Source organism: Salvia miltiorrhiza, chromosome 1 (assembly GCF_028751815.1).
Source record: "Salvia miltiorrhiza cultivar Shanhuang (shh) chromosome 1, IMPLAD_Smil_shh, whole genome shotgun sequence".
NCBI classification, from domain to species: domain Eukaryota; kingdom Viridiplantae; phylum Streptophyta; class Magnoliopsida; order Lamiales; family Lamiaceae; genus Salvia; species Salvia miltiorrhiza.
In genome coordinates this window covers 57,210,648-57,273,404 of record NC_080387.1, presented here as the reverse complement: position 1 = coordinate 57,273,404, position 62,757 = coordinate 57,210,648, and the positions used below count along the sequence as shown (strand labels likewise).

The 62,757-nt window shown below is 35.5% G+C and overlaps 9 protein-coding genes across 17 annotated transcripts; 5 read left to right on the top strand and 4 right to left on the bottom strand.

Moving 5' to 3' along the window:
- Positions 1 to 13,033: 13,033 nt before the first annotated feature.
- On the top strand, positions 13,034 to 19,337 carry LOC130997768 (protein NLP9-like). 2 transcript variants are annotated; one of them, XM_057923197.1, is made up of 7 exons: positions 13,034 to 13,143; positions 14,330 to 14,379; positions 14,475 to 15,629; positions 16,267 to 16,311; positions 16,415 to 17,173; positions 17,516 to 17,639; positions 17,846 to 19,337. In XM_057923197.1, exons 3-7 carry the CDS (start codon positions 14,688 to 14,690, stop codon positions 19,012 to 19,014), a joined length of 3,039 nt encoding a protein of 1,012 aa, XP_057779180.1. In that variant the 5' UTR covers positions 13,034 to 13,143; positions 14,330 to 14,379; positions 14,475 to 14,687; the 3' UTR covers positions 19,015 to 19,337. The 2 variants fall into 2 exon arrangements, with proteins under 2 accessions (XP_057779180.1, XP_057779185.1); XM_057923202.1 differs by having other exon boundaries at positions 13,036 to 13,143; positions 17,540 to 17,639.
- A 2,341-nt stretch (positions 19,338 to 21,678) lies between these two features.
- On the top strand, positions 21,679 to 25,861 carry LOC130997750 (protein FAR1-RELATED SEQUENCE 5-like). Of its 4 annotated transcripts, none has more exons than XM_057923172.1 (5): positions 21,679 to 21,850; positions 22,054 to 22,147; positions 22,920 to 23,347; positions 24,411 to 24,627; positions 25,393 to 25,861. In XM_057923172.1, exons 1-4 carry the CDS (start codon positions 21,848 to 21,850, stop codon positions 24,624 to 24,626), a joined length of 741 nt encoding a protein of 246 aa, XP_057779155.1. In that variant the 5' UTR covers positions 21,679 to 21,847; the 3' UTR covers position 24,627; positions 25,393 to 25,861. The 4 variants fall into 4 exon arrangements, with proteins under 4 accessions (XP_057779155.1, XP_057779146.1, XP_057779175.1 ...); XM_057923163.1 differs by having other exon boundaries at positions 21,680 to 21,850; positions 25,399 to 25,861; XM_057923192.1 differs by lacking the exon at positions 22,054 to 22,147 and having other exon boundaries at positions 21,689 to 21,850; positions 25,399 to 25,861.
- Positions 25,862 to 27,521: 1,660 nt separating this feature from the next.
- LOC130997724 (tetrapyrrole-binding protein, chloroplastic-like) lies at positions 27,522 to 28,577 on the bottom strand. The gene has a single exon (XM_057923136.1). It carries the CDS (start codon positions 28,404 to 28,406, stop codon positions 27,633 to 27,635), a length of 774 nt encoding a protein of 257 aa, XP_057779119.1. The 5' UTR covers positions 28,407 to 28,577; the 3' UTR covers positions 27,522 to 27,632.
- Positions 28,578 to 33,305: 4,728 nt separating this feature from the next.
- On the top strand, positions 33,306 to 34,755 carry LOC130997734 (uncharacterized). 2 transcript variants are annotated; one of them, XM_057923154.1, is made up of 2 exons: positions 33,306 to 33,708; positions 34,508 to 34,755. In XM_057923154.1, exons 1-2 carry the CDS (start codon positions 33,422 to 33,424, stop codon positions 34,581 to 34,583), a joined length of 363 nt encoding a protein of 120 aa, XP_057779137.1. In that variant the 5' UTR covers positions 33,306 to 33,421; the 3' UTR covers positions 34,584 to 34,755. The 2 variants fall into 2 exon arrangements, with proteins under 2 accessions (XP_057779137.1, XP_057779128.1); XM_057923145.1 differs by lacking the exon at positions 34,508 to 34,755 and adding an exon at positions 34,148 to 34,395 and having other exon boundaries at positions 33,315 to 33,708.
- A 1,157-nt stretch (positions 34,756 to 35,912) lies between these two features.
- On the bottom strand, positions 35,913 to 38,363 carry LOC130997712 (calcium-dependent protein kinase 24-like). Its single transcript, XM_057923129.1, has 7 exons — positions 37,724 to 38,363; positions 37,511 to 37,634; positions 37,141 to 37,437; positions 36,942 to 37,057; positions 36,692 to 36,859; positions 36,389 to 36,622; positions 35,913 to 36,327 (listed from the first exon to the last, which is right to left on the bottom strand). The coding sequence occupies exons 1-7, from the start codon at positions 38,240 to 38,242 to the stop codon at positions 36,190 to 36,192; spliced, it is 1,596 nt and encodes a 531-aa protein (XP_057779112.1). The 5' UTR covers positions 38,243 to 38,363; the 3' UTR covers positions 35,913 to 36,189.
- A 694-nt stretch (positions 38,364 to 39,057) lies between these two features.
- Positions 39,058 to 47,582, bottom strand: LOC130997704 (probable E3 ubiquitin-protein ligase ARI8). Of its 2 annotated transcripts, XM_057923106.1 has the most exons (15): positions 47,132 to 47,582; positions 46,138 to 46,262; positions 45,772 to 45,877; positions 45,582 to 45,672; positions 44,721 to 44,893; positions 44,337 to 44,441; positions 44,160 to 44,248; positions 43,788 to 43,895; positions 43,525 to 43,615; positions 43,321 to 43,410; positions 42,398 to 42,445; positions 41,401 to 41,472; positions 40,709 to 40,808; positions 40,499 to 40,625; positions 39,058 to 39,663 (listed from the first exon to the last, which is right to left on the bottom strand). In XM_057923106.1, the coding sequence occupies exons 1-15, from the start codon at positions 47,351 to 47,353 to the stop codon at positions 39,396 to 39,398; spliced, it is 1,815 nt and encodes a 604-aa protein (XP_057779089.1). In that variant the 5' UTR covers positions 47,354 to 47,582; the 3' UTR covers positions 39,058 to 39,395. The 2 variants fall into 2 exon arrangements, with proteins under 2 accessions (XP_057779089.1, XP_057779098.1); XM_057923115.1 differs by lacking the exon at positions 40,499 to 40,625 and having other exon boundaries at positions 47,132 to 47,560.
- A 2,290-nt stretch (positions 47,583 to 49,872) lies between these two features.
- LOC130997679 (uncharacterized) lies at positions 49,873 to 56,480 on the top strand. Of its 3 annotated transcripts, XR_009093146.1 has the most exons (9): positions 49,873 to 50,787; positions 51,972 to 52,027; positions 52,627 to 52,736; positions 52,870 to 53,029; positions 54,093 to 54,185; positions 54,893 to 55,024; positions 55,455 to 55,529; positions 56,040 to 56,113; positions 56,202 to 56,480. XR_009093146.1 is itself a non-coding variant. In XM_057923097.1 (8 exons), exons 1-7 carry the CDS (start codon positions 50,073 to 50,075, stop codon positions 55,494 to 55,496), a joined length of 1,308 nt encoding a protein of 435 aa, XP_057779080.1. In that variant the 5' UTR covers positions 49,879 to 50,072; the 3' UTR covers positions 55,497 to 55,529; positions 56,040 to 56,480. The 3 variants fall into 3 exon arrangements, 2 of the variants coding, with proteins under 2 accessions (XP_057779080.1, XP_057779082.1); XM_057923097.1 differs by having other exon boundaries at positions 49,879 to 50,787; positions 56,040 to 56,480; XM_057923099.1 differs by lacking the exons at positions 55,455 to 55,529; positions 56,040 to 56,113; positions 56,202 to 56,480 and adding an exon at positions 54,780 to 54,798 and having other exon boundaries at positions 49,879 to 50,787; positions 54,893 to 55,030.
- A 2,070-nt stretch (positions 56,481 to 58,550) lies between these two features.
- On the top strand, positions 58,551 to 60,338 carry LOC130997670 (chitinase-like protein 2). Its single transcript, XM_057923085.1, has 2 exons — positions 58,551 to 59,125; positions 59,529 to 60,338. Exons 1-2 carry the CDS (start codon positions 58,738 to 58,740, stop codon positions 60,098 to 60,100), a joined length of 960 nt encoding a protein of 319 aa, XP_057779068.1. The 5' UTR covers positions 58,551 to 58,737; the 3' UTR covers positions 60,101 to 60,338.
- A 626-nt stretch (positions 60,339 to 60,964) lies between these two features.
- LOC130997662 (uncharacterized) lies at positions 60,965 to 62,110 on the bottom strand. Its single transcript, XM_057923073.1, has 2 exons — positions 61,543 to 62,110; positions 60,965 to 61,285 (listed from the first exon to the last, which is right to left on the bottom strand). Exons 1-2 carry the CDS (start codon positions 61,904 to 61,906, stop codon positions 61,230 to 61,232), a joined length of 420 nt encoding a protein of 139 aa, XP_057779056.1. The 5' UTR covers positions 61,907 to 62,110; the 3' UTR covers positions 60,965 to 61,229.
- Between the last annotated feature and the right edge of the window lie 647 nt (positions 62,111 to 62,757).

The window sequence follows — 62,757 nt, the reverse complement described above, 5'->3', positions numbered from 1 at the left end:
ATACATTTTAGACATTTTTTACTAAAATACAAATATAATCATAATAATAACAACATTTTTATAGATAATATAGTTCAAAACATTTACTAAATTTTTTTTTTGGAGCATTCAATACATTTTAGACATTTTTTACTAAAATACAAATATAATAATAATAATAATAACAACATTTTCATTTATAATATAGTTCAAAACATTTACTAAATTTTTTTTTTTTGGGCATTCAATACATTTTAGACATTTTTTACTAAAATACAAATATAATAATAATAATAATAACAACATTTTCATAGATAATATAGTTCAAAACATTTACTAAAAATTTTTTTGGGGGCATTCAATACATTTAGACATTTTTTACTAAAATACAAATATAATAATAATAATAATAATAACAACATTTTCATAGATAAAATAGTTCAACATTTACTAAAAAAATTTTGGGGGCATTCAATACATTTTAGACATTTTTTTACTAAAATACAAATATAATAATAATAATAATAACAACATTTTTAGACATATTATAAAAAAAAAATCAAAATTTGGTGGGGGGGCTCTAGCCCCCCTAGCCCCCTGGCTCCGCCCCTGCTGGTGAGGATTTTTTTTGAATTTAGTGTTCTTTTTATTTATTATTATTATTATTATTATTATTATTATTATTATTTTTTTTTTTTTTTTGCGTTTCCATTTCCAACTTTAGTTTCTCGTGAATTAAAGATGAGTACTGAATTGGATTTAATATTTTACTTGGTTCTTAAAAGAAATAGATTTAATATTTCACTTAAAAAAGACCCGTAACTAACAGTAGCGTATAATGCCACCTATGTTTTGGAAATATATTAATTAATGTCGATTGCAAGTTGTAACTGACGATTTCTATTTATAGATGCATGCAAAATATTTGTGATTTAAGTTAGGGTTAATAGGTAAAAATGCTCATATTTATAACTTCTAATTAAAAATATTTATTTTTATAGAAAATTTGATCTTATGCATAAATTAAAGTGAAGAGTTGAAATTGTCTTTGGATGTTGATGGCTTTGCATCAATTTTTGTGTAAAGTCTTACACTTTTTATGACACAAATACAAATATATAAGAAAAATGTAAGAATAAATAGTGTCGGAAAAATACTTTTCCAAGCGGCAACTATTTTTTTTATTGAAATTTTTAATTTGCTACAAGAAAAAATAGATTGTCACTTTTCTGACAACATATTATTTTTGTCTTACAAATATATTTTTTGAGACATTAAAGGATAATTTAGTCAATATGAACATAAATATAATAATTTTATAAAAATGAACATTTTTCATTACAATTTAATAAAAGTGGGCATTTTAAATTTTTTCCCTTTAAAATATATCATTAGGTCAGAGTAGCTTATAGAGCATCTAGAAAGCGGCCACATATTCTTTTGTTCGTGTAATCTAGCTAGACGCAAATCTCAAGAATGTATAACTAGAAATAAGTATTCTTCCAACTCCTTTAAATTTCGAAGCAAATATTTTTCATTGAGTTATCTAGGAGTATAAAATACGGTGAGGATATATACTGGGCTTAGAGACCATTTAGGCATTTATTTTCAAATACAAAGTTCATACTACTTTTTTTTTTTTGATTGAGCGATGACGAGCGGTGAGATTTTAATTATAATTTAACTATTTACATATTAAAGTCTACACTCTACACCACTTGAATATCCGTTTGAAAGCAAAAGTTTATATTACTACTTAATAAAACATAACATATATATTTTACTTAGTACTTAGTGATGATCACGACCCTTTTTAGTGAATTAGAGCGTCGTTTCATCTGATATCCACAAACCACATAAATACTCTCATGTATTGACCATCTTATGTGCTCTTGTAGCCTATCGTATTATATTTGGCGAAAGTGTTACAGTTGGCTTGAGATTGAAGCGGTAGGCTGCAATATTCTTAGGAATCATTTCAAACAATATTTGTTTGTCTTCGAAAGCTAAAGAGTTCAAAGAAATTTTTGAATATTACTTGGCAATGTGTTTGTTGGAGCATTTGAAGAGCTAGAAATGATGCTATCTTCAAGGGAGGTTCATTGGATGTGGATAAAATTGTTGAAGGAATCAAAATCCATTAATGGAAGTGGCTTCGATCTTTTTTCTTCTCTTCGTTTATTTACTCGGTTCACGATTGGTGCTCTAACCCTTTTGCTTGTTTGCCGTCTTAATTCGGATGAACCTTTGTAAATACTTTGATATAAGGGTTCAAGTGCCCGTTGTACTCGCTTTTATTATATTTTCTGACTTTTCAAAAAAAAAAACTCTCATATATTGTATATACACCAATTATATTGTAGAACATAACAAAATACAATATCGAGGCAGTGGAACAAACCATTTCTATCTATTTTTTTTTATCATACTTAATAAATACTCTCATTATATTTTCACGAATAATATTGTAGATGGTGTTTATGAAACCAACACCTAAAACTATAGAGAGAAACCGCGAACTATACCTAGTGTGGTGACTTGAAGAAGACGAAGTAAAAATGATCGGAAACCTTGCCCCAAAGAGAAAATAGCAGTTGTATTCGAAAATATGAGATAGCGTAAGTAACAGTACACGAGCTCGGGCCCTATTTATAGATTTACAAACGGAGGGGTAAAATAGTAAAAACATCTGCGGTGCATGCGTCTTGCGTGATGGAAGGGTATGCTGGTAATTTCGATAATATGCGGGAGACCTTCCCGCGCGTTTGTTGGCTCTTCTGATGGAAATGTCTTTTCTGGCGAAGGCGTCTTCTCTGGTGATGTTGACATCTCTGGTGGAGGTGACTCTTCTGGTAAACACGCCTTCTCTGGCAAGGGCGTCTCCTCTGGCGGTAGTGACTTCTCTGGCACGGATATACTTTCTCTGATGGCAACGACTTCTCTGGTATTGACGACTTTTCTGACTAGGATGCTTCCTCTGGTGAAGATGACTCCTCTGACGAGGATGACTCTTTTGGTAGTGATGGCTCCTCCGTCGAGGATGACTCCTCTGGTAGTGATGGCTTCTCTGGCAATGGCCATTTTTCCGCATGATTCTTCTGATGAAGATGATTCCTCTGATTTATGTCCCCTTTTCTACTCTGCACATATTACTCCTCATCAGTAGAATATAACAAAATCTAATATCGAGGCAGTAGAACAAATAACACTTGTTTGGTACGTACCATATATGGGTCAACTTTGTTGGTCGTTGTTTTCAAATTTGGATTTGCAGTTGAAAGTGAAAACTCCAACTTATTAATTATATTTTAAATTTTACATAGTCTTGGGACTTAGATTGCCAAGCTCACGTCCCTTTAATGAAAACTAAGATCACAATGAGAAACCTCGTATTAATCAAACAGCTTTTGTCGAAAACTAACAAATCAGCACAAACATTCGATTTAACTTGGACGTTTTCCTTTATGTCCCCTTGTAACAAATAATTTAAACACTAATTGCTTCAAAATCGCGTAACAAATACTATACTCCCACGTTCCATAAAAACATGCATAATTTTCCTTTTCATCTGTCCCATAAAAACATGCATAACCCATTTATAGTAATAATTCTCCACTAAGCATCACAATCAATGTTGGACTCTTCCTCCACTCACACTATATTTTACAGGATTTCTTAAAACTCATGCCGTCCCAAACTATGCATGTTTTTATGGGACAGAAGATGTACTTTTTATTACTCACGTACACTAAACAACTTTTTTTATTACTGTCGAGGAGTTCACCCAGTCTAAGCGATAAAATTGAGACATTAAAATATTACTTTTACAAAAAATTATTAAACTCGACATCGTGTGAGTTATATTTCATTTGTTTAGTTATTCTGTCTAATTTATACTACTAGTTTGATTTGTTACTTGAAAGTAGATTGATTAATATATTGCAGTTCATCCGTCCACTAATTTGTGTTCTAGGGGAAGGGTTAAAATAACCCTTATCCTAGAACACGAATTTATGGATGGAGGAAGTAATATATATTCGGTTTCATAATATAATATATATCTAATTAAATAAAGAAAAGATTGATTCTTACAAAATAGTTCATGTATATTCATATTTTTTATTTGACTCAAATACCTTTTTGATTATATATTGTGCATTTTTAATCATTATTACCATTCCTAATTCCGAAAAAACGTTGATTTTTATGATTTAATCTTTTGAATTTAAAATCTAAGATTTTGATTATTCATTGGTATCTTACTCAACTAGCCATTAATTAAAAATTAACTAGGCCCAGTGCTTCAACTTTTAGTCAAAGTCATTAACAAATCAAATCATTTGGTGCGCGAAGGAGAACACCATTAAAATAGATTACTCCGGATTTTCTATTATTTAATATAAAAATAATACATCGGACAAACATATTAGCATTATATGAAAGTGATATACGGTACAAATACAAGTGATGTTCGATTGGATATATATATATAGGGGGCCGCTCCAACAAGACCCCCTAATTTTAGTGAGATTTAGGGTACGATTTGGTGCGTTTATTTTATCAATCCTATGGCTGATATTGTATTTAGAGGGTGATTTTTTTCGCAGGGTTCGAATCCTGGAGGGAGCAGAATATTTTAAATTTTATTATTCATCAGTATATACTACATTGTTCATCAGTATATACGACCTTGTTCATCAGTATATATGTCTTATTCATTACGAATTTTTTAAATTTTATTTTTCATCAGTATATACTACATTGTTCATCAGTATATACGACCTTGTTCATCAGTATATATGTCTTATTCATTACGAATTTTTTAAATTTTATTTTTCATCAGTATATACATCTTGTTCATTAGATATACGTTTTGTTCATTAGTATTATATGTCTTATTCATTGTACTCATGTTACACGAAAAATAGGGGGTCTCACTGGAGCGCGCCCCTATATATCTATATATATATATATATATATATATATATATATATATATATATATATATATATATAGGGTGTGGTTCTAGAGAGAACCACATTATTTGTGAGAACGAGAGAACCATCAAATCTAATGCATTCACTGTTAAAATTAATGCATTCGCTGTTAAAATTAATGCACTAAAAAATTTTTAAAAAAATGTTCCCTTCAGGATTCGAACCCAGGTTCTATATCCATCCAACAAGATGATGCATCCACCGTAGATCTTGATGATCGAATGGCTGAAAATAGTTCTCCGTTCTTTTTTTATTTATGGTTCTTTCTTGAACCTCTCCCTATATATATATATATATATATATATATATATAGGGGCGCGCTCCATTGAGACCCCCTATTTTTTGTGTAGCACTAAAGACAATGAATAAGACATATAATACTAATGAACAAAACGTATATCTAACGAACAAAATGTATATATTGATGAAAAATAAAATTTTAAAAATTAGTAATGAACAAGACATATATACTGATGAACAAAGCAAGTATATACTGATGAATAACAAATTTTAAAATATTCTGCTCCCTCCAGGATTCGAACCCTGCGAGAAAAAAATCTCCTTCCAGATACAATATCAGCCATAAGATTGACGAAATAAACGCACCAGATCGTGCCCTAGATCTCACAAAAATTAGGGGGTCTTATTGGAGCGGCCCCCTATATATATATATATATATATATATATATATATATATATATATATATATATATATAAGGTGAAGATCAAATGAGAATGAACAAATATGGTGAGAATAAAAAATGATTGCATAAGTCAGTATATATGTTGTATAAAATGCTTGTAATTTGGATGAGCTGCTTGTAATAATTGCATAACGAAATTCAATTAATTAGATAAAATTTTCGCTCCCTTTAGGATTCGAACTCGGGTAAAATTTTTATGCAGTATTATACTGTATTTTATGCAACACTATATATTGACTTAGGTCTTTGGATGCCTCAACTTTGTGCAAAAATTTTCATGTAAAATTATATGTAAAATTTTTATGCAATCATTTTCATGTCTTTGGATGCCTCAACTTTGTTATTTGAGTTAATTAGGTCTCACTAGCGATAACATTTAATCTCATAATAAGTTATGATATATTGCTTGATTGGATAGACTTGATCCTTGAGTCTTGGAATAATGCCCCGTAGAATTAATAATAGTTAATAAGTCTTAAAGGGTGTTTGACTAAGCTATTTTTAAAGAGCTTATAAGCTCTTGGAGCTTAGCTTATAAGATGTTTTAAGAGCTTATAAGATATAATTTCTTAAGATCTTATAAGTTATCAAAGTATTTGGATAATTGAGTTTATAAGTTAAAAAGTAAAAAATTTAGTTAGAGAGAAAATTTTTGTTAGGGAAAGAAAATCGAAAAAAAAAGAAATTAGATTGATATTTATTGAAAATAAAAAATAATAGTTGAGTTATTTTTGTAAAATGAGCGTTTCTTATAAGAAAATGAGGAAATAAGTTGAGGTAGAGGAACTTATTTTTTTTTCGGAGGTTATAAGCTCTTAGAACTTAATTTTATTGCTTATAAGCTCTTTAGGAGCTTATTTTGTTAAATACTTTAAATGGATGGACTTATAAGCTCACCCAATTCACTTAATAATTTTATTTTAAAATTCGTGTCATCCTCTACTAAGAAGTTATTTGCACTACAAAAAAATAAGAACGGAGGGAGTAATATAATCTCAGTAATCGAATGAACTCATATAATATAATTATTGAATGAGCTTATAAGCTTAATCAATATACTTAATAATTTTTTAAAAAAATTGTGTCATTTTCTACTAAAAAGTTATTTGTGCTAAAAAAAAGATAGGACGGAGGTAGGGAGTAATATAATCTCACTAATAGGACGAACTCATATAATATAATTATATGTATGTTCTATTCCGAAATATGACATCAACCACCAACAACTGGAAAAGGGGATTAATGCATTAAAATAAAGAAATCTATTAAAATGATAAATTTATTCCCTCATGTATATAATATATACGTGACAGGTGTGAGGTAGCTTGGCATGAGACTTCAATTCCAACTTAAAAAAGCAATTTTTAAACTAAAAATAAATTGGAATCTAATGCCGCACTTGGCGTCTAGATTCCAGGTATCAAGTGATGTTGATATTTGACAAATTTCAAAAAATTTGACTGACAAATAATTAAATTTGGAAAAAAAACAACTCAAACGTATATACCTATTCAAATTTGTTTTCGATAGTCACAAATTTAACATAATTTGATGTAAGCTTGAATCTTTGATGGCTAAGATCTCATAGGGACTCCTAATTATTGATAGGTAAACAAATTAAAAAAAGAATATATTTATTTGAAATTTCCTTTATGGATCAATATTACGAGTGTATAAACGTTGATAAATGTTGGTAGATAAAATTCGCACGGCATTCCAGACGTAACATTTATAAAATTCTTATGAGTGGTTAAAAGTCACTCTTCGTTTCGTAGAATTTAGTTTAGATTTTAACTTTCCTTCTTATGTCGGCATATATTACACTGCATACAAGTTTGTATTTAAATGGGAGTTTGACTTATGCCATTACAATATAACATAAGCGTATAGATAATAATCTCTCTTACTCACTTATAATGACATAATTTTTCTAAGCACGAAAATTATGCAAAAAAATGTTAAAAATTCACTTATAATAACATAAATTTTATAAGCACGAAGATCATGAAAAAAAATGTTAAGAAAATAAAATGAGTATAACCATTTATCTAATGAGTGTAAAGTTATTATGGATCACATCCTATTTTTTACATGGCGAACCCTATAAACAAAATAAAATGGAAAAAATATTTCACGATAATTTAAATGAAGCTAACCCACACTTTGCTATCATAAAGTTCAAATGGGATCTTTTGTCCCACTATTTTGTGTGTACCACTCTTAATTTATTTATTTTATAATTTTTTTATAAAAATAAAGTATTACTCCCTCCGTCCATGAAAGAACTTCCTAGGAGGGAGTGGCACAGATTTTAAGAAAAAATATTGTTGAGTGTATTGAGAGTTGATAAAATGTAGTTGAGGGTATTGGGAGTGGTGAAAATGTGTTATAATTAATATTGAGAGTTGTGAAAAGTGAAAAGTAAGAGGATTATAAGTGGTGGGGTATAGTCCAAAAATAGGTAGGAAGTTCTTTTGTGGACGTTCCGAAAAGGAAAGATAGGAAGTTCTTTCGTGGACGGAGGGAGTATTATATTATGAACTCTAATTAATATTTATAACTAAAAATTAAAATTTTAAAAAATTATATACCCTAACTTTGAATTAATGAACCCAAATAATCAATTATTAATTCAAATAAATATAAAAAAAATAATTATAAACCCTAATTGAATGAGTAAACTCTTGTTAATTATCTTTTTATAATATTAAAGCACAATAAATTAAAATTGAAGAAAATATAATTAAAAATTATAATAAATTAAGAGTGGTACACGATAGTACACACAAAATATATAGTGGGATAGATGATCCTACGTGCATCAAGTCTAACGATGCTCACAACGTGTGGGTGGTGTGGAAATCTTAATAAATGATGATCATGTAGAAGTAATGAAGTACAACTCATAGGACATATAATTCTCGATTCATTATTATCTTTTTTTTAATAAATTACACGAATAAATAAAAAAAATTTAAAAATCGAATGACGATGGACTCGAACTCAGAACCTCAAACTTTGAACATTAGCCACTTATAGTTAGATCAACACACGCACATATATTATCTTAATTTTGGACGACGAATTAGGAGTGGCTCAACGGCCGGCTGTTTAAGATGCACATTGAGTAAATCTTATTTCTATTTAGTAGTCTTCAAATCATATATGAAATATAATTTAAAATTTTGATCATATCTTATTATTAATTTTTTTTTTCTAAATTTATGAAATCACAACCGCTATTTTAAGTGTCCACTAATTAAACCCATGTTCTTTTACAATAACATATAAATCACATACGATAAATTGATCAATAATATTTGAATATATGTTAAAATTATTACTCCATCTCTCCACGAAAAATGGAACATATCGTCTGAACACATGTTTTAATAAAATAAATGATGTTTTAGATTTAGTGGAGAAATGGTCTAATGGGTGGTTAGAATTGAATTAGAGGTGTTTTTTTTTTAAATAAAAATATATTTATAAGGATGAAAGATAAGGAACACATGTGAGACCATGTACTAAAAGGAAAAGTGTCATTTGTTCGTGGACGCTAAAAATAGTAATTGTATCCCATTTTTCGTGGACGGGAGAATACTATTAAGAAAATCTTAGATCATCTGCAACGATTTTTCTACCGAATCTAGTATAAGACTTTAAGATTTTTCTATATAATCCGATAAAATTTTAAGACAATCTTGCACGTTTGTAGAACTTAATGGTTGCCTGGGTGGCGAGGCAAAGACGAAGGTATTCATCTCTAGCGCCATCACTGGAGCAATCTTAGAGAAAGAAATGTAACAACAAAATGGAGAGAGAGAGTTGGAGGAAGAAAAAAATGAGAGATATAAGGGATAGAGAGTTGACTAGAGCCGTCAAAATTGGCCTGACCCGATAGGTCGATCTGAACTTAGGGTGGGGTCGGTTGGGTATGACAAAATAAAGTCCCAAAAAAATCGGACCTAAGAAGCCCGCCTAGTGGCCCATCGAATTGACTGGGTTTCGGGGCTAAAATGCCTAGGGGTTTTGGGCTTTTTAGCCCACCCAGCTTTTTAATTATTAATTATAGTAATATTTACTTATATAATTATGTATTTTGAAATTTAAAAATAAAATAAAACTATATTAATATTTAGATTTCACTCTTATGCTAGCTCATTAATTGAGAAATTTTAGTTTTTGATTAAATATAAACATATTATATCTTGAATTAAATACGAAGCATAACATATATATATATATATATATATATATATTCATATTGCATTCAGTTAAATTATTTATTTTTGTGAATCCCTTCATGATATAATGATTATTACCATTTCTATCAGACCTTGTCGCGACCGTGAGTTCGCCCCGTCTTATTTAATTTTCTTAGTTAATTTTCAATGTTGAATTTGAGTCAGTATTATAATTAAAGTAAAATTATGAACTATTAATAATGAAAATTAGTTTATTTTTTTAAAAGATGAAACAATTTAAAAAAATAACACATTGGAGGTCGGTCTTTATATGCTTTTATTGTACTTGCTGTTGAATTCATGGAATGCGACATAAAAATAAATTGTACATAATGCTCAAAAAAATTTGATTCGAGGGCTCCCCCTCACCCCTGTGAAAAACTTTCAAACACCTTACTTCAACAAATTCAACCTTCCCTAATGATAATTTTTGAATGGTGGCAATGTATAGTGTCACAGCCCAAAACCATTTATTTTCCTTATATAATTTATTTGAAAATTATTATATTTTTAAGCTATAAAATTTGCGGAAAATATTTTAATTCTATGTATTTGTACGATTTATAGCATTTTAAATTTGAAATTATATAAATTGAATTTTTAAGTTATATAAGTTGAATCATATATATATATATATATATATATATATATATATATATATACACACACGAAACTCACACACACACACATATAACATTACTAAATTAATACTTTTGTTCGATTTATGCATTCATTGAATTTTAGTATCTGCATGGAAATACATATATATAAATGGAATTACAATATATGTAGACATAGTTATTATTTTAATCAAAATAATGATCAACTAATTTATATATAAATTTTAAGAGTTGTCTTGCCTATGGCCTAACCCTCCCACGTGTCACATACATATAAGGAAATGAAATGCTGAGTAATTAAGCCTACACAGTAGACTTTTGATTCATATTAGCTACATACTATTCACTCTTCTTTCCTATATATACATGGCGTTAGTTTTGTATTTTCTCATCCTCGATCAGAAAACTTTCTACTATATATATACACATATAAATATTTAAGTTTAATTATCTTTATAAATTATTTATCTATTTTATGAAACTACGTGCGATGTGACTTTGATTTGAATTTGCTCGAGTTATTTTCTAAAGCTCAAATATCAGGTGTGAGATTTATTTCAGTACATGCTGTGATTAATCTTTGTCTATTTTAATATTATATGTTTACCATATGTGAGTTACATTAAATTATATCGCTAGGGGCCCGTTGAATGGGTCCAGGACGTCACAGTTACGAATGTTTGATCATATGTGTTTCCATTTTATTAACGTGGACAATGATTGCATGTTCCCACACTGAGTATATTCTGTATGCTCATCCCATACTTAACATTTTCAGGTTTTAAAGGCCGGAGGCGCGTGGAAGGTCGAATGGCGAGTCAAATGTTTTGAATTTAGCTATAGTTAAAACGTTATTTTGAGTAAAGTTGTTTTAAATAAAAATTTATTTCACTATTTTCTCATTAAATATTTATTTATATTCATAGTTTTTTCGCGTGCGTTTTCATTTAAAATTAAAATGGATTTGGGTGTCACATATAGAGTTGTAGGATCCAATTTACCAAAACCATATGTTTGTGTAGATCAGTAGATGAGATCCTCAATCTCCCAATTTATTATATTTAACTGTAACTTATTTTAAAATTTATTATTTGATGGTTATTTACTATTAAAAAAATATTATTGTCCTAATTAACATTTATAATTAAAAATTGATTTTAAAAAAAATTATATACCATAATTTTGAATTAATTAATCATAATAAATAATTATTAATTAAAAATAAAATATGAATATAAAAAATAATTAGAAATATTAATTGAATTAGAAAATCGTAGTAGTTAAATGTTTTTAAATTATACTACTTGTAATGGACAGAATCCGTGCAACCCAAAATCATGCGGCCCAACGGGTCGGCCCAATGAAGCAAGTCCATACGTAAGTCAATAGTAGTTGGTGTAATGGACAGAATCCGTGCAACCCGAAATCATGCGGCCCAACGGGTCGGCCCAATGAAGCAAGTCCATACGTAAGTCAATAGTAGTTGGATACCTAGGAAAAATAGGAAGATATGAAAGGATGTTTCCGGGGGAATCGGAACTAGAAGGGTTTCAGAGAATACTCTAGAAACCCTAGTCGCCACCCTACGGGCCCGTGACCTATATATGCACCAGCCCATTGACATAAGAAGGACACGGTCAATCATTCATTCGGACTCTGGCACTCACACACGATCTCTCACTCCCGCTATCCCCGCTCTTCCGTTCCGCCTCCACGCTCACAACTTTCTAGGGTTCCGATCGTCCGGCTGGCCCCGCTAGCCCCGACGTCCGTCGCCCCCTGATCCATACCGCTCATTAGCTCTACCTCTGACTACTGGATCAACCGAATCAGTCGGAGAACTCCCTCATTACCATCATTTTTCTATCTTATCTCCATCGTTTAATTATTATCATTACGTTACTTACGTTATTATTCATATCAATTCACTGACTTGAGCGTCGGAGGCCCTTCCATCGACACCCCCACCGGTGCTCTTCGGAGGGCCCTAACGTTGCTTGTGGTTTCAAGTTGCTAGTGCCCGTCGATCCAAACGTTACTGACGTCACTTCCGTAATTGTTGGATTCACCCCTACACTACTATATTATCTCTATCCCATTTAATTTGGTCTTTATTCTTTCTTAATTTATCCCATTTCATTTTATCTATTTTTGTAGTAATAATTTTATACTATAGTATATGAATTTATAAATCTTCATATTATGATCTTACTCTCATAAATACTCATGTCAGAAAAGATGAATTAAACAAAATGATACTATAAGAGAATCGCTCAAAAAAAAAAGAAAATGATATAGTACTACAAAAGAAGTAATAATAAATTAAATTAAAAAATGAATAAAAATTAAGAGCGTGCGAAACTGAAAATGAGTGTGAGAGTATGAGAGGATTCCATTCCATTAGCTGTAGGTGTACGTGGTATTATAATTTAATTTTTGTTTCGATGAATTCCTATATGACGTCGGGGGGTGGGGGTTTGGGGGTGGTTGCAAATTGTTATAAACTAAAAAATCACATACAAAGTCAAAAAAAGAGCAAAGCCGCAAGCAGCCACAGCCGTTGTTCTCCACTGCTCCACCGCAGCTGCCTCCGCCGGTAAATTCTGCCTCCTTCTTCATTTCCTTATTCTTCAACGACTCTTTCATTCAATAAAAACTTCATGCGTTTCTCCGGCGTACTATTGTGTTGAGCTAACCATACTTTCCTAATCTGGATTTCGCCATTTTTTGGCGTGTTTACGTGCTCAACAGCCGTGGAACTGATGGAATTGGGTTGGGTTTCAGTGTAATAGCTGTATTCTTTGAAGAAATTGATTTAATTTTGTTTGATAAGTGTGGGAACGGGATATTGATTTTGCTGAATTATAATGGATTTGAATCTTTGAAATGAAATTTGCTAAGTTGTAGCTGAGTTAATGCTTTTTTTGTATTATTATGATTTTTATTCTCTTTCTGGAACATGTCCATGAACCAGATTTTCCTTCTTTTTCGACTGAATTCTTATTTGTTACTCTATTTTATGTTTTTAACCTCTTTGCTCTTTACTCTGATAAGCTGCACTTTTTCCTTGCACCTAAGCCCTAGCATAACTGTTAATTTTCCCTATTTAAACGACTGGAATTAGATATAGGATTGTTTCATTTAGTGGGCATTGCCAGTAAAGTCTTTTCCTCATTTCGATTATCTTAGTTGGTAGTCAAATGTGGAATTTCATCCACTTCACCTGGATAAGTTGATCCTATTGCTCGTCATGTGACATTTAGTTCTGAGCTTGTTGAGAACGAGGCAACTCTAGTGTATAATCTGGATCTGACTGGGAATTGTTTCAAACTCAATATTTTAAGCCAGAAATTACAATGTAAAATGCTTACTTCTTGGAAAACTCTATCAGAACTCAGAAGCACACTAGTGGTCATATAAGAACAATAATAAAAGCCATTTGGTCTCTCAGTCCATATCAAAGCTAATCTTATTCTTATGGATCCCACTCATAGTATAGGTAGTTTTCTGTAGGAAATCCTTGGCCAGACCCTGTTGGGAGCTAACAATTTGGCTCATAGCAGAGCCAATGTGTGGGTTTGAATGTTTAATTTGAACTGCTTGAAGTTTTAAAGATTTTATTTGCATTGTCATATCATTTGAGTTTCAGACATCAGCCGATGCATAAACTCCATAACAGAATTATATGCGATATGCATCATATCATTTACCCTAGATCTCAGCTTGTAATTTTCTTGATAATCGTATTCACTTTTTTGTTGGTGAATTTTTTGATATTGCAGTAGGTTCATCTCGCTGTTTATTTCTGCCTCAACATCTCTAAATTTTTAAGGTTTGTTTCAAAAAATTCCAACAGCTTTCGTTCATCTTGTTCATATACATACTTAAGAGGGAGGAAAGATGTAAGTCCAAATATGTGTACTGCAGGTTTCCAGTCTTTTGGACAACTGGATTCACAAAGGCTTGTTTCAAAATATCTAGCCAAAAGTGTAACCTAGGTTAATATGATACGAAGTGGACACTTTATAATATGTTCGGAGCCTTTTGGAAAATCTACGGAACTATATTGTACTTCAAGTTCTTCAAAAATTCTCTGACAACCGCTTTTCTTGTTAGTTTTTTTTGGGTACTCTAGTTAAAATGGAGTACCCCTTTTCCAGTTTGGAAAAAGGTAACGAGTTTCCATTTGTACCAAGGAACGGGGTGGGGGATATGGCTGCAAGGTCAACGGATAACAGTGTGCAGGGCTCAAATTTGGAGGACTCGTTTGGTAATGTAGTAGAACTGATGAATTTTGATACATACGCTGGATGGTGCAGCAGTCCCAGCAATTTGGTTGACCAGATGTTTCCCTCCTTTTCAAATCTCTCGCCTCTTGACGGATTGAACTTCACACAACAGCATAATTCAGGAATATCCATATTAGATAGTGATGTTAATGGAAGTTCATCAATGAATGAAGACAAGGTGATGCTTCATAATATGGACTACCAAATTCCTTTTGCTACAAGCCCTGTTGATGATGGGTTCAGTTTGACTGAGATGAGAGATAGAAGCACGAAGCGTAAGAATCTAATAGGTGATGTAGGGCACAGTGTGATCCCAAGGCCTCCTATCCAATCACTCTCTGAGAAAATGTTAAGAGCATTGAATCTATTCAAAGAATGGTCTGGAGGGGGTATTTTAGCCCAAGTGTGGGTTCCAATGAAGAATGGGGATCACTACGTCTTAAGCACTTCTGAACAACCTTATTTACTTGACCAAACACTTAGTGGCTATCGTGAAGTGTCTAGGGCATTTACTTTTGCAGCGGAATCAAAGGCAGGGTCTTTCTCAGGGCTTCCTAGTCGTGTATTTGCTTCAAGGATTCCAGAGTGGACCTCAAACATAACGTACTACAATAAGGCTGAGTACCATCGGGTACAATATGCTATTGATCATGAAGTTCGAGGATCCATTGCTATACCTGTTTTTGATGACGAGTTGCTTGAAAGGCCGTGTTGTGCTGTGCTAGAACTTGTTACCACAATGGAAAAGTCCAATTTTGATTTGGAGATGGAAAATGTTTGTCGCGCACTACAGGTCAGTTACTAAATATACTTTATTTATAAAAAGAAATTTGCTGTGCCTGAAGGTACTGTCACCTTTATAATGTTCATAACTAATGTCCTGTTATCTAATTACTAATTAGTAGTCTTCATTTAAAATATCATCATGCTTAAACTTGTGATCGGTTGCCAATTTTTTTTTATATCTTTCTGACAGATGAAATGATAAGTGCAACAGTATTTTTAAGCTCAAAAGGATGAATCACCCCAGTTTCATTCTAAAACTTAGAAAGTAATAGTGTAATACACCGTGGGAGTGATTTTAATAAAAGTATAGATGTTATCTAAGTGCAGATGTCAAATTTGTTTTTATATGTTCGTTACAAAAAACTTCTACTATTTCCTTTTTGATAAGTAAGTGTCGAACTCTAAATCATTATTATAGGGCAGGTGAATCTGTTTTTGTTTTTCTTGAGATTTGGATTTGCATATCATGGGGTGTGGCATTTAATTCTTAGTAAATCAGGTTATAAACTGTATTTTGTCTATTACATTATCATTGTTTTACATATAGGCTGTCAACCATTTTGGTTCTTAGTAAATCTGGTTATAAATTGTATGTTGTGTATTACTTAATCATAGTTTTACATATAAGCTGTGACCATTTTCAGGCTGTGAATTTAAGGAGCACTGCGACTCCGAGACTATTTCCCCAGGTTTTCATCAAAAGATCTGACCTGATTTTCTTTATTCATTAGGATTGTCTTCGTTACATAGTCTGATACTCCACCTGTTTTAAAACCAATTGTCGTTTTGCAGAGTCTCTCCAAGAATCAAAGAGCAGCTTTAGCTGAGATTACAGATGTTTTACGAGCAGTCTGCTATGCACATCGACTACCTCTTGCATTAACATGGATTCCTTGTTGTTACTTAGCAGGGCAGGGTGAAGGAACTATGAAAATACATGCTAGAGGATACAATAGGAGTGCAAATGAGAAAAATGTACTGTGCATAGAGGACAGTGCCTGTTATGTGAATGACAAAGATATGAAGGGTTTTGTGCATGCTTGTCGGGAACATTATCTTGAGGAAGGACAAGGAATTGTTGGAAAGGCTCTTCAATCAAATCACCCATTCTTTTATCCTGATGTCAGGGAATATCATATAAGTGAGTATCCACTTGTTCATCATGCCCGTAAATTTGGCCTAAATGCTGCTGTTGCAATCAGGCTAAGAAGTACTTATACGGGTGACGATGACTATATCTTGGAGTTCTTTCTTCCTGTCAATATGAAGGGAAGTACAGAACAACAACTCTTGCTTAATAACCTCTCGGGTACCATGCAGAGGATCTGTAAGAGTTTAAGGACAGTATCGGATACTGAATTGCATGGGATGGATGATTCCAAAGTAAAATTACAGGATTCAGAAATAAGAAACATATCGTCAATATCAGTATCCGGGAGAAGTTCTGAACAGTCGTTTTTGGGTGAAAATTTGAAAAATGTTGATCCCATTACTCAGAATGTAGTTGGATCTACAATCACTCGGAAAGAAGCTGATGGTCCTCACCAACAGGTAATTGTTATTTTGTCATTTTCTATTTGGTATTCCTCTTTCATCATTGCATTGCTTTGTTCATTTTTGGAGGTGTGTGACAATATTTTTGCCTTGGCTACAAGTGTTCTCATTGGTATAGTGTGGTATGAAATAATGCCTAATTTTGGCTCAATTCTCTCAGAAAGTACCTTTTCCAGTGTTGCATTTACCGAATAATGAAAACTAATACATATTTACATGGAGGATCAGCCTTATATTAGCTTTGTTGATTTTGTTTGATCCCAATATCTGTGATTAATTGTACTTCTTTTTATTTAATGGATTTACAACTAATGCTCTTAGAGCCACTAATGGTTGTAGAATGTGCCTGGCTTGAGGAAACAGGTGGAGAAGAAGCGAAGTACAGCTGAGAAGCATGTCAGCTTAAGTGTTCTTCAGCAATACTTCTCTGGGAGCCTTAAAGATGCTGCGAAAAGTATTGGTGGTGAGTCCTGCTCACAAATTCTTAAATTTTGGTTGCATTCATCACTACACAGCATCCACACTCTGGAGCAAATGTGTTTAATATACATATGTGAATAAATCCTTAGGATGCATTTCATGATTTCAAGCCTTACATTTTGCGAAACTGAACATATTGCAACACATACACAAACATTAGAATCTCAAATTCTTATTTCGTTTTTGTAGTGTGCCCAACTACTCTCAAAAGGATATGCAGACAGTATGGCATCTCAAGATGGCCTTCTCGTAAAATCAATAAGGTGAATCGTTCTTTGAGGAAGATTCAAAGCGTGCTTGACTCTGTCCAGGGGGTGGAGGGAGGATTAAAATTTGATCCGGCAATTGGTGGGCTTGTGCCTGCTGGGCCTATCATCCAAGAATTCGACGCTAGAAAAAGAAGTGTCATGCCCAACAAAGGTGATATGATTAGAGACTGTGACTTAGTCCAGAATGCAAAATCGGCATTGACATCTTCTTGCATGGACATTCCAACCTCCATTGTGAAAATGGAAGACAAGTGTCTATTAGATGGAGCCCAAATGGTTGGAGAATGTGAGCCACGTCCTCCTCATCTGCCAAGTTCAGAGCACTCCAGATCAGCTGCACCAGATGCTGGGCTATCCCGACCTATCAGCCTTAACAGCGTGTGTTGGACAACTTCTCCAAATGTCTTAGCAAGTTCTTTCCTTCCCACAGAAACTCTCAATAGGTGGGTATTCAATAATAAATCTCATTTCAGTTCTCAAAACTCACTGGCAGTTGGGGACGAGATGGATACCAGATCAAAAGATGAAATTGTCATGGATAGGGACGACGGGGTTGTTGAACACAACCAATATAGTGAGATGGATACCAGATCAAAAGATGAAATTGTCATTGATAGGGACGATGGGGTTGTTGAACACAACCAGCCTAGTTCCTCAGGCATGACAGACTCATCCGATGGGTATGGATCTGGATCACTGATGAACAACAGTTCATCAAGCTCCAGAAGCTCCGGGAAGAGGCAGAATCATAAAAGTGAGACTGGTTATGTAGATAGTGGGTCGAAAATAGTAGTGAAGGCTACTTACAAAGACGACACAGTCCGGTTCAAATTTGACACTGCTTCCGGCTGTATTCTACTTTATGAAGAAATAGCAAAGAGATTCAAACTCCAGGTAGGACAGTTCCAGCTCAAGTATTTGGATGACGAAGAGGAATGGGTGATGTTGGTAAGTGATTCGGATTTGCAAGAATGTCTTGAAATTTTAGATTTTGTGGGTTCTCGCAGTGTGAAGTTTCTTGTTCGTGATGTGGCAAGTGCCATGGGAAGCTCTGGTGGCAGCAATTGTTTCCTGGGAGAAGGCTCTTGATCATCTGCAGCTGGTGCCGGGTGACGTTCGACTGACGTCGAACTATCCTCGACAGCTGTATCTTGAAACAAAGGAAGACGATGATCCATAATCATGGTTCCATCGGAAAAAGGCATGGAGCACGTATAAGGAATAACTCTCTCAAATCCATACCAGTTTGAAGAACTGTGACTTATAGATAGATTTGGCCGCTGCTTCCCACCCTTAGCTTGTACAGACTCCAATAATTAATAGGATAGTGTTAGATTGTGTATATAATCTTTGTAACAATTGCTTTAGTAATCTCAACTTTGTGGTGTATAATGCATTTTTTTTCCACATTATGCATAAATTTTTCTACTTATCATATGTAATTTTTTTTGGAAAAGGTGCAGATTGGCCCCCGAAGTAGTAGCCCCTATAGCGTATAACTCTCCTTACTCACTGTGTGTGCAAATAGGCCCATGAAGTCTTAAAAATCGCTCAATTAAACCCCTCTGACCAAACGCCGTTAATTATTCTGTTAGTCAACTTTTTTTTTTTTAATTTTCTTTTAATTGAATGTGGGTCCCACCTTCACCATTCTCTCAATTAAACCCCTCGATTACTCTGTTGTTGCGATTGTTGGAGTTTCTGCTATTCTGGATCACCACTCTTTTGCATTGGTCACCATCGTTGATGCCGTTGTAGCTTTATCGTGTGAGGCTTTGCGTGCTGGCGCGTCGCCATTCAATTTGATGGACTCCGGAGACGGTTCAACGGCAAAGGACGTCGTTGCTGTAGCATCTGATTTTAAGGTATTTTTTAACGATTCGAAGTTGGTTAATTCGGGGAAGAAGCTTTCGGATGCTTCCGTGGCGGAGATTCAGTCACTCCATGGAGATTTCAGAGATGTTTCTAGATAACTCCATTCGAGAACTAGAGTTCAGTTGAATTCCGGATTCGGAGCTGGCTCTGCCAAGGTTTTGTCGATGGCATTGGGGTCTTTAGCTTCGTCTTTGTCGCACGGAGCTTCTTCTTTCCGATTCAATTTCTGATGTGGAATTGCGTTCCCGTCTGTCAGAAATGCTGGCAGCTAAATGCCTGCGCCCTGCTGTGCAAGAGCTATACGCATCTTCTCAAGCTGCTCGTTTAAAAGAGGATTATCTGTTGTTCGTTCACAAAATTTATGAATTTCTTGATGTGGTGAGGAATATAGATTCGTAGGAGGAGGAGGATGCAACGCCGGGGTTGAGTAAGTGGCGGTCGCCGCCGCATGTGCAACGGCGAGGAGACAAAGAGGGAGAGAGAGGCGGTTGGCATGAGAGAGAAAGAAGAAGAAAGGGAGGGGGTGAGAGGCCAGTGGCAGAGGTGATATGCCGGCAGTGATTTCGGCGGAGGTGATTCCGGCCAGAGGGAGGCTATCAGGGAAAGAGATTGAGAGAATGGTGAAGATGATCCCCACATTTAATTACGTGATTATTTATCACCTTGAAATTGAATTATTTAATCATCCTTTAATTCTATCAATCTTATCTATCACATCCACCAAACCAAACGTCCTTACTGATATCCAATTCCAAACATAGTTTATCAATCTTATATCCGGTATCACATTTTCACAATGACATATTAGTATTACAATCGGAAGTACTAAATAAATTTAATTTGTTAATATATTCATATCAATCACAAACTCAAAGTGGATAATTAGTTAAACATACAATTTTTCATTTTTTTTTTTGTTATAATTTGATAAACCGTGTGATCTCCACAATTGGAAGAACAATGAACACAACAAATCCAGCAATTGAAACAAATACAAAAATAATAAACAAGAACTAAGAGTGTAGAATTATAAAGGTTGACACAAAATTTCTACGTGGTTCGGTCTTATAGACCTACATCCTTAGAAGGACAATCCAAACTCATCACTAATCAATGATGAAAATTCAGTATAATAGAACTCTCGAAAAATAAGAAAGTAATCGCAGCTATCAAGCTGAAGCAATAGCTACTGCAACCCTCAACTCTCTCTTTTTCTTTGGAGCATTTTCCTTTTCTCTACAGTGAATGAATGTGATGACAAATTCAAATAAACAAGCTAAAGAGTAACTAACTCAGCTCTAGATTTATCTAGAAGATGTGTGAGAAGTCACTGATCCAACTCTCTTGAGTTAGTTAAAACTAACTTATGAAACATATAATTTACTGTGAACTCCCTTACATGCATCCAACTGTTAAACCAACAAACTGCTAAACAATTCTCTTAGCTATTATTTGAACTGTGAAGTCATCTTTATCATCACATTTTCAAAACTAAAATCCTAATCAAATCCTTTTTTTCCACATAAAAAGCAACACAATTTATGTACTCCAATACATTTCCTAAATTGCAATAAAAATTGAAAACGCTAACTGAATATAAAACCTAACTTTCCATTTATTTTTTGTATTCGACATATAGATCGTAGTTCTTATTGAGCAATCAGTGTTTTAGCAATATGTTACGTATGTTCTCATAAGTTTGTATGAAATACGAAAACCAGTATAGTTGATTGATAATATCTTAGATATCTCGAATCCTATATGAAATTAGTTATTGTTTTTGCTTTAAAAAAATTAAAAAATTAAATATCCATTAGATGTTAGTGTGATTCCTAAGCTACTTTATGTTATTCACAAAAACTTATGGCGAACCCATGAAGCGAGTCAAGCTGCGTCGTGTTTCAGACAACTACTCAAATTCCACGTCTTATAAATTCCGATTTCTTTTATTTTTATACTATATTGGGTAATTCAAACCGAATATGGTAATGATAAATTGAGAGATCAAAGCTCAAATAATCTGAATAATCGTGATTTTCAAATTGAAATGGTACTGTAATTCTATGTATGGATGGGATGGGATGTTTACTCATGTCCTATTTTATGATGCCACATTCATTTTAATTTACTCAATTGTCATTTTATTGCGAGCCAAATATATAATCCCATGTTTCTAATCCAATAAAACCGAATAGCTCTAACTAATAAAGAGCCGCTTATTAATGCAAAAGTTTTTAATGCTTAATCGATCAGGCAAAGGAAGAAAGAAATTCGGAAATTCAAGCAGACCTTTTGAGAAATCGAAAACCAATAAATTGCAGAGGGGTTGAGATAAGCAGCAGCAGCAGTATTAAACCCTTCTCTTTGCTCTCTTTCTACATTTTCTATTTAGTTTTAGTGTTTATTTGTGTATGCCTTTAATAATGCAGAATCTCGTTATACATATCAATCAAATGATCTGGGTTTCTGTGGTATGCGAATGCCTTTTTTGGGTTTTCTGTTATTGATTTTCGGTTCAGAATTTGGTTATTTTGTATAATTTCGTGAAACTCGGACTCCATTTGTGGTGTTTGTTGCTGTTAAGAAATTTTTTTAAAAAATGGATCAGATGTGTGTGAACAAGGAGATACTTAGCACACTACTCAGATTTTATACTCTGCAAATGTAGCATTTTGCCAATTAAAATATAAAGTATTTCATTTTATCAGACTAAGAAGCTGATTAACCAATCTAAAACGATTTACTGAGTAATGAAGGACACAATTTTCTTATTCCCAAATTTGATCCTTTTAATAGTTTTGGATTATAAATTTATATATGAGTATGTTTCAATTGTCTATTGTTATAACATTTCTGCTTTAATTTTCTCATCCTCTGGAAAAGTTTTAGTTTGGTTTCTTCTATGGAATACTTTCTTGCAAAGGTGAAATTTTTGCCAAGTTTCTTTTCTCATCTATTGTTGGATAACTGTTAGTGCACACTTTTGGAGAGTAGTTACAATCATGGTATCTAGAATGTTTGAATGTTGTCCGTTGTGGGTGGGATGTACAATATCTGTAGTTCTTATGGGAATGCTTGTTGACTTTCATGGTTGGACTTAGTGTAGTATTTTCTTTCAGTGGATGTGGAAGCTACACCGGATGGTGGTAATGGATTGATGGAAGCATCAGTAGCAGGGGACTTTGCGACATGTGAAGCCGAGAGAAACGCAGAACCTTATGTTGGTATGGTGTTTGAAACAGAAGCTGCTGCTAGAGCATACTACAATGAATATGCTGGCCGGGCAGGTTTTTTGACCCGCATTATATCATCCCGTAAATCAGAGCGTGATGGTTCAATCGTGTCACGTGGGCTTGGTTGTAGAAACATTCCTAATATCCAAAAGTCAGGTAATATCTCAAATGAAGGGGGACAAAAACGAAGGGATGGTTGTACTGCAATACTCTTAGTAAAACGAGAGAATGGAGGGAGGTGGGTTGTCAGGAAATTTGTGCGAGACCACAATCATTCTTTGGTAGCTTCATTGCCTAAGAGACGCCCTACTTTTGTGAGTGCTAAATTTGGATATTCCCTGATTATTCATGTGTCTTTATACCAGCAGAAGTTCTAGCTTTATGTCATTTTCTATTTTCTCATATCTGCTCCTAGGTATTAGCATGATCACTATCAATAAGATCCTAGTTGTTGCTTTTGGTATTAGTTTGTTCGACTAGAGGTCGTTGCTTTCTCAAGCTATTGTACTCCTAAAAGTTGAGAGGATTCATGTATCTTTGCCTTAGGATGGATATTAGAGTATGAAGCGCAAACAGGTCTGTAGAAAACGTTGTGTTTCACTTAGTTTTTTCATGTAAAAATAGTTGTAAAGAACTTCTTTGAACCAACAATGACCATGAAGCACTAACTGTTGGCGAGACTGTGCGAAGTAGATGTAAATAATAATAAACGCTGGAAACATGAAATAGGTATAACACAGTTAGCTGAAAATGAAGTATCTTAGATGGACTTTGAACTAAAACTTAATCGATCTACTAAATAAATTGCAACTTAGGGTAGGTGTGTGAAAATTGCAAATCTTTTATATGTTGTTTCTGACTTATAAGGGGTTCAAATGAGAACCATAATTTATTGTGAGAATGGTTCTCCATTCTCAGCCTTTCGATCCCTGAGGGGGCGAAAATTTCATATTATTCGAGAGCAGTAAATTTCACAGCGAATTCAGTAACTTTACATGTCCAGTACAATGTTCGCACGATAAATGTAGTTCTTATAATAACCAACCCCTATGTTGACTAGCTAGAAGCCTAGAACCAAAGGAACTGGCTGTTGACGTTCAAGAACTTGGCTCTTTTTTTTTTTTCATTAATGTGATCTCCTTTATTATCATTTCATTTAGTAGTTCCATTTTCTTAGTATTTCGTGCAAAAAGAAACTTATTTAAGTAAAGTCCACATGTGAAGTATGCGTTATTCTTTTGTATTTGAGAAAATCTTCATTGTAAATTTCTGTTATTTTCAACCATTTTGCTCTTGTCTTTTACTCGTCCGAAATCACTTGAGTTTAATTGTTTCTCTATTTGAAATCACTCGAGTTTAATACTCTGTACATTCTAGGATGAGAAAGACAAAAGGATTCAGGAGTTAACTGCTGAACTCCGGGTAAAGAAACGTCTAAGTGCAGCATATAGGGAGCAGCTACTTATTCTCATGAAAGATGTTGAAAATCATACTGATCATCTAACATCGAAAGTTCAAATGACCCGTAATAATCTAAAGGAACTCGAAGCGAGAAGGCAGCAGCTTTCAAACCACAACAAACCAAGTTTGTAGGGTGAGTACCATTTACCTTTGTCTTGTGAAATGACCTGCAATCCTTTCTACCATCTTAATTATGCCTCTTTACTGAGATTTTATTTCAGTTACTAAATTTAGCTTTATTTCCATGCACATATTCAAAATGGTGAGAATATATGTGAAAGAGTGATGGTATACATGATAATTGGTTTCTGCATGTGCTGTTTTTTTGTGTTTATGCATGTAGAATGAGTGTACTTATGTCCATGTATCTTTTTGTGTCCTTCCTCATTGACATCAGTTATGTATAACTTGATTGAGATTAAAAAAAGAAAAAGAAAAATCAAACTATTGATACCAATACTAAAAAATTAATCTCTGTTTCCAAATTTGGAGGCCAACTACGTAGGCAAACGTACCCTTAACTATTAACTTAACTTGGTCTTAGTTATTGGCCAATTCCAACCTGGCATGACTGCCCATGCTTGGTGATGGAAATTGATTGGTCAGATTGAGAGGTTGATGAAATTTTACAGGTTAAAATAATGGTTGTAATTTAGAGTTTGATGATGGTAATGCTGGAGAATGGAGCCCCTTCCACAGTTGGCATGACTGGTGTATATCTTGTAGATTACAAAAGGCATAACCATTATTTATTATGTGATTTTCTCTCGTTTACGCAAGACTAATTACATTGATGAGATTGAAAAGTAGGGAGGTCCCTTACACAATATGCTTACTCTGAGCCTGAGGCCAGGATTTACAATCACTTAGAGCAATGCTTTACTGATGTTGTGAAAAGATGCAGGAAAAGCAGTGGCAAGCCAGCCTCTGTAGACGCTTACAGTTAACCTGAAGGAAGAAACTGTTGAAGCTGCCGAGCAATCAAAAGGCATCTTGAGTTGAGGTTGCGATAAATATATAATTGTCGAAGTCCAGATTGTTTGGTGTGATCTTCATTCATTGGTAGAAAACCTATCATTTCAACTGAGAATTGATCAAATTTCTTCATACTTATAAGAAGTACTATACAAATCTTGAAGATTGTTTTCTACGACATACAAATATATATAGTGGGTTGTTTGTGTGCTCTCCTAAGACCCATGCTTGGTGAGGAGGAGATCAATGTGAAATGATTTATGGATGAACTGCTATGCCCCATAGCTCTATGGGGAGGTTGCGCCTCAATGTATCTCAAACCTTCCTCGTCATTTAGGTAACATTCAACGAATTTCACTCTCTTTTATGATGAGCATCATTTGTGACCATTATTATACATTTGCTCACCTTCAGATAGCATTTATTCATGAGAAATGAAGTCTGTAGTTGCTCATCTCCCATGGTGTATATATATATATATACATATTTCTGGAACTACACTTGATGTTATATGGTTGATAAAGCTGGAAATATGTATTTGTTCAAGAGTTAAGATTGTGTGCATTGTGCAGGAAGCTTGGATATTTCTGCGATGAATTTCAATATCATTATAGCTATCACTTTTTAGGCGTATATGTTTTAACACTATACATATATACGCATCGAATTTTAATACACTTTGTACATGCTGGAAGCTTTCAGACAAATGGCAAAAACTTGTGTATATTCGGATGCACGGTGTGTCTACTTTAATTAGAATTTACTAATTTTTTAATATAATTTAATAGATGTAATTAAAAATATACTCCCTCCGTCCCACTTTAATTGACACTTTTGAGTTGGATACGGAGATTAAGAATAAATGGTTAAGAGTGTAAAGTAGGTAGGTTTCATTTATTTTATGTGAGTAGAGATTGTAGGGATCATATATTATTTTAGGAAATTGCCAATTGAAGTGGGACAAATAAAAAAGGTAAGTGTGTCAATTGAAGTGGGACGGATGGAGTAGTAATTAGGATGAATATCTTTAGAGCGTAGCTCTTGATAAATTAACACGATATCAAGAATTTGGTGTGTAGCGTATACATCGGAATTATCGAAAGCAAGACAATTTTGGAATCTAAAGGGAAAGTTATCGCACCCATAGCAAACAATACCTTGTTTTTGTTTGTATTTGGACATGCACAAAAGCAGTCAACATATATATATATAAATTAAATGCCCCGCTTAACTTTGTGTTTCTTCAATAAACAATTCATTAATTTTCTACTTTGTAACTTTTATCTTTAAATTATGTTACTTGTTATATTCCGTGCACACTCCTGTGAAATATTCGTTCCATAAGAAATTAAAATATCAGTGTAATCTATCAGTGTATATTAGCTTATGAGTTTAATTAAGAGTCGCCAACAAATATATTGTAATGAATTCAAACAAAAGAATGAGATACTCAGCACTCCCATGGTGCATACAAACATTACATTCATATATACATCCAACTTACATTCTAATAAAAATATAAAATAAAATACATATGTCTTGTCACTTAATCTCGAGACATCGTCACGTAAAATTAGTTATGACTTATGAGTTTTGATCTATCCCATATGACAATTAATCTCGGGCCAATTCAATTTTAAGTGATCGCAAGACAATTCAACCTCGAGCAACTCAATGCTCCCGTATTAAACCCTAATTAATACAACATCCATTTATCCTCTCCATCCCAATTCTATAGGTATATTTTCATTTTTTGGATGTCCTATAAATTGTAGTACTAATATTTTTTAACTTATTTATTTACTATACTCCTGTTTAATTCTTTGATTGACTCATTAAAAAAAATAGATATGGTCCATGTGAATATATTACTAAGAAGTTAACTTCTATAATTTTCTTTTCCAAATTTTTCTAGTCCTTATGAAAATTTCAGTCAATCTATGTAATTGGGACACATGAAGTATTTGATAAAAAAGTACACGTGTACATAATTCGTCTTATTCATTTAAATGAACACACACACAAAGATCCAAATTAATTCCCACAGCAACGTTAATTAAACCAATCAATTTATTGAATCCATTAACATTTAAAACCATATATATTTAAAAAAAAAAAGAAAAAAAGAAAGATAGAAAGACATGATGATTAATTTATGAGTGCTCAGAAAGAGTAGTTAGTTTGGAAGGCAGTCCCTCTCTTACTCAACGGTTTCATGTCGCTCTCTCTCTCCTGATTTTGATTTTCATCTTCATCTTGGTCTTCATCTTCATCTCCATCAAACGCCGGATGAGTGAGAATGCAGTTGAGCAGCTGCGTCCCCCGCAGCGCATTCGTGAGCGGCAGGTGGCCCTCCGGCGGGCCCTCCTCCATCTCCCACACGAACTCCGTCGGAAAGCTCCGGTAGTTATACTGCTCCACCTCCGACCCCTCCAGCTTCTTCATCCACCCCACTTTTTTGAAAAAATTCGTGAAATCCTTCTTCGATTTCTTCCAAATCTTGCGCTGCACGCTGTACCCGAATCTGCCGTCGCTGTGCTGCCGCCACAGCGCGTCGATGGCGCGGAGCTCCTCCGCCGGGATGAACTGGACCTCCGAGAAGAACACGTACCCGCGCTTCACGGCGGCCTCGCCGGCCAGGGCGATGATGAGGCGCCGCGTCTCCTCGTCGGCCTGCCGGAGGTTCTTCGCCTCGAGGTGGTGGCGGAGGAGGTCCAGGGAGGTCGAGTGGGAGGTCGAGGGGTTGGTTGTGGGGGTGCTTGTGGCGGCGGAGGTGGCCGCGAAGGAGGTGGAGAGGGAGGTTGCGGTGGTGGGGCTGGTGGTGGTGGTGGTTCTGGGGCGGAGGGAGAAGGTGGTGGGAGGGCAGTCTATGGAGTGGCGCCGCCGCAGGGAGCGGTGGTAGTGCTGGTGTATGGAGTTGAAAGTGTTGGTGGACATTTTTTAGGGAGTAATTTTTTTCAAGAATTTGTGGATGGAATGATTCTTGTTATAAGAAAAAAGAAATTGATTGATTTTACTATAGTGTTTGTGCTATATTTTGTTGTATGGGATTTGGAGTTATAGAGAGAGATAAGAGGAATTTGCATGTGGGGGTGGAGAGATAAGAAATGTGTGAAGAGTGGAGTGAATAGGTCACCACATAAAATAAAATGCTGGATTTTGATTGGCTGCGCGCGGGTGAGGTTGGATACTTTAGTTTTGTTTTCGCATCGTTATCTTTCGACAAATATGAAAATAATTAATATCGAATTCATGTAACTACATTTTATGTTGATAACGTGCATTGTGTATACAATAATGGCACCATATCGTATTCGTACCAAAATATGAGATCGAATATTGTTGTAGAGAATATAATTTTTTTTTTTTGAGAAATAGAGAATATAAAATTAAGAGTGCTTAAGGAGACTCATTCTTAGGATACTCTTGTGTCTTTGTATTTCTGTGTCACATTGTTAGATTTATTGATTTAATAGTGTTTATTATAGAAATAAAATTTGTTATAAATTAATAATAAGCCTTAACATCTATTTTAAAAAAATATAGCTTAAAAAATTATATTGTTCTAATTGTAGAATAACTAATCCTTAATAATTAATTTTTAACCAACAAACTGAAATTAAATACTAAAAACTAATTATATGTCCTAAAACACAATAATACTAAGTCACAATTACAAAATTTAACTAAAACACATGAAATTAAGATTGGGCAGATTGTGGCAGCTGCAGCGCACGGTTGGCAGGACCGAGACCATTTTGATGGGGGAGCTTCATGAACTTTTGCTTGGTGTGGGCTTTTGTATGGAGAATGCTTTGTTCTCTGTTATGGTCTTTACTGATTCTATTCTTGTTGTTCATGTTGTTGATGAGAGGTTTAGAGGTTTGGAGTCTCTTAGCGATGAGTTGTTTGATGTTTTCTCTCATGCTAAGAGGTTTGCTGTTGTTGAGTTTTGTCATATGCGTCGTGAGGCTAATAGAGCCGCTCACTGTTTGGTGAATTTCGTTGCTTGGTCTTCTGGTGTAACTACCTGGAAGTCGAATTTTCCTATCTGGCTCTCAGATATTGCGCGCCGTGATTTAATATGATGTTCCGTTTTCCTTCAAAAAAAAATAAGATTGATGAAGAAAATGGGGGAAGAGCTAAAATTATTGAAAATGGGATACAAATAATAAAACATTAAAAGTGAGATAGATGATCTCGAATTCTTTCCGTTGAGTTTTAAATTTCTGGCTATTTTAACTTTTTTTTAATCTGTCGGTCTATTCTGATTGTTTTAGATATTGAATTTCCTTTTTGAGGTAAAACCATTGAAAATAATATGTTGAACTCTCTGTCATCCATCTCAAAATAGCATCATCATTTATGTTGGTTCCACCACATATGTGCCTGTGGTGCAATTTCCGTTTACGTATCCTTTTCGCAGTAAATTCCAAATTTCATTTCCTCTAATATAGTTCTAATTAAATATAACATGAATTCGAAAATATTCGACCTCACAGATGCACTTTAATTTACAAAGAAATATGCTGAAAAATTGAAAATAAGACTAAAACGATGAGATGACCCTAAATGTTTCAAGATATAGTTAAATGCAATACCTTATACAGTTATACTATTAGATTGTGGATTCTTTATGGGAAAACGTTGCTTCAAATCCAAAATTATTTTAATATATAGCAAATATATTATTAAAGATATTAATTAATTTCACAAATTATCTATAATTCATTGAAAATGTCCCGAATTATCGATAATTTATTAAAAATGTTTAAAGATCATTTTCGAGCTTCAAATGTCGAAGTGGCTCGCCTAATATCGCACTGAAATTATATTTACATTTTTTTGAATAATGATTTAGCCCATATGCAGATGTTAAGTGTGGAGGGGTATAAAGTTAACCTCTAGGGAGTCGCCTCAAAAAACTCTTTTTCCTTTCACTTTCCCCCGTCAAATAAAATGATCCATTCGCACTAACTGAACCCCTATTTTGTACCAAATTACTCCACCCCGTTCCGCTTCAAATAATCCAAAAAAATTGAACACAAAAATAAAGGAATGTGTGATAAAGGTGTAAAGTGGTGATGAGATCATCCAAAAAATAGTATTATTAAATATTTTTAAATTTAAATTGGGTCATTTAAAATGGGACAATCCAAAATAAAAATTAGGTCATTTGAAGTGAGACAAAGAGAATATATTATATGTTGACGGGCCTAACATCATGGTGGGCTTTATTTGTAGGCCTAAAAACTGCCTCTTAATTCGATTGATTGGGTAATTATATTCACAACCTTCATTTTACTCACTACATGATCTCCCATATAAACTAATAATTATAAATTTATTACTCCCTCCGTCCGCCAAAAGTGGACCACTTTGGCTAGGCACGGGAATTAATAAAATTGGTGATAATTTTGATGTAGTGGAGAAAGGGTCCCACCACTTTATGAGATGTATGGTTGAGATTGAATTTGGGATGGTTTTTTTGTAAATAAAGAGTGTTTGTAAGGATAAAAGATTAAAGTGAATGGTGGGACCATTTCTATAAAAGGAAAGTGGTATACTCTTTGCGGACGCCCGATATAGTAAAAGTGGTCCACTTTTGGCGGACGGAGGGAGTACTTCATTCTATAAGGGTGATTCTATTCATAGCCGTAAATTTATTCTTTGTAGCCTCTGATTCATAAAAATACTATTTTATCCTTCCAGCCTCTAATTAAAAAGTAACTCTCCATCCAGCCCTCTCTCCACTCCATGGTGGCGCCGCTAGCGATTCTCCGCCTCATCCCCAACCTCGCCATCACCATCCTCAATTGGTGCTGCCGCCGCCACCCGTCAATAGAAAATCTCCCTCTAATAACTACACTCTCCCTTCATGCTACTCGTACTCATCTTCATCCAGCAAAATCGAGATGATGTCGACTTCGATTTTATTAGAAGAGGAAGAATTGTACAAGAAGCTGAAAAACTCTCAATTCCACGAGCAGGAGGAGGCCGAAACTGAAGCGAAACACAGAGGATACCCGCACCTGCCTTTCCACGCCGCGGATGTTAACGACTCTGAAATCGCTGTTGCTGGAGAAGCGAAACATGGCGAAGATCGTGCGGTCAGGAATCGTACCGCCGCTGATCGACATTCTGAGGACCACGCAGCCGAAACGCTTTTCAGCTTATCCCTGGACGAGCAGAACAAGACCGCGATCAAGGTTTTGGGGGCATTGTCGCCGCTTCTCCACGCGCTGTGGTCTGACTCGGAGCGGACTTCGGACGACTCGGCCCCATCTGTCGCTGGTGCAGAGCAACCAGGTGAAGATGATCAAGCTCAGAGGCGGTGCATATTCTGCTGGGGATGGTCAAGTCGGAGCATATTCTTGGCTTCGTGTTAACTGGCAGGGAGAGTGAAGGGGAGGGCAGCCATTCTGGACGGCGCTTCTCCACGCGCTGTGGTTTGACGGCGGCGCGGTGGATTGTATTTTGAGGTCGTTGAGTGTTTTTTCGAAGTCATCCTTTAAATTATTCGTACAATCGCTCTCCCTCAACCACAATTTTGATGTTTTTGTTGGCAATCTATAAGTTCATTGTAGTTCATTGTTGTTGGATGAAGGCTCCAAGAATTTGTAATTAAATCTCAACACGGTAAATTCAAGTTCAATCATCCGTGGAAACAATACTTAAAGATCGGAGGCCTGAGTGGGGAATGTGCATGCCTCATGGAATCACTAAATGCATACACAAATTCAAAATCTCTTAAAACGGCGACCTCAGAATTCCAAATGAGAATCCTACAGTCATGCATCGAAATGAGCACAGAATCCGGTGAGGCCCTTAATGAAATCGCCATCGGAATGAAGAAAATGAGGCAGCCACCGCAATCTGCGGAAATCCACGTGCAGAAAGCCAAATCGGCAGCAGATCAACTGAAAAGCATGCTCCACTCCACCTCGACTCCTCGCTGCCGTCGTTTCTCCTGATATCTTCAAGTCTACGGAGGGTTAAGTTATATGTAAATTAAATTAGGGGCTATAGGGGTAAAATAGTATATTTATTAATAATTTTAATAATTTATTAAATAATAGGCTATAAGGAGTAAAATGGGGGCTATGAATAGAATCACCCATTCTATAATTTATGTTATTTTTTTCATAGTCAAATTAAATCTCTATTTTTGTATAGCTCCCAACTACACGCAAATGCAAATTCATGGGGTACAAACTCTTCTTGATTCTTTTCATAACCAAATTAAATTCCAAATTTTATTATTTTAGTCGAGGAAGACATTGACGTAGGACTATGCTAGCGTCTGACATAGGCCTCTTGGCATTGGGCTTCCACCTCAATTAATTCATTCAAACTCTTAAAAGCCTATCGTCTTCCTCAGCGTGCTATATACAAAATGGTACAATTATACTCTGTTTTAATAAATTTTGAAACGTACCATATCAATTGGTTGTAGCAATAAGAAAACCCACCACTTCTCTAATCACCTTAGGGTGCGTTCTCTTTGGTTGTAAATTTATCATGAGAAAATGAATGATAAACAAAATTTCACCCTTTAAATCCTTCATTTCTTTTCCCTCATTTCCTATTTGACCCTTACTCATTCCTCATTTATACTACAAAGGAGAGATAATATTATCCATCAGAAAATGGTGTGATAATATTATCCCTTCTTTGTAGTGAAAATGAAAAATGAGTAGGGCTGTCTAATTGGGTATCGGGTTTTGGGTATCCAATTAACCGAACCGAAATTCCCGGGTTTGGGTATCCAATAACCGAAATTTTCGGGTATCGGGTCGGTTTCGGTTATTGATTCTAAGAAATTTTCGGTTATCGGTTAACCCGATAACCGATTCGGGTTAACCGAATAACCGAATTTTTTTAATTAATTTAATATTTTAATTATTAATTAGTAGAAAAATAGAAATTGTACAAAATTGGGAGAAAATTGAATGAACCCTAGTCCAGCCTCCCTCCTCCCGTTAGTTCCGTTCGCCCATCTTCCTCTTCCCAAATCCCGTCGCCCTCCCCTCTCCGTCCGACCGTCCAACGCCGTCCGCCGCCTCCGTGAGACGCCGCCCTGCCCTTCGCCACGCTGCATCAGTCGACGCCGCTTCGCCACGCTGCATCAGTCGACGCCGCCCTGCCCTTCGATTCTGATTCAGTCCAGGACTTCAGGCTGCTCAGCGACGCAGCTCCGCCACGCCGCCGGCCACTTCGCTGTTCGTCCGCCGCCCCGGTAAGTCTACGCCGCTTTCCCACGCTTCCTGTTCAGATTAATGCTTCCACGCTTCCTGTAGTCTGTAGATATGTTATAGCCTTTTCGATTATTGCCACGCTTCCTGTACTGCAAATCTTGTGATTCTTTAGAACATTTTTCAAATGGAAGACCGATGTTTTCAGATAAATTGCTGAATTGCTTATCAGAATTGCTTTTGACTAAATTTATGAACACTTTGCATTTGATTGAACTGAATTGCTTCCCTTTGCTGAACTTTAGTTGTTTTATGCTTTAGTTGTTTTATGCTGAATTTGATTATAGCCTTTAATTTGATTATCAGATTATAGCCTTTAATTTGATTGAACTTTAGTTATTTTATGCTGAATCAGTTAGCATTCTGAACTGAGTTTGTGATTGAAATGAGGTTGAATCTATTCTTTGAACTTATGCTATGTAGATTAAATGGAAGCTTCACAGGAACATACTCAACAAGCTTCAAATGTCCCTCCAAATGCAAATCCAAATGGAGAAGAAGAACCTCAATCTCAGTCACATACAGAAGCTACTGTTACTACAGGAAAGAAGAGGAAAACTTCTGAGAGAAAAACTTCTGAGCAAAGATCTACTCGTTGGGCAGACTACACCGTGGTCGAGGTTGAAGTAGGGGATCCTCCCATTTTAAAGAAGAAAGCAAAATGCAACCGATGCGGCACCTTAATTGCAGTTGATTCGTCTAAAAACTTATAAGTTAATTGTATTAAGTCTTAAATTAATGAAATTAATTTCTTTATTTGATTTGGTTTTTACTTTTTTATAGTGATGAGTTCACTTGGTTCTGGAGAGGTAAATGCCACAGCAAGTGCACCCGTGCAAAGTCGTACCGGCCCCTCTAGCTCGAGAGCTTGATTTATGTTGATCATGTTTTTGAACTTATGAATTACTAGATGTTTGCTCGTGTTGAACTTATATTTTTATTCATATTGTTGAACTTGTGTTTTTATTCATGTTGGTGAACTTGGTATGTTGACAGGTTGAATTTAGTTGGCTAGTTAATTTGAGTTATTATGCATCGTTGTCGTGTCGTTATTTTGTTTTTTTTTTCTTTCTTAAATCGATTCTTAGCTAAAATAAAATTATGATATATTTAATGTACAAGAATAAGTTTTAGTTTAGCGGATAAATTGCTCTGTGTATTTTCTGGAGACCAGAGTTCAAATCCTCTAACTAGCAACTTATTTAAATTTTATTTTTAAAATGGGTATTTCAGATACCCAAATTACCCAATTGGTTAACCGAAGCGGGTATTGGGTAACCGAACTCCTAAAACGGTTCGGGAACGGTTATTGAAATTTGACAATTTCGGGTTCGGGTAACCGAAATTTCGGGTACGGGTAACCGAACCCGAACCGATCGACACCCCTAAAAATGAGTAAGGATTAAGTAGGAAATGAGGGAAAAGAAAGAAATGATTTAAAGAGTGAAATTTTAGTTATCCCTCATTTTCCCATGATAAATTTACAATCAAAGATAACGCACCCTTAGACAGAAAAAGCAATATTCTCAAATCATCATGCTCCCACCTACGAGGCTAAGCCTGAGAGTTCCAGCGGGACAATGTCAAGACCTATATATTATATATGTTGGAAATCAAAAAAATATATTACCTCTAGGAATGGTGCCATGCAATAGCCGTTGCCGGGCCAAAACTCATAAGTGCTTGCAGCTACCATTACAGACTCTGATACCTGCGTCGATGGCTTGACTATGAGAAGACCTATGTGAGCGTCGCCATCACAGACGCTGATAGACGATAGTTCTGCGTTAATGGCTTCCTCGACTAAAATAATAAAATTTTGAATTTAATTTGGCTATGAAAAGAATTAAGAAGAGTTTCTATAGTGAATTGTGTTTGCGTATTGCTGGGGGCTAGACAAAAGTAGAGATTTAATTTGGAGCTATGATTTATAGGGTAAAATAGTAAATTTATAATTATTATTTTATTTGGGGATCTATAGTGAATAAAATGGAAGTTGTGAATAGAATTACACCGATTGATTTTGTAAGTATGTTTTGATAATCAATTTTGACATATGCAATCAACTAGTGTTCTTGTACACGCCAATACACGTGATTCAATTATCGACAAGTAAATGTAAATAAATATGGGATTTGGTGAAATATGAATATTTGAAATTTATGTGTAGGCTAAAGGCCACACCGGATGCGATACAAAACAGAAGTTTCCAATAAATATAGTATTAACCTCCGGTTCCGCACCAAAAATAATGCAGCAAATGGTACGTCTATCTTGGAAATGATCACTCACTCTCTATTCAATATTCATCCCAAAAAAGAAAGAAAAAATAAATTATAGAGAATGAAGAAACGCATCCAACATTATAAGTTGGCCAAACTTGAACATTAAACCAACTTTAGAGGACATATTGGGCGCGAAAAAAAGAAAAAGAAAAAGAAAAAACAAGGAAGATCGAATTAATCTCAAATAGAGGTATCCTTATTAAAGAGTCTGCAGCTAAGAGCATTAAGCATAGCCCGTGAGTACTGCCGTGATTCCATTTTCCAATCCATTCCCGTCGTCATCATGGCCTTGAACTCCGGGTAACTGATTCTCCCATCCTACACACCAACCATATCAATTAATACTAACATATGATTTAAATTAATTTGAATTTTGTACCTTGTCGACATCGGCATCGTAGATAATGTCATGTATGACTTGCTCGTTGGCGGGGCCAAAATGATCGTCCAACAAAGCTTCTTGCAACTCCTCGAACTCAATGTATCCACTCCCATCTTTATCGAAATACAGAAATGCTTCTCGCAAAAGCTCTTCGTTGTTGATCTTTTTCAAGTGAACAGCCAACGTCACAAACTCTTCACAGCTTAGCGTCCCATTTCCGTCAAGATCAGCCTATGTAATAGATGTTTGATTGAAAAAAAGAAGAAGAAATAAAAATGATGAATTGAGGAGAGTAGTTACGGCATCGAGCAGTATCTGGACGTCGTGATCGGGGACGGGCTGGCCGATCATGTACAACCCGTCTTTCAATTCTTGGAAATTAAGGTGCCCGTTTTTATCTGTGTCCATCATGTGGAACATTTCTTTGATGCCATCTACTTGGTCGTCGGGCAAGTTTTCTGCCACCACCTATATATATATATATCACACCATCTATATCAATTGGAGTACTATATATGTTTTTCTTTTCCAATTAATTAATTAAACTCACTCTTAGGACTCTCTTCTTGAATTTATTCATCAAAGAGAACTGCTTGATTCTTGTTCTTACGCGGTCGCCCAAAGGAACGTTTGAAACTTTGTCAGCATTTTGTATCCATGGGTGTTCTACATGTACAAAATACGTACAATATTCCAATTAATTAATTAGAAGATGCATGAAATATATATATATGAAGATTATGAATTACGTAGGACTTGATCAACGGTGAGACGACTGAAGGGAGTGGGGTCCAGCATGCCCTTGACGAGTTCTTTAGCTTCCTCACTAACTTTAGGCCATGGATCCCTCTTGAAATCTATCTGTCCGTACACAATTGCCTGTGCTATTCCTTCTTCTGTTTCTGCCCAAAAAGGAGGAACTCCACACAGAAGAATGTAAAGAATCACACCTGTACTCCAAATATCAACTTCTGCTCCATAATTGCGCCTCAGCACCTCTGGTGCCATGTAATATGGGCTCCCAACTATCTCTGTAAATCTTTGACCTATTTCATCATCATCACCAATTAAAACCCAATTCATCCAATCCAATATCCAATATATAAATAAAAACTGAACCTGGTTCGAAGAAAATGGAAAGCCCAAAATCAATGGCTTTCAAGGGAGAATTTTCGCAAGAGTTTGCATATAAAAAGTTCTCAGGCTTAAGATCTCTGTGAATGACTCCATGAGCATGGCATACCTGCATGCATGCGGTATAATTATACTCCATAATGTAGAGAGAGAGAGAGAGAGAGAGAATATGTATGTATGTTTAATTAATTACGGTACCTTGACGACCTCAAGAATGGTCTTGGTGACTTGAGCAGCAGCCCTCTCAGTGTAATGGCCTCTTGCAACAATCCTATCAAAGAGCTCACCACCCCCACACACCTCCATCACCAAATAGATGGCCTCTTTATCTTCATAAACCTCCTTGTAACTCACAATATTAGGGTGTTTGGGGAGATGCCTCATGATCTCCACCTCCCTGCGCACGTCCTCCACGTCCACGTCCGTGCGCAGCTTGCTCTTCGATATCTTCTTGCACGCAAACTTCTCCTCCGTCGCGTCGTTGAAGCACTCGTACGTCACCCCGAACTCGCCCCTCCCGAGCTCCCGCCCCAGCCTATACTTGTTGAAGATGTCGTTTCCCGTCGGATCCCACAGCACCTGGATGGGCCGCGACAGCCGCAGGGGCCGCGGCCCGCCCTTGCCGCCGCCCTTTTCGTTCAGCTTCTGCTGGCCGTGCCTCTGATCCCGCCTCCTGAAGAGGACGCTTCTTCTTGGTATGGACATGCATGGCCCCATGGGATTTTTCTTCTTTTTATATGATTTTCAGGTATTTCTTTTCCTCTTCTTTCTTGAGAGGAACTTTTGCTTTTGCTTACAATCCCATGGGAACAAAAATGGGAGGGGGAATCTGAGACGGAGATAAAGTTGTTGCCCATTTCTTACCTCGCCCGACTCTCCCGCCTTTCGCTCCGGCCCTTTTAATCTCTTTCCCTTTTTTTATTTTTATTATTTCATCACTTGTAATTAAGAGGTCACAAAAATGAGATACGAATTTGTAATAAAAACAAAAATGTCTTCTTCATACATTACAAATATATCTTTGCTTTGGACGCTCGTTTTGCTTGTGATAATGATCAAAATTGGAGATGTACATGCCTCGTTTTATAAGTGACTTTTTTTTTAATTGTTAATTAGATACCTACCCAGGTCCCTCTAGATTCCAAATCTCCATATTTTGAGAAATTTTGCAAAAATCAATCATTTTTTGCAGTAATGTATCGATGGATTTGTAGCGTCATGTCATGCATGAAAGCCAATTGTCAATGAATGTGGTGGTGATTGATTCAACTACGCTTGGCTTAAATATTTTAGTCTCTTTCCAATCGAGCAACTTTTAAAAGTCGTCTTCTTAAATATATATATAATTTCTCATTCTTTTCGAGAAAATAATTATAATACGTCCCAAATTTCCAAAGTTAAATCAATCTTTAAACACTTCTCTCAAATTAAATAACAAAGAACAAGCTACGGCACAAGCCTGTCCAAGCGTCGAGAGCTACTGTAGAAAACAGGAAATTTAAGTACCACATGTAATCACAAGCACACCAACATGCAGCATATTTAAGGATATTTCCTGATACCACCAAGTTTGACAACAAGTTCCCAAGTCCGAACATGGTCACATTTTCTCCTTTTTTTTTTTTTTTTTTTTTTTTCTAATTTAACTATGGGACAAGTCACAAGGACCAAATATTTTAGAAGGTAACTTGTATTTTAGCATAATACACAGACTATTTACAAACAAGATTTAGATCATAAAACAACACCCCACACATTTCTCCCAAACCCAATAATTAACTGCTACCCGTCATCTTTTTGAATCCTGTGCATCTCACAACAAAACATGCTACGGAGGAAGGTTTTCTGTTTTGTGCCTCCAGAGCATACCTCAACGGCGGTGGTTACACACATGGCATGCAGTTGCGGATCGAGCATTTACATACGTACACTTATCGCATGGCCAATTTCCCGAATCATCTGCGTTTCTGGCTGATGTGCCCGTCTTTGAAGATCCCTTCCCTCTTCCCCCTTTATTACTCTTGCTAGTCCCTGCTGCAGTTTTTGAGCTCATCTTGTTGCATACTGCCTGTGAATCTACATCTGAAAGCCCATTCTCCAGTGCTCTAACCAGGTTTTCAAAGTAGTTCCGTGTCACGCTGTAACAAAAACAAAGGAAAAACCTCTAACATCCCCCTTGTTGGAAATATACATGAGCAAGTAATATCTAATAATGACAAACAACGCATAAAACCCTCTCATCGACTAAAAATATTAGAGATTTGAAAAGATTTGCCATCTTCAAACAGATCAACAAAAGAGATAAAACATACTGAGAAAATAGGAGGGTAAAATCAACAAAGCCACTCGTATAAGAGTAATCTGATCTTATATTAGCTCACACTGAGACCACGTGACTGGGGGAAGTCCCTGACCCTTTTTTTTTTTTCGTATATAAGCTTTCATACAGTGACAGGCAAAGGTTCTTTTGTGTATGTTAATTGATTTCTTATTCTTTTCCCTTTTCAATTGGGATTTTCGATCAGTTTCAATTTTAATAGTAGTGCTGGATTTCAGGTCAGTTAGCTTTCGTAAACTTCAAATATAATATACCATTATAAATGTGTATGACAGGTGTGATATTACAATTAGTTATTTCTATGAATCCTTGATTGTTTGATTGGTTTAAGTGGTCTTATTTCAATAATTGGTATAGGTTAAAATGTCCTTTGTAAAGAAACAGATTACTTGTTTGAAATTTGAAAATACTACATTTGTGTGGAGTGTGGATGCTAGACCTCTTGGCTAACTTATTATTTGAGATAGGTTAAGTGTTATAGTCAGATACGTTAATCTGCTTAATAATGATAAATCTTGGTTAAGGCTTCAGTTCCACTTTATGTCATATAATTCTTGGTAAATAGGAATTATTAATTGGTTAAATTTAGGGTGTTAAAATTCAAGCACAACTTATAGTATGCAACAATAAACTACCTTGTCAGACCAGCAAGTTTGGTGCGGAAGTCATTAAAATCTTTTGATGGACCCTCAGAATTAAGGTAATTCATTAGCTCTTTCTCTGCACATTGATGAAGCCTCTCCAGACCAGCTTCCGCTTCGCCTAGAGTTATCAATATTTAAATAATAAATCACAGGAATAACCCACAGAGAGCGCAAGCAGGTTATAGGAGAATGTTGTGATACCTTGTAAATACTCAAAGAACTGTTTTTTTGTATGTTCAGCCTCAGGTAGATAGTATCCATATGCATAAGTCCATTTTAGAACCCTCCTGCATTCAACTATCTGCACAAATGTTCAAAGTTCATGCATCACCATACATATACGAAAAAGACAACAAAAAGCAAATATAGTCGGGTCCAAAACTTTCAAGGTAACATATAATAAAATAAGGAATATAAACTGCTGCCGCAGCAAGTAAGAAACCAATGAACCAATGTACGGCAGTTTCCAACTGCAAGATATCTAGACTAGAGAAAATGATACCCAAGAATTGGAAACAATTGTATTGACAGCTGCATTTGTACTTCCCTTCTCAGGCAAAAGGAAAAGAGAATGGGAAGAAACATTATCCTAGTTTTAGAAGATAGGCTTCTCTTTCTGATCAACCCAGCAAATAAATAAAAGATCTTGGCATTTATAAATTGGACCAAGGTCAATTATGAGAACATGACACAGCAAATCAACCGAAACCCCAGAACAGAAGATACTCTCAAAACATTTACCACCAATATTACGAGATATTTGTATTTTAGTAATGGAAATGTAAGTGTCACGACATCTGCTTTATACAGTTAGGACACAATTGCAATCATTAGATTATGATGACTGAAATCAACCCCTACAGTTCAACTTACAGTACTTGTTCAGAGCTTACCTGTTGCCAGGCTTCTATTATGAACTTCAATTGTGACTCAGGCTGGGATTGAACTTCACTAAGCTTCTCAAGCTGGAGTGGAAAAAGAATGAATATTATAAAACCAAATTGAAGGGTGAACATAATTAAATAAAAACATATCAAATTATAGAGCAGTAGAGGGACGTAATAAGACATCTTAAGATGCAATTTCGGATATTTATAGCTATGGCTATCATACAGAAACCAAAACACTACAGCACTCCTTAAACTGGTTCGGTTCTCTTGACAGTCCAACATACACTAACATTTATCCCATGATATAAGATTTGTTTGGTTACTGTAAGTGTGTGGGAACCTAATGCAGAGGGAAACCCTCAATCACTTACTTGGAGTCATCATAAGTTCCTTTATAAGGTGGTTACAGAGGAGATTGAGGAGCCAATCTTATAGATTCCTACCAAAACTTCATTAATTTCAGACCAAGGAGAATTTGAAACAATTTTTGTTGAAAGAGGAGCACAAAAAAGGTTTTTCATGAGAGGCTTCAAATGATCTCACAATATTTTGTATGGATGCTGAATCTCATCCTTCATGTGTCTTGGTTTTCATGTGACCTGCAGGTCATTTGTTTACAAGTACCATTTTCAACAGAAGGTGGATGAGACTGAGAGCCATCAATCACAGGATAATGCAATTACTAAAAGGGATAAGGTTTTAGACCTGTCGGTGCTATAACAGATCCGCTATAATTGTGACATTTGGTTAGCGGGATAGTATAGAAGGTGTTTATCTAAGCTTATTTAAAAAGCATGTTGAAAATTATTAGAAGTTTTCCGCTCAATTGAGCAGGAATGCTTACAATATAGTTCAAGTGACAAGTATCTAATGCCACACTTTTTAGCAGATCATGAACAACTCTTCTTTCTAAACAATCATAATGGACACAGATAGAGAACCACAGCATTCATCCATTATCATTTGAAGATATAGACTAATGGAGGCAGGAAATCCTTACATGTACACTTTGCATTTGAAGCAGATCGGCCAGTGCTTTTTGCCTTGACTGCATTGAATAAGCTTAAGTTGCAGGTTATGCCGAAAAAAGGAAACACTGAACTTAATACTAAAAAAAGAACATCATGTAAGCTCATTGTGATAGTGGAATGATAAAATAGATTCAAGAACTTACGATAATCTCAAGGTATCCTAAAATTGACAAAATTAGAAACTTAGAGAGAGTTTTCAAAAGGGAAGTGAACCAATCCCAATTCATCCAACATAGCCCAGATTTAGAGAACCCACAACACCAACTGCCTGCAGGTTTTAAAAGATACTAAACTTCTACCACAGCTCATCTTCAGTCCAATGTAGATATATGAGTCAGAGAGACATCCCCCCCCCCCAAATAATATAAAGTAAGATACGGAAAATGGGATATATTAGTGACAGAAGGCAGTATTTCTTTACACACACTTGACCACTTATCACACTGAACCACTTCAATGTCAATGCTCCACAGTTACCATCACAAGATCACAGAAACTGCTTGTGCCATTTCTCATGGATTAGGTCAAAGGATACATAGCTGTTATAGTCAATCAAAATTCAAGATTAGGCTAAATAGTTAGTCATTGCTTTCTAAGCACTTTCAGAACATAAACTAATTAGTCATTAGATTCAAGTAGGGTCTCAACATTTGTGGCCACACTTTCCAGTTCTTCCTGTATAAGTATAACCTCTTAACTAAGCTTTAGGGTAGATTAGCTCATATAATTATTTTCATGTGCTAGGTCTGATTGAAAAACTCTGTCAACTGGAATCCTCATGCCAACCAAAAAATGTATGAAATAGCCACAACGAAGCTAATGACTAAAAACAAACTATTGCATTATAGAAAAGACGCCAGTTTATGAGATAACTGGGAATCAAGTAGCATACCGATTGGTTGGATGCCCATCGCTCATAATAATGAGTGTATCTTTCCAAGGAGTTCTTGGCCATCTCCCTCCTCCTTTCTGCTTCATCATACTGGACCCATTTTGCATTTCAGTCAAAAGAAAGCAATCAGATTTAATGCACAATTACATGACAAAATGACATGTAAAAGAAGACTCTAGCAACATAAATCTTTGTATTACATACCACTCCCTCTTGCTTTGCTGCTTCATAACGGTTGCATGCGTAGAAACCTCCAGTTCTCTCACCATGTTCTGACCATTGACCAAGACACAACCTGAAAAGAATAAGATGCCAATGTTTGGTATAGTTCTTGGCAATCGAGGTAATTACTATAATTAGGGGTTTGAATGAAACAGATAAAATTCAGCCATAACACAGGCGCAAAAGGCGAAATATGTGTTCCATGAAACATTGTGGTTCAAACGCAGAACGCTAGAAAAGCATACCAGCAAAATTCAAACTTGCACGGCGGAGTGCAAGTCATGTGCATGCAGCCTTGGTTCTTTTCAATCGGACGCTTGCACTTGGGACAGGGCTTGGAGTTGGCCAATATCCTAAAATTGACAAAATCGACATGAGGAATGTCATGCACTCACACACTATGAGACCAAGAACACAACCAAGAAGTATATACTATCTTGTAAACACAAATTAAAGAGTTAGAATTTTGATAGACCATATACATTATAAAAATTTCTACATAGCAACACAGGCAGGGAACATAAAATTTGTACAAAGCCATACTCTGGACTTATAAAATTTCTACATAGCAACACATTATGATGTCAGTTTCACCAAATTCATTCCAGAAAGTATACCAATTCATGTTCTCAGATTCTGCACTGTTTTTCAAAACCCACTTTGCCACAGTTTCACAGTCCACCGGTCGATGAGCTTCTTCTGCACACTGATCATAGCACCAGCTCATAATATTTAACTTGAGTTCCTCATGAAGAAAATGAAGACGGTAAAATACATAACAAACCCCAACTCACATTCCAACAGAAGCTATACGAACAACTGCAAGTGACATCATAGCTCCCACTACCAACAACAAATTCCACAGCTGAATCACAACCAGGAGCAGGGCACCACTTAATCTGTAGGGGAACATAAGAGAAAAACTGACACTTCCAAATATAGAGTCCTCAATGAATGAGGAGAATCAGCTAAGGCATAATATGCCTGTTATCAAGATGAAGCAAAACCGATTCTGTGATTTATACAATTTGCAGAATGATGTCTTATATGGATGTTAATTCTCAATAAGCTGTAAATTTTTCTCCACTTAGTATCTAAAAGTACAAAGCCAACAACTCTAGGGATTCATACATTAATCAGTTTAGGAATAGCAACGGTTCAAAAGGTGATGTTTCTACCTTACGGCTGTCCTCAACATAAGATCTAAGAAGATAGCGGCGGTACTTCTCCTTATCTTCATGGGAAGCCAAATTATCAATCATATCTTGGCCAACAGCAGCACCACAGGACGGATCAGGGCACCTCAGTACCAAGCATCCGGGACCATCATTGATGGAAGTGCTTATGTAAGCTAAAAAGTACAGGCAGGTAACAGACCAGTTATGTTTGACTTTTTAGAACTCACACATGGGAATCTCTCAGAGACAAATTGCAGAGATAAACTTTATAAAAAATAACAATGATTGCATAGTTCCCATTAGAGACAATAAATCCAATATATCCATTTGATAGGTCAAAGTCAGAATTGGCCATAATGACAAAGTTTAAGAATAATCAGATGAAACTAGAGTAAATGTATTACAAATTTACAACACCTCTAAGAGGTCCATTCAGGCATCATGTTTAGTTATTCCTTAGAAACAAAGGATATAATTAAATCCAAGGCATCACAACCAGTCAATTCTTCAAGCAGACTGCCACCTGAATCCTGATCAAGAAATTATATCACCAAAATGCGAGGGGGATACCCATGGCACTGAACTGCATATTGAGCCATGGTGCCCCCTTCATAAAACCACTGAGTGTTTTCTATTGTACACAATACCCCTTCTCAGCTTTAGTTCTACAAAGAAAGTGTCATTGAAGACCATGGAATTTTCCTCTCCAATACAAGCAAAGAAAACAAAATTTTCTTTTGATGAAATATTTGTTTCAGCTTTAGGGAAATTCTGTAGAATTGATCCAATAAAGGGCATACATAGAAGCAGATACGTATCTACAAGAATAAGTCATTTGAAACATGAAACTGATAGACAAACCTTTCCAGCACGTATCACAAAAAAGGTGAGAGCACGCAAGAGTTCGTAGTTTGTCAATAGAGTAGTTCTCAAAACAGATCCCGCAAGACACCTACTAGGATAGAAAGTAAGATAAGCACATGAAGATGATGGAAACACATTCTGAAAGGAAAATAAATATAGTAGGAGCCATCTTAAATTGATAACTTACTTCCTTAAAATTTGGAGACTTAACAACTGGTTTCTCCAATATGCCAACAGCTTTACGAACATTTTCTTCGTCAGCAAACCATTCTTCATGCACATTATTCACACTCCTGAGAACAATCGTGCAAAATAGTTTGAAGATGGAAAAAAACTGAAATATACGATCAGATCATGTATTTCCCACCGCCTCCCGAAGAAAACCAGCCTATCGTCCAACGACACGTCATGGGATTTAAGCACTTCAACAGATTTTTCCACACCAGGTACTTAAATTTTCATGAAGAACAAGAACTAAGTTACTCTAGACCCAAGTAAAGTAAATGTAAATTTGATAAAACTTGGTTTAAAGAGCAAAAGTACAATCAGTTACCAGTTATAACGCCGCAATAGTATGCATGCTGCTTCCCTTGGAATAGAAAGAACAGTAGATATTTTGGTAATGTCTTCGAATTGACGGTGTTGTATATCTTCTTCTTTTAAGATAGTATAGTTCTTCTGCAACACATACAACAGTGAGTTTCTGGAACATAAATATAAAAGGCATGCTCAAACAAATACTCCTCCCCTCCGTCCATGATAAAACTGCCTATTTTTCCCTTTTTCGGACGTACACAAAAAAACTTCATGTTCTATTTTTGGACTACACCCCACCACTTATAATACCCCATTTACCCTTACTTTTCACATTTTAACCACTCCCAATACAAATTAAAACAAACACAACATTAATTGCAACACATCTTCACTACTCCCAATACACTAAGCAACCTCGTCTTAAAACGAGCATCACTCCCTCCTATAAAGTTTTATCATGAACGCAGGGAGAACTAAATAAAGCACATAACTTTCAGTTAAAATTCTTAGTTAGAAATCAGAAATTTCTCTAACCGTCACTTTTTTACAAAAACAATACCCTAATTCCAATAAAGCTGAGTTTAGGAGCATAAAATCTCAAAGCTAAGCAGGACCTCGTCAAATATTAATTCAAAGTTTGGTTTTAACTTATTACTTCTAATCCGATAAATCTTGTTTCTAGAACAAGATAGCTAAATTATATTTAGCCAATAACAGGCTTAACAACATCTGATCTGATCAAAGGAAGCAGTAAACCCCGTTCCTGCTTCTGCAGGAAAAATTCATAATTTTACCCTTAAAAATCTCCCTGAAGAAAAACGTTAGATAACCGCCCTGCAAAACCAAAAATTAGAAGACACTGGCATGTGAACATAAACAGGAATTTCACCTGGCACAACTGCAATGTACATACACATAATTGCTCCCTGTTTAAATCACACTTAAATCAATAAATTTGAAGGAATTAGCTCAATCAGACAGCAAAGCAAGCGCCGCTTTACGAATACTACCTGTGACCGACTGACTAGTGAGTCATCGCCATCATCCGAGTTGGCGATGAAGTCGTAATTGGTAGCGTCGTCATCCTCTTCATCGGCATAGTCGTAGCCGTAGTCTTCGTCTTCCCCAGCTTCGTCCATATCATCGTCGTCCTCGCCGCCGCTGTAGTAGTTATCATCCTCCTCCACCGACGCTACTTCATTGGCATCGTGCATATCGTCCTCAGACTCCATGGTGGTCGCACGATACGCGGATTTTCAGTTGAGAAAACCCTAGAGAGAGAAAATTGAGAGAATTTAGGAACGGTGAGAATTGGGGGATGGAAATCAGTGATTCCCACCGAGTATTAGGGCTAAAGTAATGATGCGATCATCTTTTCGTTCTACAGACTACAATTGGAGATGGATTGGACTTGTTACTTGTTAGGACGACTTAAATCGTGCACATTTAGGAAACTTATTAATCCTTCGTCTCATTCATTTTGTCTCGTATACTTTTTTTAGATTGTTTCATTAATCTTGTCATATTTCAATATTTGATCCCTCACAAAATTATGTAAAAATTACTATTATTGAGCGTCCGTCAAAATTATGTCACTTTCTTTTAAGGCAATGGTTCCACCATAATATTTTATCCTTACTAACACTCTTTATTTATAAAAAACTCACTCAAATTCAATCTCAACCACACATTTCATAAAGTGGTGGGATCAATTCTCCACTACATCAAAATCATCACCAATTTTATTAAATCTTGTGTCCAAACAATTTTACATAATCTTGATGGACGAAGTGAGCAATAATTCTATATTACAAATAATATGATCTCACATCTTTACATATTTTATTACACTAATTATACTCATCGTATAAATGATACTATAACATTGTAAATGACACTGTGTATAATTGATACTATTTGGTTATACAAATGACACTAACCGTGTAAATGACATTATTTAGTTATATGAATGACAATAATCGTGTAAATGACACTGTCTATGATGAGGAGTAATATATGCAGAGCTGAGGAAATGGACTTGGACAAAGGTATCGTTCGGGTCAGAGGAATTGGCTTGGTAAGAGGAATCGCTGAAGTCAGATGAATGCTCTACCCACAAGGTAGTCAACGGTAGAAATGATCACTTTACCCGGGAAGCGCCAGAGTAGAGGAATCACCCGCTCGCAGAGGAATCCAGAGCTCCCCGATACATACATTTCTCTGTCACTGAGCAGAGGAATGAGCGAAGGAAGGCGAAATTATCATCGTACCCCTGACCACGCGGGGAACATGACTCCCAGGCTGAAGTTACTATTTTGCCCCTAAAGTGTACTCTATAAATACTCGTGCATTTGTATTATGTATTTTCACGTGCTTTTCTCTCAATACAACAACAAGCTCCTTCTTTCTCGGCAATTCAACTCTATTCTCTTTTGATTTTCGCGTTCAACACTAGGTAAAACTCATAATCTAACCATAATTCACCGGTTAAAACACTACCCACTCAATCACGATTCACCAGTCTATAATTGACATTATCCGGTTATACAAATGACATTATAAGATTTTTAAATGTAATAGTTTCATTTATATAATTGAATAATGTCATTTACGATATTATAGTGTCAATTATACACATTATCATTTGTATAACTGAATAATATTATTTACATGATTTAGATCAGAATGTGGATTTGAGTCAAAATGTGGATTAGAGTGTAATCCGATTATACAATATAATTGTTGTACCCAAGTTTTTGTGTTAAAAATGTAAAAATTAATCTAATTAGTGGACAAATATATATGTATATATATAATGTAAATAAATGCTATAATATTATATATATGTTAAATGTTACTCCCTCCGTCCCACTAGACTTGGCACACTTGCCTTTTTTGTTTGTCCCACTAGAATTGGCACTTTCCTAAAATAGTATGTGGTCCCTACTTTCTCTACTCACATAAAATAAGTGGACCCTACCTACTTTACACTCTTAACCTTTTATTCTTAATCTCCGTGCCCAACTCAAAAGTGCCAAGTCTAGTGGAACGGAGGGAGTACTAGTATTTGTTATTATTTGTTGAAGGATCAAATAATAAATATTGATAACTTGAGAAGTTATATATGCCGATTTTCAATTATGGCTATAGGTTAATGATTCTGATCTAAATATTCGAAGATTATCGTCATAAAATTTACTAATAATCATGTAAATCCATTATAACAGTGCATACATATCATCTACTATAACACTTATCGCTAACCAACATAAATCGAAATAAACTCAATCCACAAATAATGTACTAAATTCTTAGGGGCAGTTTGATTTGCATTTTAGGATTGATTAGGATTAAAATTATCTTGAGAAATTAGTGTGGATTTATATTATTTCATGGGTGTTTGATATCATGGCTACTTAATCCTATATTGTGTTTGATATCCATAGGATTATGTTGGATTATATTATCTAATACCAAAACTATCCTCATATAATTTTAAAAATATCATGTGTGTCCATCATTACTTGGGCATTTGCATCGATATGCGTGAGGAAGGGTAACAAAATTTTTATCCAACTTCGCAGTATTAAAGTTATCCGGGGGCGGATTATTAGTATGAGTTATTCCCACAAAATAGCATGTAAAAGTGAAATTAAGTAGGAGTTGACCACATTAATAGAATATGATTGTATCAAATATCACATTAACCTGTATTAATTTAATTTATTCTACCTAAACCCATATCAAACATGCCCTTAACGTGAAACAATTTCAATACCGATGATAACTGTAAACTCAAGCTCAAAAGGGAAACTTTTTCCTCCTCACCTGCAATTTTCCCAGGGACCGTCTGAATTTATATGATTTTGATTTAAAAAATTTGTATGCTTCCAACAATTTTATTTTCTCAGTAGGCGTAGGGCCACCCAGTTTCTCTCTCTATGTAACGTAATGAGCAGCTGCTACTCTCTCTCACTTGAGCCACTCATGTACCTCAGTTTCTCCGACCGCTGTCGTTTCCGCCACGCCGTCGTCACCTCCGCCGCCCGCCGTCACCACCGCCGCCGCCTCCTCAAGTATTCCCCTAATCACCCGTCGACGCCTAGCCATCAACCCGCCATCTTCAAGCTCTCCGATGACACTCTCCAAATAACCCTAAAATCCCCTTCTAGTTCCCTTCAGAAGCTCGATACTAAACTCCATCAGTTCATCGACCTCGGCCGCGAAGCTTTCGATGACCTGAGGACTGTCGTCGCCGTCGACGGCAGCACCGGAGGGGTCGTGATTTCATGTAGGAGGTCAACGGTCGAGTTCTTCTCTGCGCTGTTCGTTTCCAGTTTGGTGCTTGTAATTGTTGTTAGGAGTTTGTTTAGAATGCGAGAAAGTGGCGGCGAAGTACTGATTTACAAGAGGGATAGAAGTCTGGGCGGCAAGGAAGTGGTGGTCGGGAAGAGGGAGGATAGTTGGTTGAGGAGCCGTACATCGACGCCGTTGAGCTCAGAGAACGCTGATTACTATTACCAGAATAAAAGCAATAGAAGGAATGCGTCGAGTAGGAGGAGGAAGGTGAAATTGCCTCAGTGGTGGCCGCAAGTTGTGAGTCAAGGTCCCGTAGAAGTTGAAAATAAGGAGGAATATCAGAGATTAGCTAACCACTTGATTCAAGGTTGGTCCTGTTTTATGTTTTATTTTTTATTCCTTAACTTTACATGATTGGCCTAGTGTCGTGAGAAAGGAATATCTTTGTTTTGTATATTTGTTAACATTTAATGTTTAGACTCATAGGCCTCCTGTGTCCTGTTAACAAAATTTAATGGGTTATATATTGAAAATTTGAAATAATAAAGAAGATACCTTCGTATGTTGGGATTGAGGCAGTGCTGGAGTGGAAATTCGGGCTTGTTTGTGGAGACACCAAAAGTAGCCTTTAGGAGTCGAGATGAGAGTTTGTATTAATAGAAATATATAATGCACCACCCAAAAGGAAAATGTTTAATATTGCAAGCACTTCTAGTGTCCATGTAGGTAATACTTTAGATACATATTTATCACCATATTTGTAAACACAGTTTCAGCATTATATACGTGTACGTGTATGCGTAGAGCACATGCAAGAGAGAATCATGCCTGAGCTTAGCTAAAAATTTGAATGCTCTCATTCTGGCTGCTAACTGCTATGATAAATCAGGTTGTTCCTGTGAAAGACCTGTGTAATTATAAGTTTATAACAATGTTGTCATGTGTAAATTATTACATGGGGTGGGATAGGCCTCCCTCCATTCTGATTACTTAACCAGTTGCTTTGTAGCATGCTTTTACCCCTAAAAACCATGTCATTGCTGCCTTTCATTTTGTTAGAACTTAGGAGTAGGTAGGTGCTTGCAGCACACTCATTGTCTACTGAATGAGCCTTTGCAGCCTGCTTGGCCAAAAATGGAAAATCTTTCTCCTTTGGACCCTTGCTAAGACTAAGAGTGAAAGATGTTGTTTTGGTAATTAAAATGCAGAGTATGCTTTACTCTTTTACCTTTATTGTTCATGCTGATAGCAATCGTCCGTGGGTTGTCCAACACACGCGGGATGCACATGGTGGTTAATGGTTTATGGGTCCGTATTACCATAGGCCTCTCGGAGGATTTCTATTCAGTTGCTGTTGTTTTCTCTTCGACAATCACCTTTACTCTATCACATGCTTCATGTACAAGGGGTTACACAAACTTAATAGATCATTCATGCAGGCTCTCTACTTATGATGGAGAAGTTTATTAAAACTGTGTCATATTCTTGTACTTATTTCTAATATTGCCCCTTTGTAAATCTTCTCATTTATTTTCCTTATTAAATATCCAGTAATCATGGACCGAAAAATGAACGGGGAGGACATTTCAACCAATGATATAGTCCAGGTCAGTAATTTCCTACACAATGAGTCTAAATATAATGTTTTATTTGTTGCCCGACTCTATCCATAAATCCTTGAAAGCTTATTTATGTAAGAACAATCTTGTATTTGCAATTTGCTAGATTTTGCCATTCGTGGCACTCCTTGATGGTGATTTTTCTCTTAGGTATCTAGTGGTCATTAAGAACAAATTTACTATAGTAAGATACTGACTTTTAGCTTGTAGGATGATATTGCTGAATTATACCTCAGAAGATTTAAGATGGTTGAAACTATGATTGTGTTCACCTGTTGAACCTGGCATTTACTCATTTTTAGTTCTATGCCAAAGTAAAATCTGTACACGACTACTTGGAGTTGGAGCATAGAAGAATAGGCTTGGCTTTTTAATTAGATAAATATCTACACAGCTTTCAAAATTAATGAAACAAGAAAATACCAGTGTGTTTATGTCTGGAACATTTATAGGCTGTTATTCACTTCAACGGTGACGCATCATTCTAAGTGGGATAAGTGTATGCTTGCTGAATGTGTGAAATATAATATGGGGCAACTGCAGTGCATGTATGCTGAAGTGATTTTCTCACTTGTTATCTGCAACAGCTACGCCACATATGCAAGACATATGGAGTCAGGGCCTTCATTAGCACTGAAAATGCACGCGATTCACTTTATCGTGTGTCAATTAATTTTGTTTTGGACTACTGTGCAAGGTACATGAGACACAACTTTCACCACTATCTCATAATAGTTGTTTCTGTTCTTTTTTTCTTTCCAAATCAAGATTATCCATCTGAAACGCTCATTTTGTTTCACAAATTAGTAACTTGATTTAATTTCCTGTAGCATACCAGATTTATCCTCCTCAATTGAGATTAATGGTGAGGGTGTGCGGGAGTTCATAGCTGGATTTTCTGATAACCTTGGTCTTGATAGTTATCATGCTGCAAGAATGGTATCTGCAGCTGTTGCTGCACGCACACGGTCAAAAATCCTACAGGCTTGGGTGTGTTATCTGGTCTTTGTTTATAGATTCACTAATCTGTTTGCCTATAGTTCACTAACTAAGACCGAGACTCAAAATAAATCAAAACTACTTTCTTAGATAGTTACTTCCCATTTTCACATTACCTGTGACCACCCCATCACACTGATAGTTTGAGAAAACTATAATATAATACTCCCTCCGTCCCACTTCAATTGGCACATTTGCCTTTTTTCTTTGTCCCACTACAATTGGCACTTTCACTTTTTCTACACACATAAAAGAAGTGGACCCTACCTACTTTACACTCTTTATCCTTTATTCTTAATCTCCGTGCTCACTTCAAAAGTGCCAATTGAAGTGGGACGGAGGGAGTATATCAATAGTTTCATTATTCCCATTCACATATGGCAGAGTTACTTTTGTATTGATATTTTGAACATGGAGATTTTCCGATTGGAGGTTAGGGTTCCGGTATTTGGCATGGTTTGTTACCATGGCATCTAAAATGATTGCAAAAACATTAGTTAGTTCTCATTATGCTTCTTAGCATCTAATAAGCTTGGTCAAGGAATTCTATCAAGACTCAAGACTAGTCCAATAATTTGCATTTTCAAATTATCCCACTTCAGTATCATGCTATACCTTGGATAAGAGATCTTTAAAAGCATATCGTATACAAATACCGAACTGTCTCATCTACATCTTCTCATGTCATACTCTTGGTATAGTTGATTCCATCTTACCAATGTACGCAATCGTACACTTGTGATGTGTCGGAGTGTTAATATGACAGAATATGTTAAAAGTATAGAAAGTTTCAATTCATTCATATATTGGAAGAATGCTGTGTTGACAAAGTGCCTGAATGTCTTTTGGGAGAAGAAAATTGAATAGCTTGTTGCATGTAAGAAATTGTATTTGAAGATATGAACGTGCTGTTGCGTTTGGGTTAAAAGGATGGGGAGAAGCCATTCAAAAACTGCCTTTGTTTTTCTCCAACTATACTTGTGTTGAAAACTAAAATCAACTTTGGTTTTTCCAACCATTGAGGTTCGATTATCAATTTAGTACTCTATTTCAGGCACTAGAAGTCCAAAATAAGCATTCTGAAGCACTAGTCGAGCTATTCAAAGTATGTCTTATTCACCGGATCTTCCCTCCTGAGGAGAACTCGGTACGTATATCTGTCACTTGTTTTATGTGAAAGCTCTCATCATGCGCATGCTTCTCAGCCCAGGAATTTCACATTTAGCTATTATTTATTACTCCCTCTGTCCCACTATTAGTGTCTCAAAACTTTGGGCATGAGAATTAAGGAGAATGTGTAAATTGGTTAAAAGTGGTAGGGCCTACACCTTTTCAAGAGGATGACACTAATAGTGGGAAGGAGGGAGTATTAATTAATACCTACAAGACATGTTATTTTAAATCATAAACGGAGCTACATCAACATGTTTCCTGCAGTCGCTTTTTCGTACCGTAAGGATCTTGGTGATGATAAGAACATAAGGGCAGGGTGTTTGGGCATATTTGGAGAACTTACCACAAATAAAGTGAATCATTTACTAGTCCAAGGATACTGTTGAGGATCTAGTTCAATTGGAAGGAGAAAATTCTGTTGTGTGTCTTCAGTAATCTGTAACTTGATTGTATGTTCTGCTAATCTACCTTTGTTCAAAAGATACTGATTGCTCGTTCTTTTTTCCAATCTGCAAATGTACTTCTCTAATACTACAAGTTGTAATCTGTAATTACCACTTCAAAGCAGGTGGAGATATATCAAACATGTAAAACACTATTCCCTTCTTAAGAACTGCAAGTTTGTAGGTTGAAAATCTCAATTGCTGATAGTTATGATATTTCTTCTATTTGCTGTGGCAGCCTGAGATGGAAATGGTAGCTCAAAGTCTTGACAAGTCCTTAAATGTAGACCAAAGAGAACATTTATTGAACTCCTTCATCACTGTTTGTGGTGAAGATATTGATCAAGGTGTCGTGGAAGCACTGGGTTTGGTATGTCATTCTAGACTTTGATTTTCAATACCTTGACTTTTTACATGATTTTGTGTTCTATTTGTTTGTGGAGCGTTAGGAGAACTTTTCAGCTGAAGTGAAGCCTATTTATTTGAGTTACCGCTGCGTTACATTCATTTATTTTGCCAAACTGATTCTAGTGCTAATTGCTTCGAAAGCTATTTACACCCTTTTCAGTAATCTGCCCCCACTTCTCATTATTTATGCTGCATTTTTAGTTGAGAGTTATGAATGGAAGTATTGACTATTACGAGGAACTTTTCAACTGCATACAAGTTCTCTTGTATATCTTACTTTCATCATGGATTCTCTCATTATCCTTACTATTTAATATCTATGTATCTTGAATTTTCTTTTGGCGGTAGCAGTTTGTTAAATCTGAGCCACACTTGTTGGTATTCTCGCGCAGGTAGGTGCCAAAGATGAACAGGGAACCCAGCATGTTTTATAATGCATACATAGTTCTTAACTGGACTACCACAATGTAAGATCATTCTCAATAGTCAATAGTGCTCATGACATGATACTTCACAAATCTTTTGATGAGCTCCTTTTGCTCTTTATTTATCACCTTCAATTTAAAGCTGATTTATTCCTAGGATGCATCACCGTCACCCTTTTACTTATATTGTATTTCCCAGTTGTTGGTGAAAGGTAATAAACCTAAGCATGAAAACTACAGATATGTTTGGTTTTCATTTGATAGGTTGGGGAAGGGACATATTCCATTTCCTTTTTTTACATAATTAGATCTAATTGATGAGGAGACTATCTGTAAGTCTGATAAATATAGGAAACACGTGGCTAAAGTGTATGTGGATACCAGAATTCTGAAGTCTCTTTGCTTTTTCGCAGAGTTCATGTTTGAACTTTGAAGGTGTATAAGTATGTATCATGTATGCTATTGTTTAGCTCCTCATAAGAAACTTTACTCCTGGCTATATGTTGCGTTACTTCTTATAATTTATAAATACTAGTATAACTTTGTTGGTAGATCAAGGCGGTAGCTATATCTCAATTAAATTCGGATCACCACTGAGGAGGTTGGAATTTTAACACCGTTCTCAGGTATGATACTCAAATCATGTGTAGTTTTTTTAGGTCTGCAGCAACAGCTGGAGCTTGGGAATTTTTGCCTTGAAGCTCATTCTTGCAGATTAACTTATTTTGCTATAGTTTCGAGCAGATTGGAAATACCAAGTCTTTATAACATATTGATTTGAAAATCGAATTTGTACACACTTTTTCTTTTTCAGATAAAAGAAATGTATGCTAGTAGATATTTACAGGTTGATGTAGTAACCATAATCTACTTCTTTCGAGTATGTTAGCTTCTTTCTAATATACATGTTCATCGATGATGTACCAATGACACGAGGTTGCCATTTACTATGTGAATAAAAATAATAAATCTCGCATTTTTTAAAATGAAAAACAATAGTTATGTGATTGTTTGTTTTCCCTTTAAGACTATGTATATATATAACTTGTTTACCAAGGGTTAATGTTTGGAGATTGAGAATTTTTAATTTGGATTGCACTTCTACAAGCAAATTTTCTTTCAATGTTGGTAACGATTTGGATCTGCTACCTGTTAGAGCATCTGGTGCACGCATAATCTAACAAACATAAACTTTAACATTTTAACAAATACTACTTTCTTCGTCTCTCAAATATATTTTTTTTTCTTTTCATTTTGGTTCGTTCCAAGAATATCTTCCTAACTTATTTTTGAAAATAATTTTACTAACAATTATTTTTATAATTTTCACTTTTTATGCGATCTATTTTTTACTTATCAAATACACAACTAACTTATTTAAAACTTGTGTTACTCTTTCTTAGGAAGATGTTTGAGAAGCGAAAAGAAAATAAACTTTATTCAATTTTGTTCACCCCTAACGTCAACATGTTAAAATGTTAGCTAAGATAGATCACATGTGATGCGAGTCTACAACCATCAACAAATATGCTAAATATTAGAAAACGATCCATCTAATTGTAGAATGATAAATAATTATTTAATTGAATAATTAAAATGTTAGTCTAAATTATTCATAAGTTATTCATCTCATATTAAAATATGTAAATTAAAACTTGATTAAGTTGAATTAATTTTATCAATCATATTTTATCGCTCAAATTAAATACTTTCAGATATTATTTTTGGTTCGAGGATAAAAAAAGACTTTTTTTTATAATCTAAAATGATCTATCGTGACATTCAGTGACTAGTTTGGTGTGCATGCAGTATTAACGCTTTGACCTCAAATTCCAGTTTAGTGTTATATAATTTAAAAAAATTATATTATACTTTTTAATAAAAAAAAAATATTGGTGGAATATATTATTCAAGGACAAATGTGGCGGGACCGCCTTACCTTCCATGGGCCATAGGGGTTGCTTCATCTCAACCTCATCTCCGCCCTTCATTTTACGCTTGCTCACATCTCACCCAAAATCACGTCAATTTTCCTAACATAATTTTTTTTTTCTTGAGTTAATTGTCTATAAATACATTTCTATTCAAATTTTAATTTTTGGAGTATTAATTTCTTAATAAATAAATTTTAATTGTTTAAAATTCGATCCAAATTAAAATTTAGGTCACCCTTAGTCGCACGTAAAACTTTTAAAAAATTAATCAATTTTGTCGAACAGATAGATTTTCTCATGCAAATTTAAAAAGAGTTATAACTTTTAAATTGCAAAGTAATTAATTTTCGACTTCATAAGTGTGACCGAAATTTCAAACAATTAAAAGTTTATGTATTTTTTAATCAATAAAATAATTTTATTTAAAATCAAAATTTAAGTATATTTAGTATATTTATAAACAATGAACCTTTTTATATTTCATATTTTTCATTTGCCTATTTTGCCTTACTATAGTTCTATGCCTCTAAAAAAAGTTGAGTAACTATCAAGCAAGCCTTCAAAGAAAATAATCTCATCAATTTAGAATCTAAAGTCATTGAAACTATTAATAGAATGGGCAAAGCATACTAAAAGTCCCTAAATTTAATTACTAGTTTAAAAAGGAAAATCTTCTAAAACACAACTTTAAGGATCAAAATTCTCAAAACAAGTCAAGATTTGAGTTCACATACAATTAAACAGTAATAAAATTTGAATATAAATTTTTAACAGTCTGAATATATATTTGAATCCATATAGACCTTTAAGATATCATTACACAATACTGTATTTTTTATTTCACGTCTCAAATTGATAGGTAAGTCATTGGGTAAAATTCATAATTTGACATCATATCATAATTAATTTATAAGAAAATAAAATAAAGAAATGTAGAGATTTTTTTTTTTTTTTGATCGGGCAAAGTCATGTTAGATGTTAGTAATTAGTTCCTCATCCACTCCAAGAACCACCTTATCTCTCCATCCACCAAATCCACCTTATATCTCCAATCTCCAATTCGCTCCCAAGAGGGATCGAACCCAGGTCACTTCACTTAAGTGAGGACCCGGTGCTAAAGAAATGTAGAGACGAGTGATCGCCTTCGCCTCCAACATTGCTTGCGAAGGAATTGATTCTCCACAGAAGCCACGTTTTTAAGTTCCACTTTCACTTTCTCTCCCTTTCCTTCTCTCTCTCTCTCTATTAAACATCCATACCTCACACCTATTCTGCACATCCATCAAATCTCCTCTCTCTCTCTACTTTCCACACCAATGGCGGCCAATATTCCCAGCATTACGCGTCTGGCGATCATAATTGTAGCTGTGACGGCGGCGGTGGCGGCGGCGGAGTCATCGAAGGAGATAATCGTGAAAACGGTGAAGGGGCAGAAGGTGTGCGATCAAGGGTGGGAGTGTAAAGGGCTGTCGAAATACTGCTGCAATCAGACCATCTCCGATTTCTTCCAGACTTATCAGTTCGAGGATCTCTTCGCCAAGAGGAACACTCCGGTGGCCCACGCCGTCGGCTTCTGGGACTACAAGTCCTTCATCACCTCCGCCGCCGTTTACCAGCCGCACGGCTTCGGCACCACCGGCGGCCACGACACGCAGATGAAGGAAGTCGCTGCTTTCCTCGGCCACGTCGGCGCCAAGACTTCTTGTAAGCTTTATTATTATTATTCGACAAATTATACGAAAAAGTCTCAATTTTGTTAACAATCTTCTTTTTTTTCAAAAAAGCACTCGATGTTTTAAGCGTGACATTATAGCACATGGATTTCTAACTCCTAACTTTTCAAAGCACAATTTTTTTTTCAAAGCACAAATTAACAACATTTTAATCCCGATTGCACATTGGATAATAAGTTTCGATTATAAAAATGAAAATACATTGCAGAGTTTGATTAATCGAAAACCAAATCGATTGGGTTTGAGGAATATTTCAGGTTGATTCACTTGATCATTTAATATGACACTCATATATTTTAATAGAACATTTGGTCCGTATGGTGTGTGAAGGAACATTGAGAATAATTTATGAATGGTTTGATACAACAATGCAGGTGGGTATGGAGTGGCCACCGGCGGGCCGGAGGCGTGGGGGCTGTGCTACAACAAGGAGATGAGTCCCGACAAAGACTACTGCGACGACTACTTCAAATACGACTACCCCTGCTCCCCCGGTGCTCAATACTACGGCCGTGGCGCCATACCTCTCTACTGGAACTACAACTATGGCGCAGCTGCTGAAGCCCTCAAGCAAGACTTGCTCAACCATCCTGAATACATTGAGCAGAACGCGACCCTGGCCTTCCAAGCCGCCATCTGGAGGTGGATGACCCCTCCCAAGAAGGGCCTGCCCTCGGCTCATGATGCCTTTGTGGGCACGTGGAAGCCCACCAAGAACGACACCATGGCCAAGCGCGTCCCCGGCTTTGGAACCACCATGAATGTTCTCTATGGGGATAGTGTTTGCGGGCAGGGTGATGTTGATCAGATGAACACCATCATATCTCACTACCAGCACTATCTTGACCTAATGGGCGTTGGCCGGGAGAAGGCCGGGCCTCACGAGCTGCTCACGTGTGCTGAGCAGGAACCCTTCACGGCAGCCTCTAAATCGTCGTCTTCTTGAGTGTATACTTGATGGAATGGAATAAGAGGGGCGGGATTTTTGGCCCTAGCTATGATTGTGTGATTGTGCAGATTTTGTCTAAGTTGAGTTGTTTTATAAATAGTTAGCATTGTATATGGAGGTACAAAGTTGGTGAATTGTAATGTACACTCAAAGATGATTCATGTTAAGCAACATTCTTCTCTTTGCTACGAGCAAGAAATTATATATACAACCACCTTTGATGATGAATTATAAATTAATCTGTTATTGGATTGGGGATTGCAATATGTGAATTGAAGTTGGTGTTGTTGCTCTCTGTTATACAGATCTTTCGTCCGAGTTAAGTTGTTTAATTCACCTTCAACTTCAAGTATACAATATCTAAAAGTCAAGACGGAAATTTATGTTTTTAAATTATTACATCTTGAGAAATAATAACATAATTAGTTAAACGATCAGCAAATCAAGAACGGCATAATTAATCGTGTATACATAGCTGTATAAATGCGAATTCTTGTCTCTTTTACACTCTAGATTTTTCATTTCATCTTTTGTTTCACATTATAGAATATGGAGTAATTTTTATATATGAGATTTTATAATAAAATGTGGATATATATCTTTTTAACAAAAAGTCTAGCTATCTGTCAAAAAAACAAAAACAAAAAGTCTAGCTAATTAATGGTATATTCTATACACAATAATCTTCATTGTTATGAAGTTTGAATTCGTATTTGAAATAAATATCCTTTTTTTGTACATGTTTTTAGATGAAATAATAATTTGTGAATGCAGAATACATAAGTGTGCCTTTAAATTATGAAAGCATTATGCAATAGTGGGTACATTTTTTTATATAGCAATGATATATAACATGCAATCTCTAACAGTAGGTCAGTAGCAATATTATTACAATAGTAGCAAATAGGCTATTTTTCACAATTGCATCAAATCGAAAACAATACAATGATAACATGCAATCTCTAACAGTAATGATATTATTGGGAAATGGGGCATTAATTTCTCATAATCGTCTAAAATTAAAAACAATGATAGCATGCAATCTGTAGCTAAAAGTACGTATATGAACACCTAGCTATAGGAATTGATACAACACAAGTAGTAACCATAAGAGTGAAATCTTGATTCAGTGCACAGAGATTTTCAGAGGGCTTCTTTTCCCCATTGCACTCGCACCATCATCTGCACACACACAAATTCACAATCAAAATCATAATATTTCAAATTATTTAAAGTTTGAACAAATTAAATCATACCAGCAATTTACATGCTCCCATTAATAAACAGCAAAAGATTTGAAAAGCAAAAAGAGAGCAAGAAAGAAAGAAAACATCTTTAATGATTATAATATTTTCTCCAAAAAAACAATAATTAATTAAAACTAGACATCAAGAAGTAAAAAAGAAAACGTTATTAGGAAGTAAGAGCGACAAATAAACCGCAATTGTGGATGAATATTGGGCGAGGAGGCGCCGGCGCGAGCAGTCCGTCGTACTCGGCGGCGACAGAGGCGGTGAGGGCGGCGTAGATGTGGGACCAGGTGTTCCTCTGATGGTCGAGATTGCGGAGACTGAGAGCGAGCATCTCCGGCCTCGAATATTTCTTGGCGCAGGTCTTCTTGATTTTCCAATCCTTTCGAGGCCTTTTCTTCATCGCAATCGCGGTAGTCTTGCTTTCTTGGCGTCTGCTGATTTTGCCCTTTGAGATGAGGGCAGTATCAATCAGCGCAGTGTCGTCCACCACCTCGATCTTCAGGAACTGCGTTCCTTTCAGTTTTCTGCTGATTTCTTCAATTTCTGCCATTTTCCGAGGACGCGAAACGCGACGACTTCCACATCGAGAGAGACGGTAATAATATTTCAGCTTATCAGAAAGATTAATGATTAAACAGTATCAGTAGCGTCTCTCGCTTATTTATAGATTTCATGAGATTTTGATTTTTTTTTTCTTTTCCCGTGGAGATTTTACATTTTCTATTTTTAGTACATTTTCTGGCTTCTAATCTTTCTTTCTTTGTGAATTTCGACTTACTAATCCATATTATAGTCTAGTTAGTACTAGCAGTTAATAAAGTAGATCATTTCTGCTTTTCATAACTAAAAATAATGGTAGTGTTGGATTATTTATACCGGTGTCCTAGGTTTTAAATAAATAAAAGAACTTATGGGCGCAGTCCTTAAATTTCTTCATTTAATACTGTTAATTTATATATAAAAAAAAGTAACTCAATGCAGCACGATGTGATTTTTTGTGTGTGCGTATATTGGTCAAGCGATAAGGGGTTAATGCATAAAATCAAAGGTCTTGGATTCGAGTCCCATTGTGGCACGACCTTTAAATTTATTTATTAAATATTATATAAAAAAAAACCTTATGGGCTGACTCATTATTTGGTCATATGTAATATGTTTATGAAATTAATTAATTCGGCTACAGATTAACTAAATTAAGTTCAAGCAATTATATTTAAGTGGGTTGGATCATACTTCAATGAAAATAACATTATCCTTAATTTGTAAACCACCAACATGCAAAAATATAAATAAATTTACTAGGCACGTTAAGACATCCGACTCACCCTTGTGAAAATCTTGTCACCAAATGTGAAGTAGTATGGCGCTAAAAGGCTTTGAATAAGGTTGCTATTAAAATTC

Excerpts from the sequence above, each read along its gene's own strand:
- LOC130997734 (XM_057923145.1), top strand. The coding sequence starts at position 33,422 with ATGAACCCTAGTCCAGCCTCCCTCCTCCCGTTAGTTCCGTTCGCCCAT. Across the intron at positions 33,709-34,147 it reads GCTGTTCGTCCGCCGCCCCG|ATTAAATGGAAGCTTCACAG; the intron begins GTAAGTCTACGC and ends TATGCTATGTAG.
- LOC130997670 (XM_057923085.1), top strand. The coding sequence starts at position 58,738 with ATGGCGGCCAATATTCCCAGCATTACGCGTCTGGCGATCATAATTGTA. Across the intron at positions 59,126-59,528 it reads CGTCGGCGCCAAGACTTCTT|GTGGGTATGGAGTGGCCACC; the intron begins GTAAGCTTTATT and ends ACAACAATGCAG.
- LOC130997768 (XM_057923197.1), top strand. The coding sequence starts at position 14,688 with ATGGAGTACCCCTTTTCCAGTTTGGAAAAAGGTAACGAGTTTCCATTT. Across the intron at positions 15,630-16,266 it reads ATGTTTGTCGCGCACTACAG|GCTGTGAATTTAAGGAGCAC; the intron begins GTCAGTTACTAA and ends GACCATTTTCAG. Across the intron at positions 17,174-17,515 it reads CTGATGGTCCTCACCAACAG|AATGTGCCTGGCTTGAGGAA; the intron begins GTAATTGTTATT and ends TAATGGTTGTAG.
- LOC130997662 (XM_057923073.1), bottom strand. The coding sequence starts at position 61,906 with ATGGCAGAAATTGAAGAAATCAGCAGAAAACTGAAAGGAACGCAGTTC. Across the intron at positions 61,286-61,542 it reads AATATTCATCCACAATTGCG|ATGATGGTGCGAGTGCAATG; the intron begins GTTTATTTGTCG and ends GTGTGTGTGCAG.
- LOC130997724 (XM_057923136.1), bottom strand. The coding sequence starts at position 28,406 with ATGTCCACCAACACTTTCAACTCCATACACCAGCACTACCACCGCTCC.
- LOC130997679 (XM_057923097.1), top strand. The coding sequence starts at position 50,073 with ATGAGCAGCTGCTACTCTCTCTCACTTGAGCCACTCATGTACCTCAGT. Across the intron at positions 50,788-51,971 it reads AGCTAACCACTTGATTCAAG|TAATCATGGACCGAAAAATG; the intron begins GTTGGTCCTGTT and ends TTAAATATCCAG. Across the intron at positions 55,025-55,454 it reads TCGTGGAAGCACTGGGTTTG|GTAGGTGCCAAAGATGAACA; the intron begins GTATGTCATTCT and ends ATTCTCGCGCAG.
- LOC130997750 (XM_057923172.1), top strand. Across the intron at positions 22,148-22,919 it reads TGAGATAAGCAGCAGCAGCA|TGGATGTGGAAGCTACACCG; the intron begins GTATTAAACCCT and ends ATTTTCTTTCAG. Across the intron at positions 23,348-24,410 it reads CTAAGAGACGCCCTACTTTT|GATGAGAAAGACAAAAGGAT; the intron begins GTGAGTGCTAAA and ends TGTACATTCTAG.
- LOC130997704 (XM_057923106.1), bottom strand. The coding sequence starts at position 47,353 with ATGGAGTCTGAGGACGATATGCACGATGCCAATGAAGTAGCGTCGGTG. Across the intron at positions 43,616-43,787 it reads TGCAAGTTTGAATTTTGCTG|GTTGTGTCTTGGTCAATGGT; the intron begins GTATGCTTTTCT and ends TATTCTTTTCAG. Across the intron at positions 43,411-43,524 it reads CAGCAAAGCAAGAGGGAGTG|TATGATGAAGCAGAAAGGAG; the intron begins GTATGTAATACA and ends AAATGGGTCCAG.
- LOC130997712 (XM_057923129.1), bottom strand. The coding sequence starts at position 38,242 with ATGGGGCCATGCATGTCCATACCAAGAAGAAGCGTCCTCTTCAGGAGG. Across the intron at positions 37,438-37,510 it reads TTCCATTTTCTTCGAACCAG|GTCAAAGATTTACAGAGATA; the intron begins GTTCAGTTTTTA and ends ATGATGAAATAG. Across the intron at positions 36,860-36,941 it reads TCAAGAAGAGAGTCCTAAGA|GTGGTGGCAGAAAACTTGCC; the intron begins GTGAGTTTAATT and ends ATATATATATAG.